The sequence below is a fragment of the Nicotiana tomentosiformis genome, chromosome 7 (genome assembly GCF_000390325.3).
Source record: "Nicotiana tomentosiformis chromosome 7, ASM39032v3, whole genome shotgun sequence".
Classification (NCBI taxonomy): Eukaryota; Viridiplantae; Streptophyta; class Magnoliopsida; order Solanales; family Solanaceae; genus Nicotiana; species Nicotiana tomentosiformis.
This window is the reverse complement of record NC_090818.1, coordinates 23618724-23690812: the sequence shown is the minus strand read 5'-3', so window position 1 is coordinate 23690812 and position 72089 is coordinate 23618724. Positions and strand designations below refer to the sequence as shown.

Here is a 72089-nt window from a genome sequence, read left to right as displayed (position 1 = left end):
TGATGCACGGGTCCATACGGATCTCCCAACTGATCATCCTCGACCCTAATTTTCGATTGATATCGGTTGTGTATATCTGCCCAGGTTATTGCTGGATACTCGATCAAATTTTCTTTCAGCCGACGTGATGTTGTCGAACTTAGCTCGTTCAGCCCTTGGGTGAAAGCTTGTACGGCCCAATCGTTTGTGACCGGTGGCAATTCCATGCGTTCCATTTGAAATCGGGATACAAATTCCCTCAGCATTTCATTACCCATTTGCTTCACTTTGAAGAGGTTTGATTTCCTTGTTGCAACCTTTATGGCACCAGCATGTGCCTTTACAAACGAATCTGCTAACATGGCAAAAGAATCGAAGGAATTTGGTGGTAAATTATGATAACAAATCATTGCTCCCTTCGAGATGGTTTCCCCGAACTTTTTCAACAACACAGATTCGATCTCATAGTCCTCCAAATCGTTACCTTTGATGGCACATGTGTAAGAGGTGACATGTTCGTTAGGATCGGTCGTACCGTTATATTTGGGAATTTCGGGCATATGGAATTTTTTGGGGATTGGTTTTGGGGCCGCACTCGAGGGAAAAGGCTTTTGTATGAATTTTTTCGAATCAAGCCCTTTTATCATTGGTGGAGCCCCCGGGATTTGATCGACCCTGGCATTGTATGTTTTCACTCTCTTGTCATTGGCTTCGACTCGTTTTGTGAGTTCCTTGAGCAATTTAGTAATTTCAGGAGTGGTCTCTGATTCATGCTCGTTTGATTTCACTATGGCGGGCTCCGTTCTGGGGGTGATTTCTCGAAGCGTATTGGAATCCGGTCTGCTTTGTATATGAGTTTGGCTCTGTAACTGAGCTATTGCTACTTGTTGGGCTTGTAGCATCTCGAAGATCATACATAAGCTGGCCCCGATTTCCCCCGTGTTATGGGTGTCTCGAGCTACGGATCGAGTACCGCCTTGAATGCTTCTTTCCGGTTCGGAACGCTGATTCGCCTCCAGAGCTATTTGTGAATTGACATCCAATGGTACTTCGGCTCGAATTTCGGGTACTTCGATTCGAGCCTCAATGCCATCGTCAAGTGGCCTTCCGGCCCCGGGTGCCAAGTTGTTGGTTTCACCTTGAAGGCCGGCTTCGTGGTCGATAGGTAAAGCCATTGCTGATTTGAAGTTGTAAGCTGGTGTGTAATGTAGATTTATATCAAACAATCACTGTTATCCTTAGCCCCACGGTGAGCGCCAAACTGTTTACCCGAAAAATTGGATAATATTAAATTTATGTATGGTTCTAAGGATACGTAATACCCTTTGATATAAAGATAACAATACAAGTATTTTGATTATGAGAATGAGAATGATGAACAGAAAGAATGAATAAGATGAAGTAAAACAAGCATAAGGAGATATCTTTGTATATGAGAAAAGATCTTTTTGTTCCAATCTATTCCGTGTCCTCATAGCTTACAAGGATCCACCTTTTATAGTAGAGGGTCATTACTTTATTTATAACAAAAAATAATAAAATAAAGCATATAGTGGAGGACCCATGATGATTTGTCCCTTCCTTGATTCCCGCCAAGATTCTCTCTCTTGATGCGGTTGCAACGACTATTGTCTGTGAGCTCGATACTGGCTCGAACTCGTTATTAGGTCGAGCCCTTCGGTCTTGGCTCGAGTTCGACCTTCGGGATGAGCGCCGCGCATTTTCGACCTCGAAGCAATGCCTTGCGGATTGATTTGGTAACGGGCTCGATAAGGTTATCGAGCCGACTCCTCGAGCAGCCTTCAGACTCGAGGCTCGTTAGTACTGTCTTCGAAGCTCATTCCTAAAGTCCCACTCCGACTTCTTACCACTTGAACTCGATCGAACGTAGGAAGGCCGAAATCTATTTCGACCATATACAATATGTATATAGAAAAAGTAAACAAGTTAAATGTAAAAAAAAGAGAGGATAAAACTGTGAACTTATACATAGACAAGACTTTTCTAAGTTACTATATTTATATCGGAAAAAGCCAAAAAGTGTAATGTCATGTGAGCATTGAACTCGGGATACTTCAATTGATTTAAACCCACTTTGCCAGTGGGTTGGACATTGAATTTGTTCCAAATGGGGTCAACATTTAGTTTATACCTGCATTCTTATAACGACCCAAAATCTCACCTCAAGCGTCGTGATGATACTTAGTCTCTAAAATAGAAAAGCTTATTACAATTACATTTCGAGCCACTTTTTATTATTTTTTTATACAAGTGTCGAAACCAAAAGCGGAAACAAATATAACAATCTCCTAAGACTGGTAGTACTGAGTCACGAACTCTAACTGAATACATGCAATGATCTCAAGGATCGAATATACAATACTGTTCGAACAAAAGTTGACAGTACAATAAGATGGAAAGACTCCGAGGGACTGCGACGACCAAGCAGCTCTACCTTAAGTCCTTGTGATCACACTCTAACCTCTGTCCGAATCTGATATCTCCAATAACTGGCTCTGCACAAAAATATGCAGAAGTGTAATATGAGTACACCACGATCGGTACCTAGTAAGTACCAAGACTAACCTCGGTGGAGTACTGGCGAGGTACAGTCAAGACACTCACTAGTCAAATAACCTGTGCAATATAGCATACAAAAATAATAGAAAATAAATAGCAGTGATGGCAACGATAATCAACTTGTAACATAAACAGTCAGGCAACAAGAGCACCATAAATATTGCTCAAACGAATAATAAACACAAGTACAACCAATTAGTCAAGTCCTTCAAAATATACATCTTTTATATATAAGTTTTTCAAATAAAAATCTTTAGGATGTAATCCGTACAATTAAATATATCCCGAATATACTTCCTTCAAGTAAATATCTTACGAATATAATTTTTTCAAATAAATATCTTTCAAGTAAATATCTTTCGAAATAATTCTTTCAAGTAAAAGTCTTAGTACTAGATTTGATTACTAATTTGTTGTGTGTTGGTTGAAGACCACAGAGTCCAACAGCTTTTTACCATTGGGTGTTGTAGAAATTCAAGAAAGATGGTATGGAAAACTATTTTTCTATTTGTCGTGTCATATGTACAGTGCTATTCCTATATTTATACAAAGAAAGAACTATGACAGTTGGCTACAATTTGTGTGTATGTGTCCTCGTCAGTGGCCTTCACTTTAAGAGGAATAAAAGGAATTTGATATTCTAAAGTTGAACATATTTCCACTGTCTCCTCCACTTTGAGCCTCTGTCTGAACACTACGACTTGTCGGGGCCGAAGTAATTTTTCCGGCAACACCCCCCCTCAAGTTCAGACCCCAAATCGGACTCCCAACTTGCCCATAAAAGAACGGTGAAGCCGCCCGGAGAGGGCTTTTGTGAAGATATCAACGATATGAGATGAAGATGGAACAAAAGATAGAGAAATCAATCTATCCAACAATTTTTCACGAATGAAATGGCAGTCAAGCTCGATATGCTTAGTTCGTTCGTGAAAGACAGGATTTTTTTGCTATATGAATTGCTGCTTGATTATCACAGTGCAAAGTCACAGGCAAAAATGGAGGAATAGTGAGATCTTGAAGAAGACGAACTACCCAGGCAATTTCAGCCACCAATCGACGCATTGATCTATACTCCGCTTCGGCCGAGGAAAGGGCAACAATCTGTTGCTTTTTCGATTTCCATGAAATTGGAGAACCGCCCATGTTTAAGAAAAATCCATTAACCAAACGCCGGGAATCAGAACAAGCAGCCCAATCGGAATCACAATAGACAACAAGCTGAAAAGAAGAATCTGGAGACATAAAAAGTCCAAGCCCTGGATCTTTACACAAGTATCACAGAGTATGCAGCGCTGTCTGATAATGCCCAGTACAAGGCATTTTCATGTATTGACTAAGTGTCTGCATAGCAAAAGCGAGATTCGGCCGTGTATTAGTTAAAAAATTGAGCTTGCCAATCAATCGACGATAAATTGTAGGATCAGAAAGGGGAGTTCCGCACTCAGAAGAGAGCTTAAGAGATGGATCAAGAGGAAAAGAAGCATGTCTGGAACCAAGCAATCAAACTCAGTGAGGAGGTCTAGAGCATATTTCTGTTGTGTAACCACTAATCCATTGTTTTCGCGTACAAGTTCTAATCCCAAAAAATAATGCGCCTCACCCAAATCTTTGATTTTGAATTCAGTGTTCAAGAAATGTTTAATGTCTGTAACTTCTTTGGCATTGTTCCCAGTAATTAAGATATCGTCATAAACTGCAAGTATAGTGACCAATTCGCCAGAGATCTTAAAAAAGAGGGAATAGTCATTAAGTGATGACTTGAAACCCCTTGTACCTAAAGCAGCAGATAAACGAACGTACCATTGACGAGATGCTTGTTTAAGACCATACAACGACTTGCGTAGTCTACAAACAAGAGAAGTAGATGGAGGAGTTAAACTTGGAGGGAAGCGCATGTAAACTTCTTCATCCAAATCGCCATGTAAGAAGGCGTTGTTGACATACAGCTGGTATAATTTCTAATTTCTTTTCACTGCAATGGTAAGAATACATCGAATCATTGTCATTTTTACTACTGGCGAGAACGTTTTTGTATAATCCAAACCTTTCCTTTGTGTATCCCCTCTGATAAGAAGACGTGCTTTTAATCTTTCCAAGGATCCATCTGACTTTAACTTCACTTTTTATATCCATTTGCAGGGCAAAGCCCTTTTTCCTTCAGGCAAAGCAACAATGTCCCAAGTGCGATTGGATTGCAGGGCGTCAAGTTCTTTTTCCATAGCAAGTTGCCAAACTGAATCCTTGGCTGCCTGATGGTAAGAAGTAGGTTCTTATATTTGACATATAAAATTTATCATTGTCTGATTATCTTCTGTTAGGGCAGAAAAAGCAAAAGAATGTATGGGAAGTAAAGGGGGATTAGGAAAAAAAGTAGAATACGCAGTATTACAAATATAATCTGACAAATAGACTGGTTGGTGATGCTGTCTTTGTGATCGTCGCAAGACTGGCCCTGGTGGGGAGAGTAAGGCTTATGTTGGAGGTGTAGTTTGAACTGAGGAAGGGGATACAATAAGACTAGACAGAGGGATACGAGAGGAACTAGGACAGGAATGAGATGATGATTGTTGAACATGTGAACTACGAGAGTAAGTATGCTGAGGCTGTGGGGTAACAAAATTAGGAGTAGAAGACTCATGAGTAGGGAGGAAGCTGGCATGAAATAATTTAGACATTGGAGTGGAAAAGGAGAAAGGAAAAATAGTTTCAGCAAATCTCACATCCCTAGAAACAATGACCTGATTAGAGAGTAAATTTAGAATCCTATACCCTTTCTTCCCAAATGGATATCCAAGAAAAATACCAGGGATTACTCTAGGATCAAGCTTATCCCTATGTCGAGACAAGGTAGAACTAAAACATAAACATCCAAAAGGCCTAAGAGAGTGATAATCTGGTTGTTTATCAAAAAGAACCTGATATGGTGATCTATTTTGAAGTACCTTAGATGGAAACCTGTTTATCAAGTATGTGGCAGTCAACAAAGAGTCCCCCCAAAATTTCTTAGGGGCATGTGATTGGAAAAGAAGGGCTCTACAGATTTTCAAAAGGTGCCTATGTTTGCACTCTACAACATCATTTTGTTGTGGTGTTGCAACACAAGAGGTTTGATGGATTATGCCTTGTGAGGAGAAGAAGTCTTTAGGAATTTGTCCTGTACCTAACTCAAAAGTATTATCAGATCTTATAACTTTAACCTTAGCAGAAAACTGTCTTTCAATAAGTGCTAAGAAGGATTTTAATGTGGGAAATGCACTGGATTTAGTATTGAGAAGAAATGTCCAAGTGCTTCTGGAGAAATCATCAACAATTGTGAGAAAATACTTCTCCCCTTTGTAAGTAGGAGTTTTATATGGTCCCCATGTGTCTATATGAATCAAATCAAAATATTTTTTGGATATGATAGTGCTAATGGGAAAAAGGGAGTTTAGATTGTCTGGCTAAAGGACAAATGGTACAGGGGAATTCTTTCTTTTCTGTGAACTTTATAGGTAATCCTTTTATATATTTTATTGCATGAAAGGGAAAATGTCCCAGTCTATTATGCCACAAACTCTCCAATTCAGTAATACTTTTATTATTACTGAAATTTTCATGACAAAACAGGAATAACATAACTCTGAAGACTTAGGCACAAGGGCCTTTGACAAACAGAAACAGGAAAAGAAACAGACTCTAAACAACTTGACTTGGACAGCTGGTTGGAAGAAGACACTGGAGTAATGTTTTTGACATGTGTGGCTTAGATCTGAAGACAGTTATTTTGCACCAGGTAAAGACTAGTAGAGGCATCACCAAAAACTCGCCCCCTCCTCAAGGAAGGGACCTGTAAATAACAACCAATTTTATCAAAATGTCAGACTACAATTGAATTGCTCACATAGTTTCTTGACTGAAAGAAGGTTATGCTTGAATGTTGGAACATGGAGCACATTATGAAGCACAACACCAGGAGACAATTGAAGCTTTCCTATACAAGTAACTTTTATTTTATATGAATTAGGTAAATTAACTGATATAAGTATTTTAAGTACTACGACATCATGTAACAGGGATTCATTAAAAGTCGTGTGTTGTGTAGTACCAGAGTCAATTATCCAAGGAACTCTAGGAATACTAGAAAAAAATGAAGTGAAAGTGTGGTAGTTAACTTCAATACCAGTCAAGTTTGCACTTGCAGTGGGTTCAGAAGTTGAGGCAATAGAACCACCTCCTTGCATAGATTGGAATAATTGAATCAACTTGTCACATTGCTCCTTAGAGAACCCTTGGCTAGTAACCATATTTGAGACTGCATTTCCTCTAATTCTTGAGGTGAGAGATTCATCAACTTCTCCAACATTTGCTTGTTGGTTTCCAAAACTTTCCCTGTTCTGCCTGTTTATCTTGAAGTTTTGAGGATATCCTACTAATTTATAGCACTGCTCTTTTTCATGATCTGTTTTCTTGTAATATCTGCAATATAAATCATTTTTTCTTGCTGGATAGTGACTTGCTCCTTTAGTTTCCATAACTTTCTTTTTTGGAGTCCATTTTTCCCAGTCATGAAAGCAAAAGAGTCATTAGGAATTTGATGAGTAGAATGTACCTCTCTTTGTGACTCCTGATGCAAAATGATAGAGTAAGCATGTGCTGTGGTAGGGAGAGGCTTCATCATCAACACATTTCCTTTGACTGCGTTGTAGGTCTCATTTAGCCCCATCAAAAATTGTATTAATTTCTGATCCTCAAGCATCTTGTGATTGTGCTCCTTAGCTCCACAACTGCACTCACAACTACATGTCATGAAAGTATTGAGTTCTTTCAGTTGGTCCTAGATCCTTTTCAGTTTGGTAAAATAAGCAGCTACATCACTAGTTTCTTGATTGATATTGTTCATCTCTCTTTGAAGCTGAAATAGCTTTGTACCATCAGCTTGTCCATACCTTTCCTCTAGTTCATTCCATAGATCTGCAGCTGTCTGTGAGTAAATAACACTCGCAGCTATTTCTTTACTTAGAGAATTAAGTAGCCATATTATTACCATGTCATTGCAACGTGTCCATTGAACTAATAGAGATGAATCTTTCTTTGGCATTGCACAGGTTCCATTGATGAATCCCAATTTATTTTTGGCAGATAAAGAGATAAGGACTCCTCTTCTCTAATTTCCATAGCTGGTCCCATCAAAGATAGTATTGATGAGATTCATACCAGGAGAATCAGAGGAGGAGGGGAAATAAGGATGTGAGACATCAATATCAGTTTTGGATTTGGAAGACTGTTCTTAAGTACCCATTCTGTAGGTGTTCAAAGAAAAGAAATGAAAAGATATTTGGAATGTAAAATTGAAAGAAAATCAGTGAGGTATTGCTCTGATACCATGTAGAAATTCAAGAAAGATGGTATGAAAAATTATTTTTCTATTTGTCGTGTCATATGTACAGTGCTATTCCTATATTTATACAAAGAAAGAACCATGACAGTTGGCTACAATTTGTGTGTATGTATCCTCATCAGTGACCTTCACTTTAAGAGGAATAAAAGGAGTTTGATATTCTAAAGTTGAACATATTCAGACATATCCTATGTCCCACTGTCTCCTCCACTTTGAGCCTCTGTATGAATACTACGACTTGTCGGGGCCGAAGTAATTTTTTCGGCAACAGGTGTCTGCACTGCATGCATGGTATTATCAAGAGAACGGGGTGTGATGGGATGTCAACACCAATTTTACAGGGAATGCATAGATAAATCAATGAGACTGGGGGTATGTAATGCATAAAGTCAGTGTTGCGATTCAGCTAGTCATTAGAAGCCAAGGATTACCTGAAAACTACTCTGGATTTTACTTATAATTGTGCTTTCACAGGAATAATGAATACCCTGCTTGCCGCACACATAGTGCTAGTCGTTGGTCATTGAGAGATTATCCTAGATTTGATACCTTAATTGAGGCAATATATCCAGACACTGAGAAGTACAATGAGAAGGTATTTCCTTAATTAATACTAGCATTCATAACCGCGCGTTGCGCGGAGAATTTTAGGACTAAGTATCAAAAAGAGTGACACCATAACTATCCAAATTCTACTATTTTTCTTGAATTACAATTTTGTTATTTAAGTAATTGATTAAATTGAAATACAAAATTCAAGATAAAGTTTGTATTTAAAAATATTTATCATCCTTTTATTTTCTTCATGAAATAGTAGATAATATTATTATATAAACCCGTCAACTGATAAATATTATCGCAACATTATAAAAACAGATGAGTTATATATAATTAATAGGTCAAAAAATTGCATGATTTGATAGATACCGACTTTTTGCATTATAGGTCAAAAAGTAGTAGAATTTGGCGGGTATAAAAACAGATGAGTTATATCAAAAAGATGACTTTTTGATAGATACCAACTTTTTGACCCACATCTTTTATAAAAATAAAAAATAATAATAAAAAAAAAACTATTGTCATTAACTCTATCACCAACATCTTCTTAATTGAAAACCTATTATTCTTAAAATTTTTATTTGATCCAACTATGCCAACAGAATTCAGCATTCTCATAAATGGTTATAATTGTTATCTATCAATATAAAATTTAATTTTTATATTTTTTACTATGTTGCTTGTAATTATTTTAAATTCAAATTAAACTTTTCTTCTATGTTTAAATTCAAATTCAAAAATAGTAACTAATTATTAACAACACATAGTGCATAATTTGTTTTTTTTTTAAATTTATATTTAAAAAAAAACTAATTATTACCTAACTTAACTAATTTTGTCCTAACATTGCCAAGTGGCTTTTTATTATGTTGCCACTTGGCTTATTATGATGTCTTTGCCTCTCCTATTAAATATAGATATTGATAGAAGATAGATTGTGCAACTTAATGAACCCCTCCCCGCTTTTAAAATGGAAAAAGAAGGGACACTACGGGAAAAAAGAAGAAATAAAAAACCACTAGAGGCCTCTATTCCTTTCCTCTTCTGTTTTTGATGGAACTTGTCTGCTACATTTTGGAATATCTTGTTTTCTTGAAGAGAAACGGGCACTCAATGAGCAGGTCAGTTAAAGAAGCACCTGAATTCCTCATTCTTGAATGGACATGTATTTGTTTGCATTTTTTTAGTTCTTGATTTCTGTCTATTCTCTTTTGTTTACAGCTGTCATATATACGCCTCAAAAAGTCAAAGTTGTTATTGGAACAGAATTGTGATGATCCAAAATGTCATCTTTAAATTTAAAAAGTAATTCTGTGTTCTAAAACCTCGAAAATCACCATGTATCATTCCTCGACTTGCATGCGCAGTCCGTAAAATTTTCCGGAAAGTTTTCATGTGAAAAACAGATTAAAATGTGAAATAAAGCTTTAAAACTCAACTGAGTTGACTTTGGTCAACGGTTTTAGCAAACGGACCCGGATCAATATTTTGACAATTCTGATAGGTCCGTATCGTGATTTGGGACTTGGGTGTATGCCCGGAATCGAATTCCGAGGTCCTTAACCCGAGATATGGAATTTTGATGAAAAATTAAAAGTTTGAAAGTTTAATGATTTTTAAGAAATTACTGATGTTGGATTTATTGATCTCGGGTCCGTATTTTGGTTCCAGAGCCCGGTATAGGTCCACTATAATATTTATGACTTGTCTGCCGAATTTGGTGAGAATCGGAGTTGATTTGACGTGATTCGGACGTCCGGTTGTAAAAATATAAGTTTTAAAACTTTCTTGAAAATTTCCTTTGATTTGGTGTCCGATTCGTAATTTTAGGTATTATTTTGGCGATTTGATCGCGCGAACAAGTTCGTATGATATTTTAGGACTTGTATGCACGTTTGGTTTGGAACCCCGAGGGCTCGGGTGAGTTTCAGATAGGCTACGGGATGATTTTGAACTTAGAAAATCTAGTTTTTGAGCTTCTGCTATCATCTGGTGCATTGTGATTCGCGATCGCGAAGAGTAAATTGTAAGTAGTGAGTTTTACCCTTCGTGTTCGCGAAGATAGGCACGCGATCACGGAAGGTAAACTCCTAGTGCACTGCGAACGCAAGGGACCAGATGCGATCGCGTAGAAGGATGGTGAAGGCAGGAGCTAGGCACGTCAATTGTGCTCCGCGATCGCATGAGCATTTACGCGATCGCGTAAGGCTGGAAAAATGTACTCCGCGATAACATGAGCATTTACGCGATCGCGTAGAGTTAAAAGTCTGGGCAGCCAAAATGTGCTTCGCGATCGCGAAGCCATTCCCGTGATCACGAAGAGTAAAATGAACCTGGGCAAAAGTTGTTCTACGCGATCGCGAACGAATTTCCGCGATCGCGATGAGTAAAAATCCCAGAAACAGAACTTAAGTTCTGGAAATGGGGTTTCGACCCATTTTCAACTCTTTTCCATTTTTGAGCTCGGGTAAGGCGATTCTTGGGCGATTTTCACGGAAAAATATTGGGGTAAGTGTTCCTTATCCTATATTGATTATATTTCATGATCTCATACTCATTTATATCATGAATCCGTGAATTTATGGAAGAAAAATCAGATATTTATAAAATCTTTCAAAAACGAAAAATTAAGATTTGAAGGTCCATTTGATATCGGAATTGGACAATTTTTATATGGTTGAACTCGTAGCGGAACGGGTGTTCGGATTTCGCGAGTTTTTTCGGGATTTGAGATGTGGGTTCCACTGTCGAATATTTAAATAAATTTCGGATTTTTTATCCGAAAAATTTGTAAATTCATATGGAATTAATTCCTATGATTAGTATTGAATATATCGAATTATTTGTGAATAGATTTGAAGCTTTCAGAGGCAAATTTAAAAGGAAAAGTTGTGGTTGAATAATTGATTGGACTTTGCAAAGCAATGTAAGTGTCGTGGTTAACCTTTACTTGAGGGAATAGAACCCTTAAATTATTTGTATTGTGAATTGCATGTGAACGACGTATAGGCGAGGTGACGAGTGTGTATACGTCGACAAATTAATTGTTTGCCTACTTACTTGAAAAATCATAAATTATTTTAAATCATAAATTAATTATTATAATAATTATTTCTCTCCTATTCTTTATCAAATATTAATTCTTGAATTTCTGCATTAATTGTTATATGCTATTTGAATTATGTGTTTTAATTGTTATTTGACATTTAGCATATTAAATATTAAACTGCCTATTTTCTCCCTGATTTTTATAATAATTTGCTATTTGTCATTGTTTGTTTCATAATTAAATCATAATTATTGTATGCTTGTTGTCTTATAATTTTATATTAATTGTTGCATTTAGTGTGGAAATTTCTTCTATAAGAATTGATTGAATGGATATATTGGAGGATCGGGTTGCACGCCGTAACAGACTTATTAAAAAATTCATATTGGAGGATCGGGGTGCACGCCGCAACAGACTTATTAAAAGTCAATATTGGGGGATCGGATTGCACGCCGCAATAGACTTATTGGAAAGTCAATATTGGGGAATCGGATTGCACGCCGCAACAGACTTATTTAAAAGTCTATATATATACTTGATTGAAATAAATATATGACAGACTTGACTAAAAGGAAAATATTGGGAGAGCGGGTTGCACAATGTAACCGAATTGAATGTGAATATATTGTGAGAGCGGGTTGCACGCTGCAACAGATAGGTTAAAATAATAATGGATTATGACTGCTGAGTTGACTTCAATTATTATAAATGAGTTACCTGATTTATTTCTATTATTTGTTGTTGTTATTAATACTGCGTACAGGTTAATGTAAGTGAACCGTCTTAGCCTCGTCACTACTTCGTCGAGGTTAGGCTCATCACTTACCAGTACATGGGATCGGTTGTACTGATACTACACTCTGCACTTCTTGTGCACATTTTGGAGTTGGTTCCAGCGGCGTACCATAGACTTGCTCGGATTTCAGCTACCAGAGGAGACTTGAGGTATAACTGCATGGTGTCCGCAGTTCTGAAGTTCCCGTCTATTTTACTTTAGCTGTGTGCTTATTTCCAGACAGCTTTATTTTATTCAGACCTTTATTTGTATTTATTCTAGAAGCTCGTGCACTTGTGACACCAATTCTGGGATGGTATTTAGACACCGCTGTTTTTATGGATTATTTCACTATATTTTAAATTTTGTTTCCGCATTTGTTTCTTGATTATTAATTATTTAAAAATTATTTAAAAATTGGTTAATATTATTCTAACGTTGGCTTGCCTAGCAAGTAAAATGTTAGGCGTTATTACAGTTCGAAGATGGGAATTTCGGAGCGTGATAAGCACACATATAGGTCCATACATGATATATTCTCAATGAAATGGAGGATTGTTTTACAATTGTTTGTGAAACATTTGTCCTCAGGTGTGATAATATGCATATCTCATAGTCTAATTCATATTTAGTAGATTATAAATAACTGTGAACATAAACTGTTAATTGCAATGGAAGTAGATATATATTTAACGTTTCTTTCATGATTGACGCTTCACAATATGTTTTGGGGGCTAGACATATAGGCAGTCGACCCAAAATCTATTAATTTCACGACTCAATTTCACCTATAGATCGTGATGGCGCCCAACATTACAGTTAGACAAGCCAACTAATAAATTAAACATATATCGATAAAATTTAAATTCAAGAAAAATAATAAAACACCAAATTCTACCAATGTGTGTGCCAAGATCCGGTGTCATAAGTGTATGAGCATCTAGTAGATTATACAAAACTCCAAATACTGTGTGAAATAAAAATAGACAAAATTAAAAATACAAGAAGAGGCACTGGTAGCTGCAGGACGGCTCAGAAAGGCAGCTCACCACTACGCCCCTAGATATCGAGGATGTGCGATGATAGGTCCTCCACTAGTATCTGTCTCAGATCCTACACTAAAAGTACAGCAAGTGTAGCATGAGTACGTAAACAGCGTGTACCCAGTAAGTATCAAGCCTAATCTCGAAGTGGTAGAGACGAGATGGCCGACTTTGACACTCACTACAGGTCAACAATAATAAATGAAATAAATTATAATTATTCAAATCAGCATGATTAACAGAGTTAACAATAATTTTATTCAATTAGCAGAAATAATAAAAATCCTTCAAATGCTACAATTTCCAATCTATTAATTAAATCCTTCAATTTCAATAAAAATTCCAATTTATCAAATAGCTTTACAAGTTGCAATTCAATTTCAATAAATTTCCAATTTATCAAATAGCTTTACAAACTGCAATAAACTGTCCAAGTATCGTGTAATTATTATTATTATTAAGCACAATTTCAGCTGAGGTCGTACGACCCGATCCAGAATTTCATGTACACTGCCGAGAGACGTGCGGCACGATCCATAGATGCATCTATCCTGCCGAGGCGTTCGGCCCGCTCCACAAGAAAGGAGGACATTTTCTCATGTACCTCCGGAATGAGAGTATATTTATTATAAGATAAATTCAGGAGAAAGAATAATTTCTCTTAACAATTAATTAATTTAAACAGAAAATTTAAGCATATGAGATTTTCATCCTTTAATATCTTCCCTAACAATTCACAATATATATATATATATATATATATATATATATATATATATATATATATATATATATATATATCAAATATTATTAATTAAATAAAGAATACAATTTACACAAGTAATTCATGCTTTGAGTCCTAAACTACCCGAATTTTAGCATTAATAGTAGCTACGCAAAGACTCTCGTCACCTCGTGCGTACGTAGCCCCCACAATTAGCAACAATTATTACTTTAATTACCTATGCGGTAATTTCTCCCTCACAAGATTAGACAAGAGACTTACTTCAATTTGCTTCAATTTAATCCACTAGAAGGCCCTTTCCTCGATTATCCAACTTTGATTGGCTCGAATCTAACCAAAAATAATTTGATACAATCACTAAAATTTATAGAAATCAATTCTATAAGAAAATACTACATTTTCAATAAAAATCCCGAAATTAATTAAAAATTCGTCTGTAGGACCCACGTCTCGGAATCCAACAAAAGTTACGAAATTCGACAACCCATTCAATTACGAGTCCAACCATACCAGTTTTACTCAAATCCGACTCCAAATCGATACCGAAATCTGAAAAATTCGTTTCTTTGAGATTTCTAAAAATTTCCCAAATTTCAATCTCAAAACACTAATTAAATGATGAGAACAATGATATGTTTGTGTTTATAGACCAAATCCAAGTTAGAATCACTTACCCCAATGTCTTTTCCTTGAAAATCTATCAAAAATCGCCTCTGCTCAAGCTCCAATTTGTTAAAAATAGCGAATGGGACGAATGCCCTCTTTTATAATTCTGCCCAGGCAGCCCTCGATCCTCGGCCTCGATCGTGACCTCGATCCTCGGCCTTGATCGTGGTTCGATCGTAGCCTCGATCATGGCCTCGATCCTCGGCCTCGATCGTGGTTCGATCATGGCCTCGATCCTCGGTCTCGAACAATAACCGGGGTCTCTGCAGTAGTATCCCGAACATAGGCTAGATAAACCAAACAACCTTTCTCAACCATGTGTTGAGCCTTTATAAAAGAAATAACTTGATTAAATGAACTAACAGATGAACCCTTCCACTCCAGCTTAGGCAATGCTGGAATAGCCAAGGTAACAGTCTTGGCATGACAATCTAGAATAGTATGATATGGAGATAACCAGTCCATGCCCAGAATAATTTCAAAATCGGTCATCTCAAGCAATAGGATATTTGCTCTAGTTTCATAACCACAAAATGTAATAATACAGGACCGGTAGATCCGGTTCATAACAACAGAATCGCCCACAGGAGTGGACACATAAACAAGAGTACTCAAGGACTCACGAGAAACACCCAGGAATAGAGCAAATAGAGATGACACATATGAATACGTAGATCTTGGATCAAATAATACTGAGGCATCTTTGCTGCAAATAGAAATAATACCTGTAATCACGGCATCTGAGGCCTCTGCATCTGGTCTAGCCGAAAAAGCATAGAACCGAGCTGGAGCGCCAACTGGCTGGCCTCTGCCTGGCTGACCTCCACTTCTAGGATAACCCCTACCCATCTGTCCTCCACCTCTTGGTGGTCGGACTACTGGTGGAGCAACTGGTGCAGTAATCATAGGCTGCTGACCCTGCTGCACTGGTCTACACTGCAGTCTGGGGCAGAATCTCCGCATGTGACTGGGGTCCCTGCACTCGTAACAACTCTTCGGTGCGATGGGCTGCTGACTAAGTGTTTGGCCCTGGGGACCTGAATACCCACTGGAAGGACCCTGAATAGCTGGGGGGCGATAAGAACTCTCTGGTATAGCACTGAGATAGGGTCGCACTGGAGCACCTCGAGGAGGCGGTGGTGCTGGATATGGGGGCCTGCTGGACTGACCTTTGCCCCCAGATGGAGCACCTCTGAACTCTTCAGAATACCTAAACTGCTTACATCTAGTAACCTACTCTCGGCTATGCTGACGTACACCCTCAATCCTCCGGACTATCTCCACGACTAGCTCATAAGAAGTATCTATCTTAACCTCTCGAGCCATAGTGGCCTGAATGCTAGTATGTAAACCAGCTACAAACCTCTGTGCTCTCTCCGCCTCAGTAGGGAGTATCATAAGTGCATGGCGAGATAACTCAGAGAAGCTTGCCTCATAATCGATCACTAACATCTGACCCTGCTGGAGTTGCTCTAACTAAAACCACAACTCTTCCCTCTAAGAGGGTGGAATATACCTGTCCAGTAAGATACGGGTGAACCTATCCCAAGTCATGGGAGGAGAATCTGCTGGTCTGCCAAGAACATAAGACTGCCACCATCTACGGGCTCTGCCCTCTAGCTGAAAAGTAGCAAAGTCTACCCCATGAGACTCCAATATCCTCATGTTGTACAATCTATCCTTGCACCGATCAATGAAATTCTGGGGATCCTCATGTTGCTCACCCCCAAAGACAAGAGGGTGCAGTCTAGTCCATCTGTCCAATAGTTTCTGAGGATCAGCGGCTACGGCTGGCCTGGGCTCAGGTGTAGCTGCTGCCACTGGCTGGGCTCCACCCACGGGTAGCGAACCCTGGGTCTGATATACAGCAGCTGCCTATCCATGAGCCTGTACGGTCAGAGTTTGTGCTCCCCCGCCCTCCTGAGATGTGGCTGGGTCTGCCGGAAATAAACCGGCCTGAGTCATATTGTCCATGAACCTTATCATACGACCCATGACATCCAGAAATCCCGGTGCAGATGTGAAATCCACCGGAGCTGGCTTTGCCACGGACACCTCACCCTGCTCCTCAGTAATGGGATTCTCTGCTGGACCCACTGGCGGCATAACTGGAACAGTCGTGGGATGTCCTCACCCTCTACCACAGGCTGGAGCCCTCCCTCGGCCTCTGCCTCGGCCTCTAGCAACTGGGGGAGTAGCTCCTCCCTGGTCTGGAACCTCATTAGAGCGTGTTCTCACCATCTGAGAGAGAATAAGAGAAGGATATTTAGAACTACATCAATTGCACGATGGAATATGAAGAAAGGTAATTTCCTAACACCCTATAGCCTTTCGAAGATAAGTACAGACGTCTCTGTACCGATCCACAAGACTATTAGGTCTGTTCATAACTTGTGAGACCTACGTGAACCTAGTGCTCTGATACCATATTGTCACGACCCAATTTCACCTATAGGTCGTAATGTCGCCCAACACTACAGCTAGGCAAGCCAACTAATAAATTAAACATATATCGATAAAATTTAAATCCAAGAAAAATAATAAGACACCAAATTCTACCAATGTGTGTGCCAAGACATGGTGTTACAAGTGTATGAGCATATAGTAGATTATACAAAACTCCAAATACTGTCTGAAATGAAAATAGACAGAATTAAAAATACAAGAAGAGGCACTAGTAGCTGCAGGACAGCTCAGAAAGGCAGCTCACCACTACACCCCTTGATAACGAGGATGTGCGATGATAGGTCCTCCATTAGTATCTGTCTCAGATCCTGCACAAAAAGTGCAGCAAGTGTAGCATGAGTACGTAAAAAAACGTGTACCCGGTAAGTATCAATCCTAATCTCGAAGTGGTAGAGACGAGATGACCGACTTTGACACTCACTAAGGGTCAACAATAATAAATGGAATAAATTATAATTATTCAAATCAGCATGATTCACAAAGTTAATAATAATTTTATTCAATTAGCAAAAATAATAAAAATTCTTCAAATGCAACAATTTCCAATCTATTAATTAAATCCTTCAATTTCAATAAAAAATCCAATTTATCAAATAGCTTTACAAGCTGCAATAAACTGTCCAAGTATCGTGTAATTATTATTATTATTAAGCCCGATTTCTGCCGAGGTCGTACGGCCCGATCCAGAGTTTCGTGTACATTCCCGAGGGACGTGCGGCACGATCCATAGATGCATCTATCCTGCCGAGGAATTCGGCCCGCTCTACAAGAAAGGAGGACATTTTCTCCTGTACCTCCGGAATGAGAGTATATTTATTATAAGATAAATTCAAGAGGAAGAAAAATTTCTCTTAACAATTAATTAATTTAAACAGAAAATTTAAGCATATGAGATTTTCATCTTTTAATATATATATATATATATATATATATATATATATATATATATATATATATATATATATATATATATTAATTAAACAAAGAATACAATTTAAACAAGTAATTCATGCTTTGAGTCCTAAACTACCTGGACTTTAGCATTAATAGTAGCTACGCACGGACTCTCGTCACCTCGTGCGTATGTAGCCCCCACAATTAGCAACAATTATTACTTTAATTACCTATTGGGTAATTTCCCCCTCACAAGATTAGACAAGAGACTTACCTCAATTTGCTCTAATTTAATCCACTAAAAGGCCCTTTCCTTGATTATCCAACTTTGATTGGCTCGAATCTAACCAAAAATAATTCGATACAATCATTAAAATTTATAGGAATCAATTCTATAAGAAAATACTACATTTTTAATAAAAATCCCGAAATTAATTAAAAATTCGTCCGTGGGGGCCCATGTCTCGAAATTCGGTAAAAGTTACGAAATCCGACAACCCATTCAATTACGAGTCCAACCATACCAGTTTCACTCAAATCCGGCTCCGAATCGATACCGAAATCTAAAAAATTCTTTTCTTTGAGATTTCTAAAAATTTTCCAAATTTCAATCTCAAAACACTAATTAAATGATGAGAACAATGATATATTTGTGTTTATAGACCAAATCCGAGTTAGAATCACTTACCCCAATGTCTTTTCCTTGAAAATCTATCAAATATCGCCTCTGCTCAAGCTCCAATTTGTTAAAAATGGCGAATGGAACGAATGCCCTCTTTTATAATTCTGCCCAGGCAGCCCTCGATCGTGACCTCGATCCTCGGCCTCGATCGTGTTCAATCATGGACTCAATCATGGCCTCGATCGTGGCCTCGATCCTCGGTCTCGATCGTGGCTTCGATCATGGGCTCGATCTTGGACTCGATCTTGGCCCAGAATTTCCAGCAGAAAGGAAAACATTGCAGCAGTTGTTGTAAGTCCAACTTTTGATCCGTTAATCATCCAAAACTCACCCGAGGCTCTCGGGACCTCAAACAAATATACCAACAAGTCCTAAAACATCATACGACTTATTTGAAACCTCAAATCACATAAAACGATGCTAAAACCACGAATTATGCTCCAATTCAAGCTTAATGAAACTTAAAATTTCCAACTTCTACATTCGATGTCGAAACCTATCAAATCAAGTCCGATTGACCTCAAATTTTGCAAACAAGTCATAAATGACATAATGGAGCTATGAAAAGTTTTGGAACTGGATTCCGACTCCAGTATCAAAAAGTCAACTCCCCGGTCAAACTTCCAAACTTAAATTCTTATTTTAGCCATTTCAAGCCTAATTTCACTACGGACTTCCAAAAAAAAATTTGATCACGCTCCTAAGTCCAAAATCACCATACGGAGCTGTTAGAATCATCAAAATTCTATTCCGGGGTCGTTTGCACATAATTCGACATCCAGTCACTATTTGAACTTAAACTTTTAAGTTTTCATCAAAATTCCATATCTCGGGCTAGGGACCTCGGCATTTGATTCCGGGCATACACCCAAGTTTCAAATCACGATACGGACCTACCAGAACTGTCAAAATACTGATCCGACTCCGTTTGCTCAAAATATTGACCAAAGTCAACTCAGATGAGTTTTAAAGCTCTAATTCACATTTTAATCCATTATTCACATAAAAACTTTTCGGAAAAGTTTATGCACTGGGCACACAAGTCGAGGAATGATAAATAGTACTTTTCGAGGTCTTAGAACACATAATTAATCATTAAATTTAAAGATGATATTTTGGGTCATCACAATTAAAGGTCGTGATGGCGCCGGACACCGCTGTCAGGCAAGCCAACAATACATACTTAGCTTAATTACCTATTTTAATATTTTTGAAATCAAAATTTCTTCAATAAAATAATAAAGATAAAACTCATAGAGTAAATGATAAATACTTTTAGCAACTAAATTTCTAAACAATTCACAACCATTCCCAAAACTCGGTGTCACAGGTGCATAAGCATTTACTAGGGAGTTAAAATAAAATACAACATCTTTCCGGAATGCAAATTAGTCAGGAGAAATATAATAACTCTGAAAGAGACTCTGTTGGCTGCGGATCGTAATACAAAATACAGCTCACCTATGTCCCCACAATTTTAACCACACCTTTGCGCCCACAAGGTTGCTAGACATATATGTACCTGCACAATAAAATGTGCAGCAAGTGCAATATGAGTACGAAAAACAACGTGCACCCAATAAGTATCAAGCCTAATCTCGAAGAGGTAGAGACGAGATGGCCGACTTTGACACTCACTAAGAGTCAATAATAATAAATGAAATAAAAATAGCAATATCTAGATCAACATGATTTATAGAATTTACAATGATTTTCTTTAACCATTAAAAATAATTAAATTCCTTCAAATGCAACAATTCTCAATATATTAATTAGATTCCTTCAATTCCAATAAATTTTCAATTTATCAATTAGCCTTATTTACAGGAATAACAATAATTTCTTAACAAGCAGAGATAATTAATTCTTTAAATTCCAAATATTTTTAATTTATCAATTAGCTTCACAAGCTGCAATAAACTATCAGAGTATCGTGTAATTGCTATTATTAGGCACGATTTCTGCCGAGGTCGTACGACTCGATCCAGAGTGTCATATACACTGCTGAGGGACGTGCGGCGCGATCCATAGATGCATCTATCCTGTCGAGGCGTTCGTCCCGCTCCACAAGAAAGGAGGACATTTTCTTATGTACCTCCGGAAGGATAGTATATTTATTATAAGATAAATTCGGGAGGAAGAACAATTTCTCTTAATAATTAATTAATTTAAACAGAAAATCAAGCATATGAGATTTCTATCCTTTAATATTTTAATCTAACAATTCGCAATATATATATATATATATATATATATATATATATATATATATATTAATTAAACAAAGAATATAATTTACACAAGTAATTCATGCTTTGAGTCCTAAACTGCCTGGACTTTAGCATTAATAGTAGCTACGCACGGACTCTCGTCACCTCGTGCGTACGTAGCCCCCACAATTAGCAACAATTATTACTTTAATTACCTATGCGGTAATTTCCCCCTCACAAGATTAGACAAGAGACTTACCTCAATTTAATCCAATAGTAGGCCTTTTCCTCGACTATCCAACTTTGAATGGCCTGAATCTAACCAAAATAATTCGATACAGTCATAAAATATTATAGGAATTAATTTCATAAGAAATACTACATTTTTACATAAAAATCCGAAATTAGCTCAAAAATCGCCCGTAGGGCCCACATCTCGGAATCTGGCAAAAGTTACGAAATCCGACAACCCATTCAATTATGAGTCCAACCATACCAGTTTCACTCAAATCCGACTCCGAATCGATACCGAAACCTGAAAAATTCGTTTTTATGAGATTTATAAAAATTCCCCAAATTTCAATCTCAAAACACTAATTAAATGGTGAAAACAATGATATATTCATGTATATTGACCAAATCCGAGTTAAAATCACTTACCCCGATGTCTTTTCCTTGAAAATCTATCAAAAATTGCCTCTGCTCAAGCTCCAAGTTGTTAAAAATGGTGAATGAGACCAATGCCCTTCTTTATAATTCTGCCCAGGCAGCCCTCGATCATGACCTCGATCCTCGGCCTCGATCGTGGTTCGATCATGGCCCTCGATCCTGGGTCTTCGATCATAACCTCTATCCTAGGCCTCGATCATGCCCTCAATCCTCGGCCTCGATCGTGGCTTCGATCATGGCCCTCGAGCCTTTGTCTTCGATCATGGTTCTCGAGATGGGCCTTCGATCATGACCCTCGAGCCCTGCCTTCGATCATGACCCTCGATCTTGGGTCTCGATGCTGGGCTCGATCACAACCCAAAATTTCCAGCAGAAGAGAAAAATTGCAGCAGCTGGTTTAAGTTCAACTTTTGATCCGTTAACCATCCGAAACTCACCCGAGGCCCTCGGGACCTCAACCAAATATACCAACAAGTCTTAAAACATCATACGAACTTGTTTGAAACCTCAAATCACATAAAACGACACTAAAACCACGAATCATGCTCCAATTCAAGCTTAATGCAACTTAAAATTTCCAACTTCTACATTCGATGTCGAAACCTATCAAATCAAGTCCGATTGACCTCAAATTTTGCACACAAGTCATAAATGACATAACGGAGCTATGAAAATTTTCGGAACTGGATTCCAACTCTGATATCAAAAAGTCAACTCCCCGGTTAAACTTCCAAACTTAAATTCCTATTTTAGCCATTTCAAGTCTAATTTAACTACGGACTTCCAAATAAAATTCCGAACATGCTCCTAAGTCCAAAATCACCATACTGAGCTGTTGAAATCATCAAAATTTTATTCTGGGGTTGTTTTTCTCAAAATGTTGACCGAAGTCAAACTTGGCCTTTTAAAGCCAACTTAAGGAACCAAGTGTTCTGATTTCTACCCAAACACTTCCAAATCCCGAACCAACCATCCCCGCAAGTCATAAATTAGTAAAAACACATACGGGGAGTCTTATTTAGAGGAACGGGATTCTAACAGTCAAAATGACTGGTTGGGTCGTTACATTATACATGCCTTGTGTTTTATTGGATAGATTCAAACATCCATTGCCCAAATTTCTCAATGCCAATTTGAAGCACTAATTAAGAGGCGCAAAGTTGGAAATGACATAGCTGCTTCCTCTGCACAAAGAACATCTCGCAACTATCACAATGCTTATTCAAGAAGAAGAAGAAACAGTCAGGGGCATTCAATCTATTGATTTAATTTCTTCTCGACTGGCCTATTACGCACTCGGGCCAACCTACTACACGCTAATAATGGTCTTTTGGATTTCATCTCCTTAAAAAATAGCAAGTGGTTGGGCGTTCTGAACCTGAGCAATCTGATCCAAATGAGAGTGAAAATGATGATCATGACAGGAACAGACATTCACCCCCCCTCCCCACCCCAAAATCCAAATGATGAGCGTGGAGCACAAACCAAGTTTAGGAACCGCAAAGGAGACCCAGCTACCCAGACTTCCCCTTTAGTTGCCAGTCCAAATGGGTTGAAACTACAGCAGAACTACCCAGAGACACCCTAAGCAATTCTCATAGACCTGCACAGAAGCCTGAAACGCTTACTTGGGGAAGAGTTTGGTGTTCGAAGTCAAAATCAACATGCCAGTTCTATGGTGACACTCGATCATCTAAGTTAGTTGATTATCTTGAAAGTGTCCTGATATTGTGAGATAATTCCATATATTTTGACATTATTTACCCTACTTGCTTGTTGTTTGGATGATAATTTGTGCGACGATTGTGCTTAATAGAGCTTATTTCATGTGTAGGAATGTTTGGACATGAATTGGGGAAAGGTTGCATGAAATGGTACCTCAGAGCAACAAAATGGAGCAATAAAAGAAGACGTGCAAGGCAACAAAAATTCAGTGCCATAGAGAGAACCTTGCACAGTAACAACAGTGCCATAGACAGTGCAAGTCATTGTCCAGGGCACTGTATAGGTCCATTATAATATTTATGACTTGTCTGCTGAAATTGGTGAGAAACGGAGTTGATTTGACGTGATTCAGACGTCCGGTTGTGAAAATATAAGTTTTAAGTTTTCTTGAAAATTTCATCCGATTTGGTGTTCAATTCGTAGTTCTAGGTATTATTTTGGCGATTTGATCGTGCGAGCAAGTTCGTATGATGTTTTAGGACTTGTGTGCATATTTGGTTTGGAGCCCCGAGGGCTCGGGTGAGTTTCAGATAGGCTACGGGTGTTTTGAAACTTTGGAAAAATCTCGTATTTCCAGTTCTGGTTTCCTTAATCGCGATCGCGTGGCTCCTTCTGCGATCGCGAAGGCTTGTTGAGCACGGATGAAAATTTGTACTATACGATTGCATAGTATTGTATGCGATCGCGCATTTGGAAAAACTAAGGCACTACGAACGCGAGAACCAAGTTGTGATCGCGTACGCGATTGCATAAGCCTGTACGCGATGGCGTAAGGTTGAGAAAATGTTCTATGCGATCGCATGGGCATTTACGCGATCGCATAAAGTTAAACGAATCTGGGCAAAAGTTGTTGTACGCGATCGCCAATGAATTTTCGCGATCGCGATGAGTAAAAATCAGAGAAACAGAACTTAAGTTCTGGAAAATGGGATTCGTCCCATTTTCAACCATTTTCCATTTTTGAGCTCGGGTAAGGCGATTCTTGGGCAATATTTACGGAAAAATATTGGGGTAAGTGTTCCTTATCCTATATTGATTATATTTCATGATTCCATACTCATTTATATCATGAATCCGTGAAATTTTGGGAGAAAAATCAGATTTTTATAAAATCTTCCAAAAATGAAAATTTAAGATTTGAAGGTCCATTTGACATTGGAATTTGATAATTTTTGTATGGTTGGACTCGTCTCGGAATGAGTGTTCGAATTTCGTAAGTTTTTCCGAGATTTGAGACGTGGGCTCCATTGTCAATTTTTAAAGTGAATTTCGGATTTTATCCGAAAAATTAGTAAATTCATATGGAATTAATTCTGATGATTCGTATTGAGTATATCGAATTGTTTGTGAATAGATTTGACGCTTTTGGAGACAAATTCAAAAGGAAAGGTTGTGGTCGAATAATTGATTGAAATTGCAAAGCGAAGTAAGTGTCGTGGTTAACCTTGACTTGAGGGAATAGAACCCTTAAATTATTTGTTATGTAAAAAGCATGTGAACGACGTATAGGCGAGGTGACGAGTGTCTATACATCGTCAAATTAATTATTTGCATAATTATTTAAAAATCCTAAATTTGTTTTAATATACGAAATAATTGTTATGATAATTGTTTCTCTCCTATTCTTTGTCAAATATTAATTCTTGAATTCCTGCAATAATTGTTACATGCTGATTTGATTTATGTGCATTAATTGCTACTTGACATTTAGCATATTAAATAGTAAACTGCCTATTTTTTCCCTGATTTCCATAATAAATTGCTATTTGTCATTGTTTGTTTTATAATTAAATCATTATTATTGTATGCTTGTTGTCTTAAAAATTTTATATTAATTGTTGCATTTATTGGGGCAATTTCTTCTATAAGAATTGGTAAATGGATATATTGGAGGATCGGGTTGCATGCCGCAATAGACTTTATTAAAAAGTTCATATTGGGAGATCGGGTTGCACGCCGCAACAGACTTATTAAAAGTCCATATTGGGGGATCGGGTTGCACGCTGCAACTGACTTGTTTAAAAATGCATATTGGGGGATCGGGTTGCTCGCCGCAACAAACTAATTTAAAAGTCTATATATACTTGGGTAAAATATATAAATAGGAGGATTGAAAATGAATATGTTGTGGGATCGGGTTGCACATTGCAACGGAAATTGATTGAAATAATAATTAGTTATGACTGCTGAGTTGGCTTCAGTTATTAGAAATGAGTTACCTGATTTAATTCTATTATTATGGTTATTACTATTATTGCGTACATGTTAATGTAAGTGACCTGCCTTAGCCTCGTCACTACTTCGTCGAGGTTAGGCTCGACACTTACCAGTACATGGGGTCGGTTGTACTGATACTACACTTTGCACTTCTTGTGAAGATTTCGGAGTTGGTCCCAGCGGCGTACCATAGACTTGCTCGGATTTCAGCTACCAGAGGAGACTTGAGGTATAACTGCACGGCGTCCGCAGTTATGAAGTCCCCGTCTACTTTACTTTAGCTTTGTGTTTGTTATCAAACAACTTTATTTTATTCAAACCTTTATTTGTATTATTCTAGAAGCTCGAGCACTTGTGACACCAATTCTGGGATGGTATTTAGACACCGTTATTTTTATGGATTTTTCACTACATTTCAGACTTTACTTCCGCATTTGTTTCTTCGCTATTAATAAATTTAAAAATTGTTTTTAAATAGATAATATTATTCTAACGTTGGCTTGCCTAGCAAGTGAAATGTTAGGCGCCATCACGGTCCGAAGGTGGGAATTTCGGGTCGTGACAGTTGGTATCATAGCGCTAGGTTACATAGGTCTCATGAGTCACGAGCAAGCTTAGTAGAGTCTAAAGGATCAGTACGGAGGCGTCTGTACTTATCTCTCAGAGGCTATGAAGTTTAGGAACAATATCAATTCTTTCTTATTCTGTCGTGTGATTTTATTCTATCATCGATGATTGAACCATTCTACTCTTATTCTCTCGCAGATGGTGAGAACACGTAATACATCTACCGATGGACAGGGACCAGAGCCCACGGTGGAAACTATGGTCAGGGGTAGAGGTCGAGGCCGAGGTCGTGCTAGAGGCCGAGGTAAAGGCAGAAGTAGATCTCAATTTAGAGCTCGAGCAGCTGCACCTGTTGTAGAACCTCAGGATGAGGTTCCAGTTCAGAATGTACCAGCCAGACCAGTTTAGGTTCCGGAAGGATTCATAGCTACTCCAATACTTCAGGACGCTCTAGTCCTTTTGGTGAGTCTTATGGAGGGCGTGGCCCAGAATGGTACATTTCCAGTGGCACCAACCGTCTCACAGGCTGGGGGAGGAGCACAAACTCCCACTACTCCCACTCTGGAGCAGATGGCTCCCCAGAATCAGGCTCCAGCAGCCCCGCCAGTTGGGGTAGTTCAGCCAGTTGTTGCGGCACAGACCGGTGATAGGCCCGCCATGTCTTTTGAGGCTTTATTGAGACTGGATAAGTTCACTAAGCTCTTTCCAATTCACTTTAGTGGTACACCTTCTGAGGACCCACATGATTATCTTGACCGCTGCCATGAGGTGCTACAGAACATGGGTATAGTTGAGACCAATGGGGTTGATTTTGCTGTATTTTAGATAACTGGTTCTGCCAAGAGGTGGTGGAGAGATTATACATTGACCAGACCAGTCGGATCGCCTGCACTTACCTGGGAGCAGCTCTCTCAGCTATTTCTGGAGAAGTTCCTTCCTATCACACTAAGAGAGGATTACCGCAAGCAATTTGAGTGTCTACAGCAGGGCAGTATGACTGTTACTCAGTATGAGTCCCGTTTTGTGGATTTGGCCCGTCATGCTCTCCTTTTACTACCTACTGAGGTTGAGAGAGTGATGAAGTTTATTGAGGGACTCACTCACCCTATCAGGCTTCAGATGGACAAGGAGACTGGAAGCGAGATTTCTTTTTAGGCAGTTGCTAATGTCGCGAGGAGGATTGAGATAGTTCTTGCACAAGAGAGAGGGCAGAGGTCTGATAAGAGGCCTCGTCAATTCGGTGATTTTAGTGGTGCCTCGCCTGGAGGCATATGTAATGTTGGTAAGGGTCATGCATCTCCCGGTACTTCAGGGAGTCACGGTCCTATTATGCCTTACTATGGGCATCCAGCACTTAGTGCACATTCAGCTCCTATCAGTGCACTACCACTCCAAAGTCACTACAGCGGTTATCCGGCCCATTCGGGTCAGCTTCAGCTTCAGCAGCCACAGCATCAAGATGGGTGTTATGAGTGTGGGAACATTGATAACATCAGGAGGTATTACCCTAGGTTGGCGAGTAACAAATCTCGGCCGGATTCTCGTGCCATCATACCGGCACCGGTTGCTTCACCGCCTGCTCAGGCAGCTAGAGGTAGGGGTCAGATAGCTAGAGGTGGAGGTCAGGACATTAGAGGTGGAGGTCAGACCGTTAGAGGTGAAGGCCAGCCAGCTAGAGGCCATCCTAGGGACGCAGTTCAGAGTGATGGGGCTCAGCCCCGATTTTATATTTTTCCAGCTAGGCCTGAGGCCGAGTCATCTGATGTTATGATCACAAGTATTATTCCAGTTTGCCATAAAGATGCTTCAGTTCTATTTGATCCAGGATCTACTTATTCCTATGTGTCCTCCTATTTTGCTTCATATTTGGTTGTGCCTTATGATTCTCTGAGTGCTTCTGTGTGTGTATCTACACCAGTGAGAGACTCTGTTGTAGTAGATCATGTCTATCGTTCGTGTGTGGTTACTATTGATAGTCTTGAGACTAGTGTGGATCTTCAACTTCTTGATATGATAGATTTTGATGTCATCTTGGGTATGGATTGGCTGTCACCTTATCATGCTATATTGGATTGTCATGCCAAGACAGTGACCCTATCCATGCCAGGGTTACCTCAGTTAGAGTGGAAAGGAACTTCTGGCCATTCTGCCAGCAGGGTTATTTCTTATAGGAAAGCTTGACGTATGGTCGAGAAAGGGTTTCTAGCCTATTTGGCTTATATTTGCGATCCCAGCGCGGATGTTCCTTCTATGGACTCAGTACCAGTGGTTCGTGAATTTCCAGAAATATTTCCTGCAGATTTGCCGAAAATGCCACCCGACAGAGATATTGACTTCTGTATTGATTTGGCTCCAGACACTCAACCCATTTCTATCCCACGATACCGTATGGCCCCGCCGGAGTTGAAAGAATTGAAGGAGCAGTTACAAGACTTGCTTGATCAGGGATTCATTAGACCCAATGTCTCGCCCTGGGGTGCACTAGTACTATTTGTAAAGAAGAAAGATGGCTCTATACGGATGTGTATAGATTATCGACAGTTGAACAAGGCCACTATCAAAAACAAATATCCGCTGCCAAGAATTGATGACTTATTTGATCAGCTTCAGGGTGCCAAGGTATTTTCGCAGATCGATTTGAGGTTTGGTTACCATCAGTTGAAGATTAGGGCATCTGATGTCCCTAAAACAGCTTTTCGAACTTGGTATGAGCATTACAAATTCTTAGTGATGTCATTTGGATTGACAAATACCCCAGCATCATTTATGGATTTGATGAATCGAGTGTTCAAGCCCTATTTGGATTATTTTATGGCTGTATTCATTGATGATATCTTGATTTACTCCAGCAGTCGAGAGGAGCATAAGCAGCATTGTAACGACCTGATCGGTCGTTTTGAGCCATAGCACATTGTTCGGTGGTTTGAGGCCATAAGCAACTTCACTTCAGGTATTATAACTTGTACGCGTGGTCAGAATTGAAATTTCGAGAAGTTCAAAGTTGATTTGGAAAGAAAATACTAATTTTGGAAGCCTTTAGTTAGAGAAATTGACTAAAGTGTGATTTTTGAGTAAACGACCTCGGAATTGGGATTTGAAAGTTCCAACATGTTCGTATGATGATTTTGGACTTGGGCGTATGTCTGGATCGGGTTTTGGATGACCTGGGAGCGTTTCGATGCATATTGTGGAAGTTAGCATTTTGGAAGAATTTCATCTATTTGGGTAGAAGTGCAATTCAATGTTATCGATGTTCGTTTGGGATTCCGAGTCTGGAAATAACCCCGTATGGTGATTCTAGTATTGGGAGCGCGTCCGGATGTGGATTTGGAGGTCCGTAGTTCATTTTGAGGCCATTTGGCGAAGTTAGAAATTTGAAGGGTTTTGAGAAGTTTGACCGGAAGTGGACTTTTTGATATCGGGGTCGGATTCCGATTCAGGCAGAAGCTGAAGCACTGAAATTGGGCTACACGATCGCATAAGACTGTACGCAATGCCGTAAGGTTGAGAAAATGTTCTATGCGATCGCATGAGCATTTACGCGATCGTGTAGAGTTAAACAAACCTGGGAAAAAGTTGTTCTACGCAATCGCGAACAAATTTCTGCGATCGCGATGAGTAAAAATTCGAGAAACAGAACTTAAGTTCTGGAAAATGGGATTCGTCCCATTTTCAACCATTTTCCATTTTTCAGCTCGGGTAAGGCGATTCTTGGGCAATTTTTACGGGAAAATATTGGGGTAAGTGTTCCTTATCCTATATTGATTATATTTCATGATTCCATACTCATTTATATCATGAATCCGTGAAAGTTTGGGAGAAAAATCAGATTTTTATAAAATCTTCCAAAAACAAAAATTTAAGATTTGAAGGTCTATTTGACATTGGAATATGATAATTTTTGTATGGTTGGACTCATCTCGGAATGGGTGTTCGGATTTCGTAAGTTTTTCCGAGATTTGAGACGTGGGCTACACTGTCAATTTTTAAAGTGAATTTCGGATTTTATCCGAAAAATTAGTAAATTCATATGGAATTAATTCTTATGATTCGTATTGTGTATATCGAATTGTTTGTGAATAGATTTGACGCTTTTGGAGACAAATTCAAAAGGAAAAGTTGTGGTCGAATAATTGATTGAAATTGCAAAGCGAGATAAGTGTCGTGGTTAACCTTGACTTGAGGGAATAGAACCCTTAAATTATTTGTTATGTAAAATGCATGTGAACGACATATAGGCGAGGTGATGAGTGTCTATACATCGTCAAATTAATTATTTAAAAATCCTAAATTTGTTTTAATATACGAATTAATTATTATGATAATTGTTTCTTTCATATTCTTTGTCAAATATTAATTCTTGAATTCCTGCAATAATTGCTACATGATGATTTGATTTATGTGCATTAATTGCTACTTAACATTTAGTATATTAAATAGTAAAATGCCTATTTTCTCCCTGATTTCCATAATAAATTGATATTTGTCATTATTTGTTTCATAATTAAATCATAATTATTGTATGCTTGTTGTTTTAAAAATTTTATATTAATTGTTGCATTTATTGGGGCAATTTCTTTTATAAGAATTGGTAAATGGATATATTGGAGGATCGGGTTGCACGCCGCAACAGACTTCATTAAAAAGTCCATATTGGGGGATCGGGTTGCACGCCATAACAGACTTATTAAATGTCCATATTGGGGGATCGGGTTGCACGCCGTAACAGAGTTGTTTAAAAATCCATATTGGGGGATCGGGTTGCTCGCCGCAACAAACTAATTTAAAAGTCTATATATACTTGATATATATATATATATATATATATATATATATATATATATATATATATATATATATATATATATATATGGGAGAATTGAAAATGAATATGTTATGGGAGCGGGTTGCACGTTGCAACGAAAATTGATTGAAATAATAATTGGTTATGACTGCTGAGTTGGCTTCAACTATTAGAAATGAGTTACCTGATTTAATTATATTATTGTGGTTATTACTATTATTGCGTACAAGTTAATGTAAGTGACCTGCCTTAGCCTCATCACTACTTCGTTGAGGTTAGGCTCGGCACTTACCAGTACATGGGGTCGGTTGTACTAATACTACACTCTGCACTTATTATGCAGATTTCGGAGTTGGTCCCAGCGGCGTACCATAGACTTGCTCGGATTTCAGCTACCAGAGGAGACATGAGGTATAACTGCACAGCGTACGCAGTTCTGAAGTCCCCGTCTATTTTACTTTAGCTTTGTGTTTGTTATCAGACAGATTTATTTTATTCAAATATTTATTTGTATTATTCTAAAAGCTCGTGCACTTGTGACACCAATTCTGGGATGGTATTTACACACCGTTATTTTTATGGATTATTCACTACATTTCAGACTTTACTTCCGCATTTGTTTCTTCGCTATTAATAAATTTAAAAATTGTTTTAAAATGGATAATATTATTCTAACATTGGCTTGCCTAGCAAGTGAAATGTTAGGCGCCATCACAGTCCGAAAGTGGGAATTTCAGGTCGTGACAGTTGGTATCATAGCGCTAGGTTACATAAGTCTCATGAGTCACGAGCAAGTTTAGAAGAGTCTGAAGGATCGGCACGGAGACGTCTGTACTTATCTCTCATAGGCTATGAAGTTTAGGAACAATATCACTTCTTTCTTATTCTGTCGTGCGATTTTATTCTATCATCGATGATTGAACCATTCTACTCTTATTCTCCCGTAGATGGTGAGAACAGGTAATACATCTACCGATGGACAGGGACCAGAGCCCCTGGTGGAAACTATGGTCAGGGGTAGAGGTCGAGGTCGTGCTAGAGGCCGAGGCAGAGGCAGAGGCAGAGGTTGATCTCAGTTTAGAGCTCGAGCAGCTGCACCTGTTGTAGAACCTCAGGTGGATCTTCAGGATGAGGTTCCAGTTCAGAATGTACCAGTCAGAACAATTCAGGTTCCGGAAGGATTCATAGCTACTCAAGTACTTCAGGACACTCTAGTCCTTTTGGTGAGTCTTATGGAGGGCGTGGCCCAGAATGGTACATTTCCAGTGGCACCAACTGTCTCACAGGCTGGGGGAGTAGCACAAACTCCCACTACTCCCGCTCCGGAGCAGATGGCTCCCCAGAATCTGGCTCTAGCAGCCCCGCCAGTTGGGGTAGTTCAGCAAGTTGTTGCGGCACAGACCGGTGATAGGCCCACCATCTCTTTTGAGGCCTTATTGAGACTGGATAAGTTCACTAAGCTCTTTCGAATTCACTTTAATGGTACACCTTCTGAGGACCCACAGGATTATCTTGACCGCTGCCATAAGGTGCTGCGGAACATGGGTATAGTTGAGACCAATGGGGTTGATTTTGCTGTATTTCAGATGACGGATTTCGCCAAGAGGTGGTAGAGAGATTATACATTGACCAGACTAGTCGGATCACCTACACTTACCTGGGAGCAGTTCTCTGAGCTATTTCTGGAGAAGTTCCTTCCTATCACACGAAGAGAGGACTAACTCAAGCAATTTGAGCATCTACAGCAGGGCAGTATGACTGTTACTCAGTATGAGTCCCGTTTTGTGGATTTGGCCCGTCATGCTCTCCTTTTACTACCTACTGAGGGAGAGAGAGTGAGGAGGTTTATTGAGGGACTCACTCACCCTATCAGGCTTCAGATGGCCAAGGAGACCGGAAGCGAGATTTCTTTTCAGGCAGTTGCTAATGTCGCGAGGAGGATCGAGATGGTTCTTGCACAAGAGAGAGGGCAGAGGTCTGATAATAGGCCTCGTCAGTTCGGTGGTTTTAGTGGTGCCTCGCCTGGAGGCATGGGTAATTTTGGTAGGGGTCATCGTCCCAAACCATTTCATTCAGCACTTCATGCATCTCCCGGTGCTTCAGGGAGTCACGGTCCTATTATGCCTTACTCTGGGTAGCCAGCACTTGGTGCACATTCAACTCCTATCAGTGCACCACCACTCCAGAGTCACTACAGCGGTTATCCAGCCTATTCGGGTCAGCTTCAGCTTCAACAGCCACGGCATCAGGATGGGTGTTATGAGTATGGGAACATTGATCACATCAGGAGGTATTGCCCTAGGTTGGCGAGTAACAGATCTCGGCAGGATTCTCGTGACATCATACCGGCACCGGTTGCTTCACCGCCTGCTCAGGCAGCTAGAGGTAGGGGTCAGGAAGCTAGAGGTAGAGGTCAGGCCATTAGAGGTGGAGGTCAGACCGTTAGGGGTGGAGGCCAGCCAGCTAGAGGCCGTCCCAAGGACGCAGTTCAGAGTGATGGGGCTCAACCCCAATTTTATATTTTTCCAGCTAGGCCTGAGGCCGAGTCATCTAATGTTGTGATCACATGTATTATTCCAGTTTGCCATAGAGATGCTTCAGTTTTATTTGATCCAGGATCTACTTATTCCTATATGTCCTCCTATTTTGCTTCATATTTGGTTGTGCCTTATGATTCTCTGAGTGCTTCTGTGTGTTTATCTACACCGGTGGGAGACTCTGTTGTAGTAGATCATGTCTATCGTTCATGTGTGGTTACTATTGATAGTCTTGAGACTAGTGTGGATCTTCTACGTCTTGATATGGTAGATTTTGATGTCATCTTGGGTATGGATTGGCCGTCACCTTATCATGCTATATTGGATTGTCAAGCCAAGACAGTGACCCTAGCCATGCCGGGGTTACCTCGGTTAGAGTGGAAAGGAACTTCTGGCCATTTTGCCAGCATGGTTATTTCTTATAGGAAAGCTCGGCGTATGGTCGAGAAAGGTTTTCTAGCCTATTTGGCTTATATTCGCGATCCCAGCGCGGATGTTCCTTCTATGGACCCAGTACCAGTGGTTCGTGAATTTCCAGAAATATTTCCTGCAGATTTGCCGGAAATGCCACCCGACAGAGATATTGACTTCTGTATTGATTTGGCTCCAGACACTCAACCCATTTCTATCCCACGATACCGTATGGCCTCACCGGAGTTGAAAGAATTGAAGGAGCAGTTTCAAGACTTGCTTGATCAGGGATTCATTAGACCCAATGTCTCGCCCAGGGGTGCACCAGTACTATTTGTAAAGAAGAAAGATGGTTTTATGCGGATGTGTATAGATTATCGACAGTTGAACAAGGCCACTATCAAAAACAAATATCCGTTGCCAAGAATTGATGACTTATTTGATCAGCTTCAAGGTGCCAAGGTATTTTCGAAGATCGATTTGAGGTTTGGTTACCATCAGTTGAAGATTAGGACATCTGATATCCCTAAAACAGCTTTTCGAACTCGGTATGGGCATTACAAATTCCTAGTGATGTCATTTGGATTGACAAATTCCCCAGCAGCATTTATGGATTTGATGAATCGGGTGTTCAAGCCCTATTTGGATTCTTTTGTGTTTGTATTCATTGATAATATCTTGATTTACTCCAGTAGTCGAGAGGAGCATAAGCAGTATTGTAATGACCTGATCGGTCGTTTTGAGCCCTAGCGTGTCGTTCAGTGGTTTGAGGCCATGAACAGCTTCACTTTAGGTATTATAACTTGTACGCGTGGTTGGAATTGAAATTTTGAGAAGTTCAGAGTTGATTTGGAAAGGAAATTCTAATTTTGGAAGCCTTAAGTTAGAGAAATTGACTAAAGTGTGATTTTTGAGTAAACGGCCTAGGAATTGGGATTTGAAAGTTCCAACATGTTCGTATGATGATTTTGTACTTGGACGTATGTCCGGATCGGATTTTGGATGACCCGGGAGCGTTTCGGTGCCTATTGTGGAAGTTAGCATTTTGGAAGTATTTCATCTATTTGGGTAGAAGTGCATTCCAATGTTATCGATGTTTGTTTGGGATTCCGAGTCTGGGAATAGCTCCATATGTTGATTCTGGTATTGGGAGCGCGTTCGGATATGGATTTGGAGGTCCATAGGTCATTTTGAGGCCATTTGGCGTAAGTTAGAAATTTGAAGATTTTTGAGAAGTTTGACCGGAAGTGGACTTTTTGATATCGGGGTCGGATTCTGATTCCTAAGGTTGGAATAGGTCTATAATGTCAAATGTGACTTGAGTGCAAAATTTGAGGTCAATCGGACGTGATTTGATAGGTTTCGGCATCGAATGAAAAAGTTTGAAATTCTAAAGTTCATTAAGCTTGGAATAGGGTGCGATTCATGAATTCGACGTTGTTTGATGTGATTTGAAGGCTCAACTAAGTTCATAATGTGATTTGGGACGTGTTGGTATAATTGGTTGAGATCCCGAGGGCCTCGGGTGGATTCCGGATGGTTAACGGATCGAGTTTGGACTTGGAAGAAAAGATAAAGCAACTGATATCTGGTGTGATCACACCTGCGCAATAAGGGCCGCAGGTGCGAGGTCACAAGTATGAGTCAGTGGTTGCAGGTGCGATTTGGGCGAAGCTGGGTGATGACCGCAAGTGCGAAGGGTTTTCCGCACCTGCGAAGTCGCAGATGCGGAGGAGCGTCGCAGGTACGAGAGTGAGAGAAGAATCTGGAACCGCGAGGGTGAGGGTATGTCCGCACCTGCGGAGGCGCAGATGCGGAAGGAGGGCGCATGTGCAGAGTCGTGCTAGGCAGAGGGAATGCATAGGTGCGAGGTTTTGGCCGCACCTGCGAGACTGCAAATGCAACGAAGAGGCCGCAGGTGCGAACGTCGGGTAAGTCTGAAGGGCTTGGGAGCCTGTTATGGAATTTCGGAACAAGGTAAGGCTCCTTTCTAACCTTGTAAGAGGGAATTAACCCCATTGGTGAACTAAATTATTGTGTGCTTCTATTTGTGGGGGCTACGTATACACGAGGTGACGAGAGTCCGTAGGTAGCTACTAGCTATGCCTATGTCCGGGTTGTTTTAGGCTCACATCATGCCTTGTTGATATTGTTATTGATTTATGTTTATTGTCTGCCTTGAGAGGGAGCGAGATTGAGTTTGCTTATTAAATATTTTTAAAGGAGTTGAAATTGAAGAACTTAAGATTTAAAAGGTTTTATTTGAACTTCGGAATTTCGAAAAGGATTGAGTAATGCTATAATAGCTTAAGAAATCTATGTGTAACCGCGTCGCACGTATGTTTCGCGAGCGGGGTAATTTCCTTAAATAGTTTCAAGTTGAATTTTCATAATTTTAAAAAGAATCAAGAAAGAGATATGATTTAAATGTTAAACTTATATTTGGTCGCGTCACAGGTATGATTCGCGAGTGGGGTATTTCTTTAAATTTATATTTGACCGCATCGCATGTATGATTCACGAGCGAGGACCGCATCGCATGTATGATTCACGAGCGGGGAAATTTATAGATGCATCTATGATTTGCGTCATTCGACCCTCGGCAATGCACAATTTATTTTTATTGTTGGATCGGGCCGTACGACCTCGGCATGACTTGCGCATGATTGTATTATTTGCTTCGGAAATTATAATAATTGATATTGCCTCATTGACCTAAGATATAAACTTTTAAAATGATGAAAATGAATTTTGGAAAAACTTCTTGTTAACAAAAGAATTGTTTACTTACTTCATGATATCGGGCTTACAGTCATTCTACGTGACCCATGCTGAATCATATCATTGGTATATTAATTATAGCCCATAGTAAGTGTCCGAGTCGACCCCTCGTTACAACTTCTTCGAGGTTAGGCGGGATACTTACTGGGTACGCGTTGATTTACGTACTCATGCTACACTTGCTACACATTTATTTTGTGCAGGTACACATATGTTTAGCGGCCTTGTGGGCGCAGAGGCGCGATTATGGCGGGGACTTAGGTGAGCTGCATTCTATACGGCGATCCGCAGCCAACAGAGTCTCCCTCAGAGTACTTATATTTTTCCTGTCCAATTTGTATTCCGGACAACTGTTGTATTTTATTCTACATTCCTAGTTCATGCTCATGCACTTATGACACCGGGATTTAGGAGGATTATGGCTTGTGTTGTATTGGAAATTTTAAAGATATTATTATTTGTTTTTGTAAACTTCATCTTTTACGATTTAAATTGAAGGAAAAATATGATTTCAAAAGTAACGAAATGAGAACCCAATTAAGTATTCATTGTTGGCTTGCCTGACAATGGAGTTTGGCGCCATCACGACCTTTATGGATTTTGGGTCATGTCAGCATGGTATCAGAGCACTAGGTTCACTTAGGTCTCACGAGTCATGAGCAAGTCTAGTAGAGTCTTGTGGATCGGTACAGAGACGTACTTATCTTCGAGAGGCCACAGGGCTGTTAGGAGCACTTCCCTTCTTGATTCCTCATCGTGCGATTTGATTCCTTTGAGACTTATGCCTTCATTTCCTTCCCATTCAATCTTATGTGACGTGAAGCTCTGGTTATAAATTGGGAATTGAGGAATTGTAATAGTACTACAGATGTGGTATGGGATGTTTTTCCCTGCGTAGTTGTTTGGTCTATTGTCGTCGCCTTGCGGAAGGATATTCTGTCGTTTCAGCTCAGTAACTGTACTTCTGAGAGCTTTGATTCTATTCACAAGTTTCTATGATGCTCAGGAGTTGTTGTCGCACAGTATTGATATGATAGTAGGATGCTTGCCTATGTGTCTGGCAGTGAATGATTTAGAAGGAGGTTTACTTAGTGCATGGTTCTGAGATTCAGTATCTTATTTCGGCGGAGGAAAAGCAATTGGCCTATAAATGTCCAGATTTGGGTTAATGGAGTAAAGAGGCTTGGTATTTTCTAGTGTGCTGGAATCTTCATCCGAGGAGCGGTGTCGTCGTCCTTGATTGAATGTGTTAAGTTCACCAGTGTTACGATTTTCTTCGATTCGCCTTTGGGGTAGGGTAGCATATGGGTTCTGTGGTAGGAAGACTACACGCCTTGAGAAAGTTTAGAGTGATTTGGGATTCATGGTGGACCGTGACTAAGTCTACGAACTTAATTTGGAATATTGGCTGCTATACTAAGGAAGATTGGGTGTGATAGGAGGGAGTTGCTTGATATGAAGAAGGATACAAAATGCCTTTGGATTGGAATGTATTGTCGCACCTTTACTTGATGTCCATGAGGAGTGAACGGACCTGTACAGCTGGTGAATGAGCACGAGCTCAGGATAGGTTACTGATTTCGTAGTTATTATACCTAATGCAGCGGCATTGGATGATATCGGCATGGAATTTCCACAGGTGGATTATCTCCTGTGAGCAGGTTAGCGGTTGCGTGGTGTTGATGGGGCTGTCACGAAAGAATTCTACTGGTTATCCGGCAAGAGGTCGAATATATGAATGTGGTTAGTGATTCAGAGTTTTCATGAAAGGTCAAATGGAAGGATTTCGAGGAATTTGGCGAGTTGGTTGTGCAAGATCAGTTCAACGATGAAGAAAGAATCTTGGCGGGTTCTAGAGTTATGCAATGGTAGCTACAAGCTAAGTGGGAGAGTTCCACCGCTTACAGTTGGATTGCATGGTCGGCTAATTGTGAGATTTCTGGTTATCGGCATATTGGTGGGATATTATGACTAAGGAAGAGGGTCATCATTGGTGATTTGGGCAAAAAATTTGAGGAATGTGTGCTATAATTGGCCTTATCGATTAATGTTCAGGCTTTGGGAAGACTCATAGTTTATGTTTCGTGTAGATGTGAGGTACAAGGAAAGCGATTCAGTCGGGTGCTTATTGAGAGAGTGTTCATGTGCTAGCAGAGCCTTGGAGTTGATTATATTCGGGATCAGTTCGGAGTGGGTGATTCGCAGAAATGATTCTAGTGGGTTCAAAAAATAAAATTCAGAGTGCGGTGCCTAAGGATTTCGAGCCAGTAGTATGGTTGAGTATCGAGCTTTTGCAAATCATGAAAAGGGGCTTGGAGTGTTCTATGTTACCTTCGGTCTGCGGTGTAGTATTAGAGGAATGAAAGAAAATAACTTCGGACTCATAGAGGAATTTTCAGAATGGGTGTACTAGTTGAATATGCGAATATGCGCACAAGGAGGGTATGCGATGGTTCGTAGGTTTGGGACAGCGTGGTCTCGTGAAATAAGGCCACTCAGGATGGGTGCGAATTTAGGTTCGTGATGTAATGAATGGAGCTATTATTATTTCTAAGGCAAGTTAAGGATAAATTGGGAGAAGTCGGATCGGTTAGCTATGGTTGAATTGGCATGATGGTGGCAATGATCAATCTCCAGTGTGATTATATTATGCATGTGATTTGTGGCGGGACGTGCGAGGCTTGACGGCCGCGTAATTGATTGTATTTGGATGCATTCAAGTATTATGGCCTATTATGTGTAGGCGGATCCCGGAAGGGTTATGGTGGTTTAAACCACTACTTGAGGATTTGTGTGTTCTACGATTATGAGAATTCAGTCAAGTGTTGCAATTATTCTCCTGAAACGAGTAAAATGAAAGGTTTCTACAAAGTGAAGTGTGTATCCTATTAGTGGTTTAGGAGCTATGATGCAATTCTTGGGTCCTCACGTATTGGTCAGATAGGTGCGGTGAGCGGCATGAAATTTGAAAGATTAGGGATTGAGGTTGCAGTTCGGTGTTGACAAGGATGTCACGAGCTCGGATGAGCAGGAAAAAAAGAGAGAGAGAATTTAGATATTTAGAATAAGCTGGTATTGTCTCCAGTGTCACCTGAGATCAATGTCCTGTGTAAGAGGCTTTGCGTACTGATTGCGGAATCTTGATATGCTTTACAGCATTAGTGTGACCAGTGGTATGGATATGTAGACTTGTTACCTGGTGCGGAAGGTCGTGGGAGCGTGTCCCACGAAAAGATTGTGTAAGAGTGGCATGTAGTCACTTGATTGAGTGAAGATTTAAACCAAGTATGAAGATTGTGGTAATATCGTTGATTCAAGAATTTATGCCTAGAAGGCGCTCGGTTCACTTGGTTATGGACTGTGGAAGTTTGTTCCGATTATGATGGTTGTTCTTGTGTGTTATGGGAAAAAGGGTTATTATGGATCCTTGAAAGGTTATTAGCCTAGTACGGTGCGATCGGAATCGGCTTGAGGTATGTGGATGGATTTAAATATGAATATGGGCTCTATATCAGGCTGGATGTGTTCATTTCAGCATAGCGCTCCTTATGGAGGAGTATTCGGACGTTGGGTGTCGTTTCGTCGTCGGCTATTTCATGTAATACTATAATGTTCCGTGTGAGTTGTGAAATGGCTTGGTAAATTTCTTATGTATTGAGGTTCCGCATAGCGATGGTGTTATGTGAGCAGGATGGCTCTCGAGATTCAAATCATATATCGCACCTTAGTTGTGCTTGAGTTTTGTAGCGTATGGCGCTATCTCTCTCCCCAGGGATGGTATTATGCACTTAGCGTGCTTGTGGCTGATATTCGGGTATTCTGTAGTAATGAGCATTCTAGCTCGATAAGTATCTCTTATTATAGATTTTATGTGTGGATCGGGTGGCACGCCGCCACGGGTATGTTGTTTGGATCGGGTTGCAGGCCGCAACAGTGGGATGTTGATTACAATCCCCTATATCTATTTTCGTGTGTTTGTTTTCCATTTTCCGGGGAAGGTTCATAATATATTTTTGATTGTCTAATTAGTTGTGTGGGTTGAGTAGTCCCTTCCAGAGATTCGTTTTCCTTATGTATCACGTTCGAGTTTGTAGCTTATTGGCACATTGTAGCATCATATGAGACTTTTGGTCATGTTTGGGGTGGCTGGTTGCCTGAGCAGCTTATACTGGGTGAGACGACATTAGCAGCTTCGAGATCAGTGTGATCGGATTGTATGCAGTATATTAAAGAGCAAATACCATTATTTGGTTCATAATGGGGTGATGATTCTAGTCAAAGGGAGAGATTCAATGATTTGTTGACTCTGCAGTTGGTTATGAATTTCTACACATCTCTTCCATCGTGGCGGTATTGCAAGAGTTGGAACAAGACGTATATATGTCATGAGGTGCATGGTGAGCATCAGGTTTGTGGAATTTCGGCTATTGTTATCAGAGGATGTTACTATGGTCATGTGAATTATGCGGTGCATGGTATGAATTCAGCAAAGGTATGCAGTCATGTTTTGGTACATTGTGTGGTGATTGATACGGTGATCGTACGTTGGAAACAGGCCTGGCAGAAGATTTCAGATGGTGGAATTTGGCTCTAAGGCTAATTTAACTAAGCAAAAAGGGGAAATCTTCAGATTTACTCGAGCCAGTGTGTTCAACTGAGTTGTGGTAGCACGAGGTATTAAATAGTGATTTCGGACAACCCCGGAGTAGTCCTTAGCACGTTCGAGGATGAACGTATGTTTAAGTGGGAGAGAATGTAATGACCCGACCGATAGTTTTGAGCCCTAGCGTGTCGTTCGGCAGTTTGAGGCCATGAGCAGCTTCACTTCAGGTATTATGACTTGTACGCGTGGTCGGAATTGAAATTTCGAGAAGTTCAGAGTTGATTTGGAAAGAAAATTCTAATTTTGGAAGACTTAAGTTAGCGAAATCGACTAAAGTGTGATTTTTGAGTAAACGACCTCGGAATCGAGATTAGAAGGTTCCAACATGTTCGTGTGATGATTTTGGACTTGGGCGTATGTCCGGATCGGATTTTGGATGACCCGGGAGCATTTCGGCGCCTATTGTGGAAGTTAGCATTTTGGAAGAATTTCATCTATTTGGGTAGAAGTGCATTCTAATGTTATCGATATCCGTTTGGGATTCCGAGTATGGGAATAGCTCTGTATGGCGATTCTGGTATTGGGAGCGCGTCCGGATGTGAATTTGGAGGTCCGTAGGTCATTTTGAGACCATTTGGCGAAAGTTAGAAATTTGAAGGTTTTTGAGAAGTTTGATCGGAAGTGGACTTTTTGATATCGGGGTCGGATTCTAATTTCAGAGGTTGGAATAGGTCTGTAATGTCAAATGTGACTTGTGTGCAAAATTTGAGGTCAATCAGACGTGATTTGATAGGTTTCAGTATCGAATGAAGAAGTTTGAAATTCTAAAGTTCATTAAGCTTGGAATGGGGTGCGATTCATGAATCCGACATTGTTTGATGTGATTTGAAGGCTCGACTAAGTTCGTAATGTGTTTTGGGACGTGTTGGTATAATTGGTTGAGGTCCCGAGGGCCTCGGGTGGATTCCGGATGATTAACAGATCGAGTTTGGACTCGGAAGAAAAGATGAGGCAGCTGATATCTAGTGTGATCGCACCTGCGCAATAAGGGCCGCAGGTGCGAGCCAGTGGTCGCAGGTGCAGTTTGGACGAAGCTGTGCAGTGACCGCAGGTGCAAAGGGTTGTCCGCACCGACGAAGTCGCAGATGCGGAGGTGCGTCGCAGGTGCGAGAGTGAGAGAAGAATCTGGGAGTGCAGGTGCGAGGGTATGTCCGCACCTGCGGAGGCGCAGATGCGGAAGAAGGGCGCAGGTGCGGAGTCGTGCTAGGCAGAGGGAATGCGCAGGTGCGAGGTTTTGGCCGCACCTGCGAAACCGCAGATGCGACAAAGAGGCCGCAGGTGCGAACGTCGGGGCTGGGCAGTATGTTCTTTAAAATACAAAACGAGGGCTTGGCTCATTTTCACCTCATTTTCTCCATGAGAGCCGGTCCTGGAGCGAGTTTGGAGCTCATTCTTCGTCATCAATGCCAAGGTATATGATTCCCACTTATTATAAGTTAAATACATGGTTTGTATAAGAATTTAAACATGGAAATTAGTATAAATTGTGGGGTTTTGGTAGAAGACCTAGAATTTGGTATTTTTCAATTTTGACCAAGAAATTGGGCATGGAATTGAGAATAAACTATATATCTAGGTTTGTGAGGTTATGGGTAAAGTTATCTTTGAAAATTTTTGGAATCCGGGCATGTGGGCCCGAGGGGGATTTTTATCGACTTTTCGATCAGGGTTAGAAATTATTATAACTTGGATTATATTGAGTATTTATGTATGTATTAATGGGTTTGCATAATCATTGGCTAGTTTTGGGGCGTTGTGCATCGATTTGAGTTGTTTGAAGGGCATGGGAGCCGGTTATGGAATTTCGGAGCAAGGTAAGTCTCCTTTCTAACCTTGTAAGAGGGAATTAACCCCATAGGTGAACTAAATTATTGTGTGCTTCTATTTGTGAGGGCTACGTGCGCACGAGGTGACGAGAGTCCGTACGTAGCTACTAGCTATGCCTATGTCCGGGTAGTTTTAGGCTCACATGCCTTGTTGATATTGTTATTGATTTATGTTTATTGTCTTCCTTGAGAGGGAGCGAGATTGAGTTTGCTTATTAAATGTTTTGAAAGGAGTTGAAATTGAAGAACTTAAGATTTAAAAGGTTTCATTTGAACTTCAGAATTTCTAAAAGGATTGAGTAATGCTATAATAGCTTAAGAAATCTATGTGTAACCGCATCGCACGTATGTTTCGCGAGCGGGGTAATTTCCTTAAAACGTTTCAAGTTGAATTTCCATTATTTTAAAAAGAATCAAGAAAGAGATATGATTTAAATGTTAAACTTATATTTGGCCGCATCGCACGTATGATTCGTGAGCGGGGTATTTCCTTAAATTTATATTTGACCGCGTTACATGTATGATTCGCGAGCGGGGACCGCATCACATGTATGATTCGCGAGCGGGGAAATTTATAGATGCATCTATGGTTCGCGCCGTTCGACCCTTGGCAGTGCACAATTTATTTTTATGGTTGGATCGGGCCGTACGACCTCGGTATGACTTGCGTATGATTGTATTAATTACTTCGAAAATTATAATAATTGATATTGCCTCATTGCCCTGAGATATTAACTATTAAAATGATGGAAATGAGTTTGGGAAAAACTTCTTTTTAACAAAAGAATTGTTTACTTACTTCATGATATCGGGCTTACAGCCGTTCTACGTGATCCATGCTTAATCATATCATTGGTATATTAATTATAGCCCATAGTAAGTGTCTGAGTCGACCCCCCTTCACTATTTCTTCGAGGTTAGGCGGGATACTTACTGGATACGCGTTGATTTACGTACTCATGCTACACTTGCTACACATTATTTTGTGCAGGTACACATAATTTAGCGGCCTTGTAGGCGCAGAGGCGCGATTATGGCGTGGACTTAGGTGAGCTGTATTCTATACGGCGATCTGCAGCCAACAGAGTCTCCCTCGGAGTACTTACATTTTTCCTGTCCAATTTGTATTCCGGACAGCTATTGTATTTTATTCTACATTCTTAGTTAATGCTCATGCACTTGTGACACCGGGTTTTGGGAGGATTATGGGTTGTGCTGTATTGGAAATTTTAAAGATATTATTATTTTGTTTTGTAAACTTCATATTTTACGATTTAAATTGAAAGAAAAACATAATTTCAAAAGTAACTAAATGAGAACCCAATTAAGTATTTATTGTTGGCTTGCCTGACAGTGGAGTCCGGTGCCATCACGACCTTTATGGATTTTGGGTCGTGTCAAGAATATTTGGGGTGTGCTTCATACTTTGAAGAATAATCAGTTATATACCAAATTTTCAAAATGTGAGTTTTGGTTAGACTCAATTACCTTTTTGGGGCATGTTGTATCGGCAGAAGGCATAAAGGTGGATCCTAAGAAGATAGAGGCTGTTCAGATTTGGCCTAGACCTACTTCAGTTACAGAGATCCGGAGTTTCCTGGGTTTAGCAGGTTACTATTGTCGGTTCATGGAAGGGTTTTCATCTATAGCAAGCCTATTGACCAGACTGACCCAGAAAGGTATCCCATTCAGTTGGTCAGACGAGTGTGAGTTGAGCTTTTAGAAGCTCAAGACCGCTTTGACTACGACGCTAGTGTTGGTATTACCCACAGGTTCAGGATCGTATACGGTATATTGTGAAGCATCTCACATTGGACTTGGTGCAGTATTAATGCAAGATGGCAGGGTGATTGCATATGCGTCACGACAGTTGAAACTTCACGAGAAGAATTATCTTGTTCATGACTTAGAATTGGTAGCCATTGTTCATGCGCTGAAGATTTGGAGGCATTATCTATACGGTGTCTCGTGTGAGGTATTTACTGATCATCGTATCCTTCAGTATCAGTTCAAATAAAAAGATCTTAATTTGAGGCAGAGAAGATGGTTGGAATTGTTCAAAGACTATGATATCACCATTTTGTATCACCCCGGAAAGGCCAATGTGGTGGCCGATGCTTTGAGTAGAAAGGCTGTGAGTATAGGCAGTCTTGCATATATTCCGGTTGGTGAGAGGCCGTTAGCTGCAGATGTTCAGACCATGGCTAATCAATTTGTGAGGTTAGATGTTTCAGAACCCAGTCGGGTTCTAGCTTACACAGTTGCTCGGTCTTCTTTATATGAGCGCATCAGAGAGCGGCAGTATGATGATCCTCATTTACTTGTCCTTAAGGATATGGTGCGGCACGGTGATGCCAAACAGGTTGCTGTAGGGAAAGATGGAGTTCTGCGAATACAGGGTTGTATTTGTGTGCCTAATGTTGACGGGCTTTGTGAATTAATTCTTAAAGAGGCACACAGTTCCAGGTATTCTATTCATCCAGGTACCGCCAAAATGTATCAAGATTTGCGGCAACATTATTGGTGGAGGAGAATGAAAAAGGACATAGTTGCATATGTAGCTCAGTGTCTGAATTGTCAGCAAGTTAAGTATGAGCATCAGAGACCTAGTGGTTTGCTTCAGAAGTTAGAAATTCCTGAGTGGAAATGGGAGCGTATCACTATGGATTTTGTTGTTGGACTCCCACGGACTCAGAGAAAATTTGACGTGGTTTGGGTCATTGTGGACAGGTTGACCAAGTCAGCACATTTCATTTCAGTGGTAGTTGCCTATTCTTTAGAAAAGTTAACTGAAATTTACATTCGTGAGATTATCTGCCTTCACGGTGTGCCCGTGTCTATTATTTCAGATCGAGGTACACAGTTTACCTCACACTTCTGGAGGGCTGTACAACGTGAGTTAGGCACGCGGGTTAAGTTGAGTACAGCATTTCATCCACAGACAGACGGACAGTCAGAGCGTACCATTCAGATATTGGAAGATATGCTTCGCGCTTGTGTTATAGACTTTGGAGGTTCTTGGGATCAGTTCTTGCCACTTGCGGAGTTTGCTTATAATAATAGCTACCAGTCGAGCATTCAGATGGATCCATATAAGGCATTATACGGAAGGCGATGCCGTTCTCCAATTGGCTAGTTTGAATCGAGAGAGACTCGGTTGTTGGGTACCGATTTGGTACAGGGTGCCTTGGTTAAGGTGAAGATTATTCAGGATCGACTTCGCACAGCTCAATCTAGGCAAAAGAGTTATGCCGACCGTAAAGTTCTTGGTATTGCATTCATGGTTGGAGAAAGAATATTGCTCCGGATTTCACCTATGAAAGGTGTAATGAGGTTCGGAAAGAAGGGCAAGTTGAGCCCTAGGTATATCGGACCCTTTGAAATTCTTGAAAGGGTGGGTGAAGTAGCCTACAGGCTTGCATTACCACCTAGTTTATCAGCGGTTCATCCGGTGTTCCATGTGTCTATGCTCCGAAAATATCATGGTGATCCGTCCCATGTGTTAAATTTCAGCTCAGTCCAATTGGACAAAGATTTGACTTACGAGGAGGAGCCGGTGGCTATTCTAGCCCGGGCAGTTGAGGTCTAAGAGTTATCCTTCATTTCGGGTGCAATGGAGAGGTCAGCCGGTAGAGGCATATATCTAGGAGTCCGAGTCAGACATGTGGAGTAAATATCCACACCTTTTCTCCAGCTCGGGTACTTTTTCTAACTCTGTTCGAAGACGAACGTTTGTTTTAGAGGTGGAGAATGTGATGACCCAAAGTGACATCTTTAAATTTAAAAAGTAATTATGTGTTCTAAGACCACGAAAATCACTATTTATCATTACTCGACTTGCATGCGCAGTTCGTATAATTTTTCGGAAAGTTTTTGTGTGAAAAAATGAATTAAAATGTGAAATAGAGCTTTAAAACTCAACTAAGTTGACTTTGGTCAACATTTTAAGCAAATAGACTCGGATTAGTGTTTTGACAATTCCGATAGGTCCGTATCATGATTTGGGACTTGGGCATATGCCCGGAATCAAATTTCAAGCTCCTTAGCCCGAGATATGGAATTTTGATGAAAAATTAAAAGTTTGAAAGCTTAATGATTTTTAAGAATTTACTGATGTTGGATTTATTGACACCGGGTCCGTATTTTGGTTTCGGAGCTCGGTATAGGTCCACTATCATATTTATGACTTGTCTGTCAAAATTAGTGAGAAACGGAGTTGATTTGACGTGATTCGGACGTCCGGTTGTGAAAATATAAGTTTTAAAGTTTTCTTGAAAATTTTATTCGATTTGGTGTTCAATTCGTAGTTCTAGGTGTTATTTTGGCAATTTGATCACGCGAGCAAGTTCGTATAATGTTTTAGGACTTATGTGCATGTTTGATTTGGATCCCCGAGGGCTCGGGGGAGTTTCGGATAGGCTACAGGTGTTTTGAAACTTTGGAAAAATATGGTATTTCCAGTTTTGGTTTCCTTAATCGCGATCGCATGGCTTCATCCGCGATCGCGAAGGCTTGTTGAGCACAAATGAAAATTTGTACTATGCGATCGCATAGTATTGCACGTGATCGCACGGTTGAAAAAGCTAAGGCACTGCGAACGCGAGGACCAAGCGGTGATCGCGTAGAAGGAATGAGGCAGAAGCTGAAGCACTGAAATTGTGCTACGCGATCGCATAAGCCTGTACGCGATGGCGTAAGGTTGAGAAAATGTTCTATGCGATCGCATGACCATTTACGCGATCGCGTAGAGTTAAACGAACCTGAGCAAAAGTTGTTCTACGTGATCGCGAACGAATTTCCGCGATCGCGATGAGTAAAAATCCGAGAAACACAACTTAAGTTCTGGAAAATGGGATTCGTCCCATTTTCTATTTTTGAGCTCGGGTAAGGCGATTCTTGGGCGATGTTCACGGAAAAACATTGGGGTAAGTGTTCCTTATCCTATATTGATTATATTTTATGATTCCATACTCATTTATATCATGAATCCGTCAATAGAAAAATCAGATTTTTATAAAATATTCCAAAAACGAAAATTTATGATTTGAAGGTCCATTTGACATCGGAATTTGATAATTTTTGTATGGTTGGACTCGTCTCGGAATGGGTGTTCGGATTTCGTAAGTTTTTCCGAGATTTGAGACGTGGGCCCCACTGTCAATTTTTAAAGTGAATTTCGAATTTTATCCGAAAAATTAGTAAATTCATATGGAATTAGTTTCTATGATCCGTATTGAGTATATCGAATTGTTTGTGAATAGATTTGACGCTTTTGGGGATAAATTCAAAAGGACAAGCTGTGGTCGAATAATTGATTGAAATTGCAAAGCGAGGTAAGTGTCGTCGTTAACCTTGACTTGAGGGAATAAAACCCTTAAATTATTTGTTATGTGAAATGCATGTGAACGACGTATAGGCGAGGTGACGAGTGTCTATACGTCGTCAAATTAATTGTTTGCATAATTATTTGAAAATCCTAAATTTGTTTTAATATACAAATTAATTGTTATGATAATTATTTCTCTCCTATTCTTTGTCAAATATTAATTCTTGAATTCATGCAATAATTGCTACGTGCTGATTTGATTTATGTGCATTAATTACTACTTGACATTTAGCATATTAAATAGTAAACTGCCTATTTTCTCCCCGATTTTCATAATAAATTGCTATTTGTCATTATTTTTTTCATAATTAAATCATAATTATTGTATGCGTGTTATCTTAAAAATTTTATATTAATTATTGCATTTATTGGGGCAATTTCTTCTATAAGAATTGGTAAATGGATATATTGAAGGATCGGGTTGCACGCCGCCACGAACTTTATTAAAAAGTCAATATTGGGGGATCGGGTTGCACGCCGTAACAAACTTATTAAAAGTCCATATTGGGGGGATCGGGTTGCACACCGCAACAGACTTTCTTAAAAGTTCATATTTGGGGATCGGGTTGCTCGTCGCAACAGACTTATTTAAAAGTCTATATATACTAGATTAAAATATATATATGGGAGGATTGAAAATGAATATGTTGTGGGAGTGGGTTGCACATTACAACGGAAATTGATTGAAATAATAATTGGTTATGACTGCTGAGTTGGCTTCAACTATTAGAAATGAATTACCTGTTTTAATTCTATTATTGTGGTTATTACTATTATTACGTACAGGTTAATGTAATTGACCTGCCTTAGCCTCGTTACTGCTTCGTCGAGGTTAGGCTTGGCACTTACCAGTACATGGGGTGGGTTGTACTGATACTACACTCTGCACTTCTTGTGCAGATTTCAGAGTTGGTCCCAGCGGCGTACCATAGACTTGCTTTGATTTCAGCTACCAGAGGAGACTTGAGGTATAACTGCACGGCATCCGCAGTTCTGAAGTCCCCGTCTACTTTACTTTTGCTGTGTGTTTGTTTTTAGACAGCTTTATTTGTATTATTCTAGAAGCTCGTGCACTTGTGACACCAATTCTGGGATGGTATTTAGACACCATTATTTTTATGGATTATTCACTATATTTCAGACTTTACTTTCGCATTTGTTTCTTCGTTATTAATAAATTTAATTTTTTTTTAAAAAAATAGATAATATTATTCTAACGTTGGCTTGCCTAGCAAGTGAAATGTTAGGCGCTATCATGGTCTGAATGTGGGAATATCGGGTCGTGACAGTATCCCTAGTTGTTAATTTACCACTTTAATTTGTTAGTTAATTAGTTAGATATAAGAATTTTAATATTTATAATTCGAAATTGTTCGAACTTCTCTTCTTAGTGATAGTCAACAGTTGTAGTTAAACCTTAGTGTTGGATTTTGCATCTGTTACTGCTACTGTTTTCTAGAATAATTAGTTGTTTAATTTTAGGAGGAGTCTGCTAGAAGATTCAGAGTTTTAATTATAGTAAGAGTTTAGTAATTTAGTTGTAGGAGGAGTCTACTACTTTATTTATTTGGCTATTTAAAGCCCTATGATTAATAAAATTTTAGAGACAGTTTTTTCAATCCTATTTTCAATCTTCTTGCTGCTTGCATATTTTTTCTAAAATCCATAACAGTGGTATTAGAGCCTCCATTGATCTTGACGGATCTCTGAATTCGCTGAAAAACAACCAATTTCAACCACTTTTAAACCATACGCATTTTTACCCATACCGATTTTTAACCAAATTTTTAACAATGGAAAGCAGCGGTCTCTCTTTGAATACCCCACAAACTTTCACTGGTGAAAAATATCAGATTTGGTCAGTGAAGATGAAATCTTATCTTGAAGCTTATGATCTATGGGAAGTTGTAATGGAAGACAAACTTATACAACCACTTCCTGCAAATCCTACCCTTGCCCAAATCAAAGCTCATTCAAATGAGAAAACCAAAAAATACAAAGCCAAAACTATAATTTAAAATTCAGTTGCAGATTCAATCTTCTCTAAAATCATTGCATGTGAGACAGCAAAAGAAGCTTGGGAAACACTCAAACATGAGTATCAAGGAAGTGAACGAGGCAGATAAAATCAGCTTTTAAATTTGAAAAGAGATTTTGAATCTCTTAGAATGCAAGATGATGAGATCATCGCTAAGTATCCTGACCGAATTTCTTTAATTGTCAATAAAACCAAGTTACTTGGCGAGGATTTCAAAGATGACAGGATAGTTGAAAAAATTCTTGTGACAATTCCCGAGAGATTTGAATCCAAAATTTCCTCTCTGGAAGAGTCTAAAGATCTCTCTACCATCTCTGTTGCAGAATTAATAAGTATTCTTCAAGTATAAGAGCAAAGAAGGGCCTTCAGACAAGACAAAATTACTGAGAGTATTTTTATGCGAAACACCAAAAAGAAAAAGTCGTTTATTCTTATTGCAAATATTGCAAAAAGAAAACACACTTAGAAAAATTTTGTTGGTGGAGCCCTGATGCATTATGTGGAAATTGCAAACAAAAAGGTCATGTTACAAAAGTGTGCAAGTTCAAAGATGCTCATGCACAAGCACTAATAGCAGAAGAAAGAATTGAGGATGATCTTCTTTAGACTGCAGCAACAGAAGCAAGGAGGAGTGTTGGATTTTGCATCTGTTACTGCTACTGTTTTCTAGAATAATTAGTTGTTTAGTTTTAGGAGGAGTCTGCTAGAAGATTCAGAATTTTAATTATAGTAAGAGTTTAGTAATTTAGTTGTAGGAGGAGTCTCCTACTTTATTTATTTGGCTATTTAAAGCCCTATGATTAATAAAATTTTAGAGACAGTTTTTCAATCCTATTTTCAATCTTCTTGCTGCTTGCATATTTTTTCTAAAATCCATATCATGTCCTAGACAAATGATGATGAGGTATTATAAGGTTCTAACGACATGCTTGTTCATCTGATTTTTGCTCATAACATCTAGAATGAGCATGAGCTATGTCAGGTCCTTCCTCTTTGGTCATTTTTCCGTAAATCTCTGTTCTTATTTTTGCAGTTAAATATCCATCTTGAGCTTAGATAAACGAACGATACCATTGAAAAAACCCCATATCTGCTGCAGCCGAAGCACATCGGTTGAACACCTCTGTGAAGTCAGAATTCCTTTCATGTCATACAGAAAAAAAATTTCATTCCACTATCCTTGTCAAAAGTAGAAATGAAACATATTTATATGGAGGCCTTAGTGACCTAAAACATGGAACTCTCTGTATTAGACACAGGACAAATTCAAAACTTTCTGTGCTGCACAATCTTATTCCTGATGCAAGGATAGACACTTATATCTTCTGATTCAGCTTTAATGTCTCGATCTGATGATACATGTTTGTTTTTTTAATGGTTATGCCTCTAAATATCTTCAGATAGGATTTGCTTCCATAGTTTCTGCAGGCTGTTCATTTTTCCATTTTCCCTCAATGACCATTTTTGTAATGATATTCTGAGTGCAGCTTGTTGTTCAGTAGACAAAATCATAAGCCAAAGATGTTGAATGAGTGGCAGCAAAGGACAACAGTGTTGTTGACAATCCACTGTTAACCATTCAACTGAATGGATGCATCAAATACGCTAGCCCGGGTTATCAGTGGGTCCAAGGTTACTCTGCAAACCTTGCAAATGCGAGAAATTTTTAAAGGAATCAATTCTAGTGCCCATTACATAAAAATCTGGTGGGTTGGAAATAAAATGAGGAATCTAGTTCTGTTCCTTTTACAACAACAACAACAACAACAACAACAACATATCCGGTATATTCCCACATGTGGGGTCTGGGTTGTGTAGTATGTACGCAGACCTTACCCTTATCTTGTGTAGGTAGAGAGGCTGTTTCCAAGAGACCCTCGGCTTTGGCCAAGTTCTATTCTATTATCTCATAAAATTTATGTTTGTTGATGTTTCCATTAAGTCCCATTTTTTCTTTGTTGTTTCAGATTCTTGTTTACGTGCAAAAGAATTCTGAAGTATGATGATTATATAGTTGTTATGTGAGTTTCTTGATTCTGGTTTGTAGAAGGATGAGGGCAGGGGAGAAAAGAAGATAGGGGGTGTATGTTCATTGGAGAACATGTGGAACCAATCTTTAGGAATTGTTTTAGTTTTCTCTGATTAGCAGTAGACCGCTACTTTCCAGTTCTGCAGATATCTATCCTTCCTTGTATAAATAATTTAGTGTTTTTTTTTCTTTTTCATTTTATACTAGTTTTTGGTTTGCTTACTTACAAGCATTGAGATTTGTTTGATCTCCTTAGAGCTACGGTAATTTATTCAAGGAGATTCTGAATTGATATATCTTCATGAGCACCAAGTCACAGAAACAGACACTAGATTTGTCCTTCTTCCAACTCTTCCCATTTTGTAATATTTTGTTTTTACAACTCTCCCTCTTCTTTTCTATTCAATATAATAAGAAAAAAGAAAGAAAAAGGAAAGAAAGGTATACTTTGTTGATTTGTTCCCTTCCAATTTGTTTTATATGTTTACTATACAGTGAAAATTTCTGTCTTGATCCCGGAAGTATATAATTTGGTTATAACAAAATTGAAGGTTGTTTTGGGAAGAGAATAAAGGATGTGGTCGCGTGGCTTGCTTGTTGAGTGATTGCATCTATTCTTCAAGCAAGACCGAAAGCATTATGTTGTTGTATTAGGAGATATCTAGTATCTTGAGGTTTTCATTCAATTGGGCATCAGCTCAGGTTCTGAAGAGTAACAAGTAGTGCATCTAGCTTTTTATGGATATTTCGAAATACCAGTCTTCTTATCTTAATTTGGCAAATACGTGATGGATCATAGACTCTTTGTTTGATCAATTATGTGCAGGTATCTCCAGTTTTAGACTTGCTGGACCACCACTTGAAAATGTTATGCTTACAAATCTTAAGTTGAGTTGTTCATATCATTACCAAGAATACCTACCTGAAAGCTCTGTATTGGTGAAATTAACCAACAACAAATACCAAAAAGTACTTGAGAAAAGAACTCTAGTGATCTCATATATACATCTTCTCCTGACTTGGATGGGAACTGGGAACAGAAAGCCACCCCCGTGCCAGTCCATTTAAGCCAGTCCAACAAGCTTCTCACTGACCTCCCATAGCTTCCGTGCCTTTTCTGCATCACTGGCTTCTTTTGAGAGCTGGTTCTCAAACGAGGAGGAGGTGTTGTTCCAACTCCAGTAGACACCAGACTTTGAAAGGCTTGGATCACGTACGACCTGAATTTAGCACGGATGATTCAGTGATATTTTTCATGCGCTAGTTTATGATTCAGTCTGTGAAAATGCAAGGGATAAAGGTGTCCAAGTTTGCTAATTTTGACTAACCTGTGCAAGTCTTTTTCCTGCTTCTGCTTCAGATACATAACCTTTGGTTATGTACTTCTGAAATGATGGGAAGAGAGCCCTGAACAAGGGAATGTGATTCCTAAACAAACCAGTTTCAGCAATGCAGCCGGGATAAAGGGAAGCAAAGGCAATGCCAGTCTCCTCGTGGAAACGCCTATGAAACTCTTGCATGGTAAGCATGTTACAGACTTTGCTGTCTTTGTAGGCTTTGGCGCCATCAAATTCTCCTCCATCAATCATGGGTGAGCAGTTTAAACTATTCAACCCTCCTGCAAGTCCTCGCAGATCTCCGAGATTAGCCTTTGGTGGCACGTTTCCAGCCAAAGTGTTTGTGTTTCCTGATTCAGAAAAATTATAGTCTTAGATTTCAATCATCTTGGGTTTCCTTTAATATGGCAATTCATAAGGAGTTGCACATGCTGCCCAGCAATTCTTTTAGAAGGTAATATTTGTATTAAAATAGCACCAAGAAAGTGCTACAAAAGTATGTAGCCTAAAGAGCAAAACAGTGTTTGTCCCTATCCTATTCCTGTAGGGCATTTATGAAATCCATCAAACTTTCATCATATGCTGTCCAGCATTTTACTTGTTGTATCATGAAATATGTGTAGTTTCTCGATTCTCTGTCTTGTATATCTACATATGTTAATGCTTAATTACTTGTAAAAAAGAATATCTGGAAATGCTAATTTGTGGAATTCTAGCTTTGCAGCATTGATAATTTGTTCCTAGCTTACTGATAGTGACCCGAAATTAACTTGCTCAATGAAGTCGAGTATGGTGGACATCAGAGCATAAGCTATGAGTTTGAGACCAGTACCTGTAATGGAGCCAACAATTATAAGACGCTTTTGTGGGTAATCGGATTTCTTGAGGTCATCTAGCAGCAACCTTGAAAGCAGGAAATGTCCGAGATGGTTGGTACCTACACTAAGCTCAAACCCATCAGCAGTAAAAGTTGGCTCTTTAGCAGTAGGAAAATACACTGCAGCATTGCAGACTAGCGCATCAAGTGGCCTCCCTGAACGTCGGAAAGTATCTACAAATTGGCGGACACTTTCAAGGGAAGCGAGGTCCAGATGCATGACAGTGTAGTTATCCTTTGGAATGCCCACTGATTTTGCTGCTTTCTCAGCCTTGAGGAAGTCCCTGCAGGCCATTATAACGTGCCAATCTCCTGTTTCACCTATAGCCTTTGCTGTAGCTAGTCCTAGACCAGAGGAGGCTCCTGTAATTATCACATTGCCTTTCCTGAGGGTTTTCTTCTGTTCTGAGGTAGACTGGTTGACTGCTGGTGTGGTAGCAGCTGTTTGTGCTCTAATAGGAGGTACAACTGCTATTTTCTTTGTCAATTCCTATTACATGATATGCAATGATATTAGTTTATCTCATTCTTTATAATGCTTTTAAGCAGTACATATCAAGTGAGAAATGTAAGATAACCAAAACCGTAAATAGACATCAATTATATGTTCTAGATAGACCCAAAAACCATTTGGAACTCTTAAATACTTGGCAGACTAAGAAGAATGATTGCCTCTTAAACCATTTGAAATATATTGTGATGGCCTCAAGAGGCAATCTTTCTTCTTAGTCTGCCAAGTATTTTGATATCCTAAAATGGCTTTCCATGAGAAGGGAAGCTTTGGAGCAATGGTAAAGTTGTCTCTGTGTAACCTATAGGTCACGGGTTTGATCTGTGAAAGCAACCACTAATGCTTGCATTAGGGTAGACTATCTACGTCACATCTCTGGGGTGAGACCCTTCCTATGATCCTGCATGAACGCGGAGTACCTTGTGCACAACGGCGGATGCAGCTTGAAAGTATTGAGTTCGTCTGAACCCAGTACTTTCGACATGATGTATAAATTTAAGTGTAAAAATTTACTAAAATTGCAAAATATAATAGATATGAAACCATAACTTTAAAAATATGATTATTTTGAACCCATAGAGTTTAAATTCTCGAATTGTGCTTCTTGGGCTATAATATACATGTTCATCTTAGTAGAGAATTATGCAAGAACTAGCACACTAAATATAAAAAAACTAAACTTGCAGACTCTGTATAATGAATGGTACCTTGTTCCATGCAGCAGGAGGACTGAATTTTGATTTTAGATTGTAAGACAATGCAACACCAAAGAGGCTACTGTCCTTGAGAGTGATACTTGATTTACCCTGCTACAATTGAGCCTCAGAAAATCATGTTCAATTTCCAGGTGAGTAATTAACAAAGTGATTAAAAAGCTGGAAAGTTTGCAGCTTTACCTCTTTGTGGATAGAAAGTACAGAAGGAAGCAGAGATGCTGCTTGGAGAGCCATTTTTGGACCTACTATTCAATGGTTTTTCACTCAACTCTTGTTACAACTATTATGAAGGTGATGTTAGGGGTGGGGTGGGGTGTTTGATTTTTATAGTTTGAGCTGGAGAGTGGGTTTGGAGGTTTGTGGACAGTGGACTTCTTTCTATAATAAAGGATATTAAGGAGAATGGATTTTGGGGCAAGGATAAGATAGTAATGGAGTAATCTGGAGATGCCATGTCAGCTTCCTTTAACCAATCAATGCTTGAGTTTTGGATTCTCCTTTATATTTTTAGTTATAAATATATTTACTGGCAGCATATGCTGATGGAACCGGGCTGGGCCAGAATGTTAAGAGGCCTATATTTGTGATAGGGCCCAACGAAGACTATCGAACTAAGTTTGAAATCATTCATAGGAAAGCCCTTCTTGGGCATAGACAAACTCTCTTGATTACTTTTTACCTTGTTCTAAAAAGAACGATAGGTTCATAATAGAGGTAAAATATCTACTTTTTTGTGTATATGAGAACATTACTTCTCAATTTCTTTTAAAATAAATTAACGTATTTTGGACGAATATAAAATAAGACATCAAGGAATATGCTTAACGAGGAATCATCATATATATTATATTATTATATTATTATTATCATACTATATTATAAGCATGGAAACCTTTAGTGTAAATTAAATTACTAAAATGTCCATTAAAAGTTAAATAATTTTTTTACCCTTCACTTAAAAAAATACTCCTATAATACTTTTGTACCAAAAAGTAAATTTGCCTTCTAATTAATAAATAATAAATATCTATAAAAGTAAATTAAAAGATTTTCTTTGGAATTGTAAAGCAATGCGTTGAAATTCCTAGAGTAATTATTGTGATGCATGCATTTAACATGCTCACGTTCTCAAAGTAACCTTTTTAAACTTGACTCTTCATATTTCTAGATACACAAAACAATATTTGATGGAAGATAATTCGGTCTGTCGTTTAATGTTTTAAATAAATAATTATTTTCGCCCTAATTATTTTTGCACGTACATACAACTTATAATGTGGACTTAGACATAATCAGGGATATATGTTTAACCAGTTAACTTCAGGGAGGAAAAGGTAATCGCATCGACTTTCGAGTTCATAATCACTTACTTTTATATATTTGCATGTTAGATAAGTTTAGATAAGATCTTAGTGTTGCACGACAAATTAGACAACTTTCTTCTCTTGCAGAGATTGGCCCTTCATTTGTATATCTTCCTCTGGTCAAGAATGAGTTGCATACGACTTGATTTTCATGTTGCTGCTCAGAATTGTTGGTTGAGAAAAGGGTACTTTAACCCAACAATCCAAAAACTCGAGTTGCTGATTTTCATCTTTGAAAGAAAAAAAAAAGATGTACTTTTCAGCAATTCTGTTGAAAAGTGCCGAATATTTTTAGAAATAAATAAAAGATATTTCAATCTAAATGAGTGTAAATGGCACCGTTATTGTTCCGTAAATGGTACTGTTATTTGGAACTCTTTATTTGTGCACCGGGTTTGAAGTGACCTTGTAGTTTAGTGGCAAAGTATTCTAGTAGTTGCGTAAACTCGAGTTAGTTTTTTGGAACACTACTATTTTCGTTTTGCTAAAAGAGCTTTTGTCTTACGGAATAAAGAATGATTAACAATACTGGAAAAATAATATATGAGATATGTTAAATCGAGACTGCCTCAAAGTTGGAATATACCACATTTATTGTCACAGTGTGGAATCTCATATAGGAGTTTGTAGGTTCAAATATGCTGCACCTTAATTTTCTCTACACTGATATAAACTCAAAACTTTTTTTAAATGTTTATTTATTAAAAAATTTATTTTACAATTGTCATTACCTATTACGAAACGTTACCGTTAGTTTCTCTCACGTCTTTTCTTTATAAAAAAAAAATTAAAGTGTTACCTTCTAGATAAAAATTTTATTCGTTTAAAAGATGCAGGTCTTTCTGGCATAACAATTAATAATATTTACTTCACAATTTTCTTACCTGAATATATTTATCTCTGGTAATAGTTGGCAGTATGATAGGGTACGTTGAGGTTATACTCTATGGATCCAGTAGAATCTATCTATATCTATATATCTATAATTGAGGGGTTAGATAAGGTGACTTGGCACCTCTTATATGCCAAGAAAGTTATTTATCTTTTTCCTCGAATTTTTATATTATTAAGTCCAAAAGACACGTCCCTTCAACAACATCCATTGACAAAAAGGTGAAAAAGTTATTACTATAAATTAAGCAACCGTTTATTCCCGAGAAAACCCGATGGCCTTTCTTTAAAAATCAATTCCTCCCATGTCAGTTTCTCCTCACCATACATCATCCCTATCTCTGTATTTATACAATTCACACAGGTTATAAGAACATTTTCTGTCTACTCTTTCCCTGCGAAATTAAGGTATAGCCATTTCTTTCTCTCTATCTATGTACACTTTCTATTTTCTCTATTTTTATTTGCTTCACTATTTTTTCTTGTAATAATTTCTTATTTCTCTATATTTCGATAATTTTATACATAATTCCAGATTCATATAGAAATGAACTTTCAATTGCTCAGCATATTGCATTGGCAACAAAGAGATTTGAGATATTATTGAATGTTATTGTTTATTAAATTTTGAAAGTCAATGGCAAAGCGTAGACAACCATGATTCTCCCTGATTCTATTAATAACACTCTTTACTATATATTTTCACCACCTTAATTTTACTTAATGATATTATCAAACTTTTCTAGCAATTGTAATCTTTAAAAGCAGACTTCAAAAAAACTATTACGTAATAAGTTTTTATCTCCTTTGGTTGCTTTCTTCCCTTCATTTTTTTTCTCTTTGGGTTTAGTAGTTAATAATGTATGACTATCTCTTTAATAATTAGGTGATTTTTTCCTTTTAAATGCTTTATCATCTTTCTTTTTTGATTACTTATTTTGGGTTAAGAGTGTTCTTGAAGACTTTATTTCTTTGTAAAGTAAGGAAATATGCAGTAATCTAAATTAGATATCTTATACTAATTGATTTTTCAGTACAAAAATTATGTAGAAAAGAAGGAAATTTGACCCAGAAAAAGGAAATGATTTGACTGATTAGATTACAGTAATCATCTACGATTATGCATTGTTCTATAAGATTGAAGTCGTGGACACCTCTAAGCTTTGACTTCCCTTTACATATTTGGCACATGAATTGGAATTCTCGGTTAAAGTAGGTTGGTGGTGTTGCATTGGTGTAATGCAAAAGGAATCAAAAGAGTGAAGAAAATCAGAAAAGGAACGAGAGAGAGAAAAATACTGTGTAATGGTGTAATGGTTAGAACGTGACTTATTTTTGCTTTTCTCACTCTTATAGCAATGCTTAATGTTGTTAATTTGGAACTAAGATCAAATTGGTTTTGATAGTTGTTTGGTGTAGTCTACAATAGATGTTGTATTAATACGAAAGTTTCCAACAATCAAAAATCAGGGGATTTAATCACATATTAATATATCAATGACATGTTACACTTAATTGATCTTTTTTCTAATATTGTTTCCTTTTTTTTTTTCAATTTTAATTCAGAGAAATAAAAAAATGTGACCTTTCTGAAATATAAATGTCAACGAGTCTCTACTTAGAAACAACCTACTACGAAAACGGCCTTAAAAAGCAAAGGAAACAGTTTTAACATTGCCATTTTTTCTCCTTTTTTATTAAATTTATTTTTAATATTCCATTATTTTATTCAAGTTTAAATTTATTAATTTCTTAAATTGATCATTTCATATTTAACCTTAAATATTTCTGATAGATTCTCTTTTATAAAAGCTATAATATTTGATTAGTAAGGATTAATATTCTTTTATAAAAGTAATAACATAGTATACAATTTCATTTTATTTTATTTTCTTTAGAATACAATTTCATTTTATTTTCTCTTCCAACCGCGCGAAGCGCGGTCAAGTTCTTGAATACGAGGTAGGAGTGTGTGTCAAGTGAGGCGTCAAGTGTATGTATTATTGATGCTTCTAATTGGAGAAGTGTCGAAAGTTGTTTTTTTGTCTGTTTTTTTGGTGGTGTTCTTTTACTACTATGCTTAATGGTGTAGGAAAACATGACTCATGTGTTTATTATGAAAATATATAGATTTGTTCATTACATATGTGTATACGGTCAAAATCGGTTAGTCCTTCGTACGAACTGGTTTAAATCGTAATGCATTGGATCGAAGAGCGTCTTCATAATATCAGGTTGAGGTCCGAAGTCAGGTCACCAAGCTTCAAGCCCTAGGGACCGATCACTGTCGAGCTCGATATCATTATCGAGCTCGAATCCAAATCGAACTATGATGCAAAGTGAAGTTATCGAGCTTATGAGGCAGAAACCGATCAACACTGACCCCGAATCAATACAAGGACCCGAGTCAGAATCGAGATCGAGTCAAGATCGAGAGCTCGAGTCAATATCGAGCTCATAGACAAGAGCCGTTGCAATCGCACTAGAGGAGAGAATCATGGTAGGAATTATGGAAAAGCTGATTTATCATTGGTCTCCCATTATGTATTTTTAATTATATCTGAAGTAGGATCCCTCCACTATAAACGGGATGGTTATTATTTTTGTAAGACCAAGTTTTTGCATACATTGTAACTGAGATATCATACACTCATATATTGAAGAGTTATCCTTTTTTAGCTTCATAGATTGATTCATCTTGCTTAATCTATAAATCATCTTCTTCCCAATTTTGCTTATTTTTCATTCTCTACAGTCAACACTCGATATTTCTATTCATTCTTACGATTTGTGTCAAGTTATACCACATACCCTTAGAACTACGTACAAATTTAACTCTACCCATTTTTCGAGTAAACAGTTTGGCGCCCACCGTGGGGCAATGGATAACAGTGGTTATTTGATACGAATCCGCAAAACACGTCATTTTACGCTTGTTTACGGAAGTGTCTTTGATTTCAGATTAGCAACGACTAACTATCAATTAAATGGCCTTACCTATCGACAACGAAGCTAGTCTTCAAGATGAGAACAACAACTTGACGCCCAGGACCGAAAGGCTGCTTGTCGACGCCGTTGAGGCTCTAGTCGAGGTGCCATTAGACATTAATCGCATGTGGCCATTGAGGCAAACCTACATTCTGAACCTGAAAATAGTATTAATGGTGGCACTCGATCTGCAACTCGAGATACCCATAACGTCGAAGAAAACGGTGTTAGCTTGCGCATGATTTTCAAAATGTTGCAAGCTCAACAGGCAACAATAGCTCAGTTACAGAGTCAAACCCAGATACCGAGCAGGCCGGAGCCCAGTCCACCCCGAGAAATCGCCCACAGAACGGAACCAGTTATAGTAAGGTCAAATGAGCAAGATTCGAGGACTAATCCTGAAATTGCTAAGACGTTTGAAGAACTGACCAAACGAATAGAATCAGGTGAAAGGAGGATCGAGGCAAACGACAAAAAGGTGGAAACATATAACTCCAGGATTGATCAGATCCCGGGGGCACCACCGATATTGAAGGGATTAGATTCAAAAAAAATCATACAAAAGCCTTTCCCTCCAAGCACGGCTCCTAAACCGATCCCAAAGAAATTCCGAATGCCCGAGATTCCTAAATATAACGGAACTACCGACCCCAACGAACATGTCACCTCTTACACATGTGCCATCAAAGGGAACGACCTAGAGGACGATGAAATTGAATCTGTATTATTGAAGAAATTCAGTGAAACCCTATCAAAGGGAGCAATGATATGGTATTACAATTTACCATCTAATTCTATCGATTATTTTTCTATGCTTGCAGATTTCTTCGTAAAAGCACACACCGGGGCCATAAAGGTCGAGACCAGGAAGTCGGACCTGTTCAAGGTTAGACAAAAGGATAACGAGATGCTAAGAGAATTCGTATCTCGTTTTCAAATGGAAAGAATGGATCTGCCACCAGTCACAGATGATTGGGCTGTTCAGGCTTTCACTCAAGGTTTGAACGAACGAAGTTCGACTGCTTCACGGCGGTTGAAGCATAACCTGATCGAGTACCCGGCTATTACTTAGGCCGACATCCATAATCAGTACCAATCAAAAATTAGAGTCAAAGATGATCAATTGGGGTCTGAACCGGCTGCTAGAAGGGATATCAATCGAGAACAAGGTCCGATCAGGGACCGATATCGACCGTATAGTGGAAACTACAAAATCAATGAATCGAGACATAACCCCGGACAAGGCAACAAAAGAAGTGATTGAGGTCAAGGGTCTTAGGGGCTGATGAACAGAAACGGGTTCGACAGGCCTACCGGACCTAAGGAAGCGCCACGGTTATCCGAGTATAACTTCAGCATTGATGCATCCACCATCGTGTCGGCTATCGTACGCATCAAAGACACTAAATGGCCTCGACCCATGCAGATCGATCCTGCCCAGAGGAATCCTAATCAAATGTGCGAATATCATGGCACCCATGGCCACAGCACGGAAGATTGCAGGTGACTAAGAGAGGAGGTAGCCCGGTTATTCAATAAAGGTCACCTTCGAGAATTTTTAAGCGACAGGGCCAAAAACCATTTCAAAAACAGGGATTTCGGCAAACAAAACGAACAGGAAGAACCACAACACATCATCCACATAATCATCGGTGGCATCGATACCCCTCAAGGGCCGATGCTTAAACGCACTAAGACATCGGTTATGAGAGAAAAGCGACCTCGAACTCAGGATTACGCACCCATAGGAACCTTGTCCTTTAATGATGAAGATGCAGAAGGAGTCATGCAACCTCATAACGATGCACTGGTAATATCCGTACTTATGAATAAAACTAAAGTTAAGCGTGTGTTAATTGATCCAGGTAGCTCGGCCAACATTATTAGATCGAAGGTTGTAGAATAGCTCGATCTACAAGATCAGGTCGTACCCGCAACCCTGGTTCTAAACGGATTTAATATGGCATGTGAAACCACCAAACGCGAGATAATTCTGCCGATAAACGTGGTCGGGACCATCCAGGAAACGAAGTTCCATGTAATTGAAGGCGACATGAGGTACAACGCCCTTTTTGGAAGGCCATGGATCCACAATATGAGAATTGTACCTTCGACCCTCCACCAGGTTCTTAAATTCCCAACATCGAAGGGAGTCAAAAGAGTGCACGGAAAACAACCAACCGTAAGAGAAATGTTTGTCGTCGAAGAAGCAATTCCGATATCCTCACCTTCGTCAACAAAGGGGTCGGACTCAAAAGGGAAACGAGATGCCAAATAGCAATCACAGACGTCAGCTTCGACCCAACTAGAAGATCAGAAGATTGACAAAGATGATGAGCAAGGGATCCCTCAATCTTTTGTGGTCCCTGATGATTCCGACGCTACCCAATCAGCGATCAAAGAACTGGAGCAAATCGTACTAATCAAATATCTGCCCAAACGAAAGGTATATGCCACGACCCAACTGGAGGGTCATGACTAGCACCCGGGCCATACTTGCCGAGCACCAACGTACATTTTATCTAACCTTCCTTATTATCTTTAAGGGCCAACAAGATCAATATAAATAGTAGACATGGATCATGAACATCCAACAATGAAAGATAATGTCATGAACATACATAACATGGGACGACAAGACTGTCAAGAAACTATATATAAGGTACGAGCTACCATGCTGCCATGAAAGACTATACAACAAAAATCAGCCGACAAGGCATTCTAAACCATACATAAGTCGACACCTGTCTATGAGCCTCTAAAGGAACATAAGTGCTACAACATTGCCGGAACAGGGCCCCGACATACCCATAATGTCTATAACAAAAATGCATACCAAGACCACGGCAAGTCCGGAGAAGGGATCTCGCCAATAACCGCTGAACTGGACAGCCTACTGTGGTGGGGGAGCTACGTCTACCTGTCTATCAGGACCTGCAGCACGACATGCAGCGTCCACAAATAAAAAGGACGTCAGTACGAATAAAGTACTGAGTATGTGAGGCAAGAAAGCATAAGTAAGAACAGTAATGTAAACAGGGATAGAGAATATACAACCTGTGACATCTGGGTACCTCTGAGGGCTACTGACATGAAATACATGATACATACATATATATACATAAACTTTTAAAACATACGCCTTTGTGGGCATCACCATCATCATATCGTACCCGGCCATAATAGGCTCGGTAAAACGTACCCGGCCATCATAGGGCTCGGTAGAATCGTACCCGGCCACGTGGAGCTCGGTAAAACCCAACTGATCAGTGGTTGCACAATAGGTGCCATACCCGGCCGACTATAGCGCGGCTCGGTAGAGTAAAATAGATACATATATATGATGCATGCTGGACTCATTGGAATCACATTTTGAACCTTTCGGAGTGACGTAAGGTCGGTATCCTTCGTACACGTTATTAGGATTAACTCTTCATCAAGAATCTTATAAGAATCAGGAACTACCAACAACATTGATAATATAAGAATAAGAGAAGTAACATCAATATCAATCGTTTCATAAGAAGGGCAGCAATGTAAGTACTGCTAGCTTCTAAGAGTAGAGTATCTTTGGGAGCTCGTTTATTAAATTATGTACAATCGGAGTCATGCAAAAGAATGAAGGGGATAGCCTCACATACCTTGTATATACTGCCCAACCTCAAGCTATGCAAATGTCACGACTCCTTAGTCTACAATAAGACAAATGACACTATCATTATCGTTTAAGCGTCGTAACTATTATGTATCGACCGCAACCTATTTTACGATGAAACGGACAGCACCTCCCCTATTTATATGACTTCCCACAAGTCAATACAATCACCAAACAGTCCAAACAACATCATTAATAATCATATTAAGCCTCCAAAATAGTCCACCAACTAACAACATTACTACCAAGCCTTTCGATATATATTTCACAAGTTCTAGCTTCAACGACTTAGCCGCAACTTGGATAATCTTAAATATATATAGAGTAAGAGGTTTCTTACCTTTAAACAGAAAGAACAACTCCAATTTGACCTTAATGTTCCACGAAATATCCCTCCAATTCTGCCACAAGAACAAGGAAGCGAAACTAGCAATTAATTCGGGTTTTTCGGCACTAGAATTACTTTAGAAGACTTGAAATCACCTAGAGTTGATATTAAAAACTTTAAGGTGTATTTACAGAACATAAAACACTTAAAACAACCTCCCACACGATCTGGAACAACACAAAAATCAGCAACAACAAGAAGAACAAGAAACTTACTAGCGCCACGGGATTCCCGACATTTGATTTGTGTTGTTTGCCCTTTGTTTGGGTCTTGGATCATGAGAGAACCTTGAGAGACTATTTTTAGGGTTTTAAGGTCTGAATATACTGAAAAATAATGACTTAAAACGGGGTTGAGGTATCATATATATATCCATATGTCTTAAACCGCCTATGTGGGCCCCATAGAGAGCTGTTTGGCGCACTCTCGCGAAAACGTAAATATCTCTCTATTTCGAGATCGTATCGACAAACGGTTTAATGTGTTGGAAACTAAACTCATATATCTTCAATTTGATAGGTATATAACCCCATAATTCCAAGTACATTTGGAGAAAAATATAGTAACATTGGACCTAAAGTTTAAGTAAAATTATAAACGTAAGTTGCGACAACTTTTATCGACTTTTGTTTCATAACTCGCTTGACTTCAAGACTTATGATACGGATATTATATGATTCAAATACATTAAAATATGACCTCTTGGGACAATTAATCACCTCTAGTGTTACCCGAAAATATGGGTTACAACATTCTTGATTCGTTTAACTTCAAATACTTGTTAACCACTCTTATACACCCTTGTATCGTTTAAGACCAATAGGATTAACTTCTTATCATCTCAAAGATAATATCTTCTTCGATTTACGTCGACTAACTTACGACATGATCTAAGGTACGCGAATGTGGGTTGTAACACCCTCTCCCCCTTAGGAACATTCGTCCTCGAAAGTAAGGGTTTATTGGGTATCTAACTCATCGTGGATTCCGACAGAGATTTCCGACTGAGTTTCCCCTATAAAATGGACACTAGCCAAACTTCACAAGGAAACTGAAACCTAACCATCTTCGTACGACAGTCAACATTTGCATAGCATGAGGCCAACCAGTCCATTCCCATTATCACATCGAAATCAACCATTTCTAACTCAAATAAATTTGCCGAGGTTTGACGACTACAAATCATCACAGTGCAACCTTTATATACCCTTCTAGCAATCACAGAATCTCCTATCGGAGTGGATACCGCAAGTGGTTTACTTATCAATTCAGGTTCAATGCCAAACTTATTAGCCACAAAGGGTGTAACATATGATAAGGTAGATCCTGGATCAATTAGCGCATATACATCATAAGAAAACACAGACAATATACCTGTAACAACATCCGGAGATGACTCGAGATCTTGTCGACCTATTAGAGCATAGGTTCGATTTTGAGCACCACTCGAACTCGGCACTGAACCTCTACCTCTACCACGACCTGTCGACTGTTGAAAACCTTGTGCTGGAGGTCGAACTGATGAGGAAGAACCAGACACAGATCCAGTCGGTTGAGCCATACCACCACCTCCTCTGTTAGGACAATCCCGCATCATATGGCCAGGCTGTCCGCAAGAATAGCACGCATCGGAACCTCAACGGCACAGTCCAAAGTAGGCCTTGCCGCACTGATCACAATGAGGTGTTGGGGGTCTCGTCTGACTAGTATCTCTATGAAATTGTGAGCCTGATGCCCTTGAACTCTAACCTGAACCAGAATAGGTAAATCGATCATACCAAGGCCTCTGAAACTGTGAAGGAGCACTAGCTACAGGTGGCGCCGAACTCCTCGAAGATTGGGGCCTGATACTGCCTCTGAACTCATCAGAATACCCTGCAAATCTCGCCCTCTTATGCTGGCCCCTATCCTGCTCCCTATCTGCCCTTTGCTGGCGCTTACGATCCTCTAGGGTCTGGGCATAAGCCTGAATACGGGAAATATCCATGCCCTCTACCAAGGAGGCTGTTGTGCACTCATTTATCAGATGTGGTCCCAACCCGTTCACGAACAGATGCACCCTATCACTCATCTCGGACACCATATGGGGAGCATACATTGCTAAAGAATCAAACTGTATACTATACTCTCGTACACTCATAATACCCTGTCGAAAGGTTCAAGAACTTATCAGCTCTAGCTCGTCGTATCTCAACTGGCAAGTAGTGACGAAGAAAGGCCTCAGAAAATTCCTTCCACATGGCTGGAGGAGCGTTCGGACCCCTAGATCTCTCCCAACTATCATACCAGAAAACCGCTAAATCCCGTAACCGATAAGAAGCCAACTCTACTGCCTCCGTATCACTAGCATGCATAACCCGCAATGTACGATGAACCTGATCAATAAATGTTTGTGGGTCCTCCTTGGGGTCTAATCCGGTAAACACTGAAGGGTCTAGATTAATAAAATCACGAACTCTCGCACTAACCGGTTTATCAGCAGTACCGGTATTCTGCCTCTGAGCCTGAGCAGCTACCAAGCTAGTCAACAATTGTACCGCACTGCGCATATCGTGGTATGTAGTGCCAGACGGAGGAAATGGATGTACTGGGTGCCTCCTAATATCCTCTGGAGGAGACGGAGAGGTATGAGACGGCATCTTACTCTGAGCCTCACTTTGGCCTGCTCTGGCTGGAGGCACCTGAATGTTACCCTCTCCCACAGCTGTATCAAGCCGTTTACTAATTGCTTGCTTCCTAGTCGAAGGCATCACTGAAAGAAAACAAGGTGATTATTAGATATGAACACTTACGACTTAACTCTACGCACGATCTAGATTTAGGAAGAAGGTAACAACCCTAGATGTCATGTAGCCTCCTGATTATAAATGTGGCGCGCTACACATCCATAATCAAAACTCTACAGCTCAAAGACAACCCCTAGGACAGACTTGCTCTGATACTAAGTTTGTCACGACCCAACTGGAGGGTTATGACTAGCACCCGGGCCATACTTGCCGAGCACCAACGTACATTTTATCTAACCTTCCTTATTATCTTTAAGGGCCGACAAGATCAATATAAATAGTAGACATGGATCATGAACATCCAACAATGAAAGATAATGTCATGAACATACATAACATGGGACGACAAGATTGTCAAGAAACTATATATAAGGTACGAGCTACCATGCTGCCATGAAAGACTATACAACAAAAATCAGCCGACAAGGCATTCTAAACCATACATAAGTCGACACCTGTCTATGAGCCTCTAAAGGAACATAAGTGCTACAACATTGCCGGAACAGGGCCCCGACATACCCATAATGTCTATAACAAAAATGCATACCAAGACCACGGCAAATCCGGAGAAGGGATCTCGCCAATAACTGCTGAACTGGACAGCCTACTGTGGTGAGGGAGCTGCGTCTACCTGTCTATCATAACCTGCAGCACGACATGCAGCGTCCACAAATAAAAAGGACGTCACTACGAATAAAGTCCTGAGTATGTGAGGCAGGAAAGCATAAGTAAGAACAGTAATGTAAACAGGGATAGAGAATATACAACCTGTGACATCTGGGTACCTCTGAGGGCTACTAACATGAAATACATGATACAGACATATATATACATAAACTTTTAAAACATACATCTTAGTGGGCATCACCATCATCATATCGTACCCGGTCGTAATAGGCTCGGTAAAACGTACCCGGCCATCATAGGGCTCGGTAGAATCGTACCCGGCCACGTGGAGCTCGATAAAACCCAACTGATCAGTGGTTGCACAATAGGTGCCATACCCGGCCGACTATATCGCGGCTCGGTAGAGTAAAATAGATACATATATATGATGCATGCTGGACTCATTGGAATCACATTTTGAACCTTTCGGAGTGACGTAAGGTCGGTATCCTTCATACACGTTATTAGGATTAACTCTTCATCAAGAATCTTATAAGAATCAGGAACTACCAACAACATTGATAATATAAGAATAAGAGAAGTAACATCAATATCAATCGTTTCATAAGAAGGGCAGCAATGTAAGTACTGCTAGCTTCTAAGAGTAGAGTATCTTTGGGAGCTCGTTCATTAAATTATGTACAATCGGAGTCATGCAAAAGAATGAAGGGGATAGCCTCACATACCTTGTATATACTGCCCAACCTCAAGCTATGCAAATGTCACGACTCCTTAGTCTACAATAAGAGAAATGACACTATCATTATCGTTTAAGCGTCGTAACTATTATGTATCGACCGCAACCTATTTTACGATGAAACGGACAGCACCTCCCCTATTTATATGACTTCCCACAAGTCAATACAATCACCAAACAGCCCAAACAACATCATTAATAATCATATTGAGCCTCCAAAACAGTCCACCAACCAACAACATTACTACCAAGCCTTTCGATATATATTTCACAAGTTCTAGCTTCAACGACTTAGCCGCAACTTGGATAATCTTAAATATATATAGAGTAAGAGGTTCCTTACCTTTAAACAGAAAGAACAACTCCAATTTGACCTTAATTTTCCACGAAATATCCCTCCAATTCTGCCACAAGAACAAGGAAGCGAAACTAGCAATTAATTCGGGTTTTTCGGCACTAGAATTACTTTAGAAGACTTGAAATCACCTAGGGTTGATATTAAAAACTTTAAGGTGTATTTACAGAACATAAAACACTTAAAACAACCTCCCACACGAGCTGGAACAACACAAAAATCAGCAACAACAAGAAGAACAAGAAACTTACTAGCGCCACGGGATTCCCGACATTTGATTTGTGTTGTTTGCCCTTTGTTTGGGTCTTGGATCATGAGAGAACCTTGAGAGACTGTTTTTAGGGTTCTAAGGTCTGAATATACTGAAAAATAATGACTTAAAACGGGGTTGAGGTATCATATATATATATCCATATGTCTTAAACCGCCTATGTGGGCCCCATAGAGAGCTGTTTGGCACACTCTCGCGAAAACGCAAATATCTCTCTATTCCGAGATCGTATCGACGAACGGTTTAATGTGTTGGAAACTAGACTCATATATCTTCAATTTGATAGGTATATCACCCCATAATTCCAAGTAAATTGGGAGAAAAATGTAGTAACATTGGACCTAAAGTTTAAGTAAAATTATAAACGTAAGTTGCGACAACGTTTATCGACTTTTGTTTCATAACTCGCTTGACTTCAAGACTTATGATACGGATATTATATGATTCAAATACATTAAAACATGACCTCTTGAGACAATTAATCACCTCTAGTGTTACCAAAAAATACGGGTTACAACATCCTTGATTCGTTTAACTTGTTAACCACTCTTATACACCCTTATATCGTTTAAGACCAATAGGATTAACTTCTTATCATCTCAAAGATAATATCTTCTTCGATTTATGTCGACTAACTTACGACGTGATCTAAGGTACGCGAATGTGGGTTGTAACAGTATACCTGGGAACGGGATTAACCCCTGAACTCAGGAAAAAGCTTATTCGATTTCTTATTGATAACATAGATTGTTTTGCTTGGTCCCATTTAGACATAACAGGTATCCCACCGGATATAACGACGCATCGGCTAAGCCTGCACCCTAGGTTCAAACCGGTAAAGCAAAAGAGAAGACCCCAGTCTGATGTAAAACACACATTCATAAAGAACGAGGTAACTAAACTTCTCAAAATAGGATCCATCCGGGAAGTGAAATATCCCGAATGGTTAGCCAATGTAGTTGTAGTCCCTAAAAAAGGGAACAAACTTAGAATGTGTGTAGATTACAAGGATTTAAACAAGGCATGCCACAAAGATTTTTTTTCACTACCTAACATCGATTGCATGATCGATGCCATGGACGGCCACGAGATCTTTACTTTTCTCGATGCTTATTCCGGGTACAATCTAAATCAAATGAACCCAGAGGACCGAGAAAAGACTTCGTTTATCACCAAGTATGGAACCTATTGTTATAATGTAATACCCTTCGGGCTAAAAATGCAGGAGCTACTTACCAACGCCTAGTAAATAAAATGTTCGAGGAATAAATAGGTAAATCAATGGAAGTTTATATTGATGAAATGCTAGTTAAGGTCCTGCGCACAGAGGACCATTTGGCTCATTTTCAGGAAACATTCGGGATTTTAAAGAAATAAAACATGAAGCTCAACCCCGAGAAATATGCTTTCGCGGTCGGTTCGGGCAAGTTTCTTGGGTTCATGGTATCGAATCGGGGGATCGAGATCAACCCCGATAAAATCAAGGCCATCGAAGAAATCACCGTCGTGGACAGTGTAAAAGCCGAGCAGAGGCTGACGGGACGGATTGCTTCCTTAGGCCGATTCATTTAAAGGTCGTCGGATCGAAGTCACAGATTTTTCTCTCTACTCAAAAAGAAGAACGATTTCGCCTGAACCCCGGAATGCCAACATGCATTAGAGGAATTGAAATGATACCTATCAAGCCCACCACTGCTGCACACCTAAAGGCAGGCAAGAAACTTTGTATTATGTAAGTCGAACCTTAGGGGAAGCAGAAACTAGATATCCACCCTTAGAGAAATTGGCACTAGAACTGATAAACGCCTCTAGAAAGTTAAGACCATACTTTCAATGTCACCCCATATGCGTATTAACCACTTACCCACTTTGTAATATTTTACACAAGCCCGAACTATCAGGCCGATTGG

At 39.3% G+C, this 72089-nt stretch overlaps 1 protein-coding gene and 3 long non-coding RNA genes across 5 annotated transcripts; 3 read left to right on the top strand and 1 right to left on the bottom strand.

Annotated features, from left to right (window-relative positions):
- Positions 1 to 2952: 2952 nt before the first annotated feature.
- LOC138896444 (uncharacterized) lies at positions 2953 to 7868 on the top strand. The gene is made up of 4 exons (XR_011409585.1): positions 2953 to 4539; positions 4699 to 4814; positions 6166 to 6750; positions 6782 to 7868. It is a non-coding gene; the product is annotated as an uncharacterized lncRNA (long non-coding RNA).
- A 43220-nt stretch (positions 7869 to 51088) lies between these two features.
- On the top strand, positions 51089 to 53707 carry LOC117281725 (uncharacterized). The gene is made up of 2 exons (XR_004512351.2): positions 51089 to 51630; positions 52136 to 53707. It is a non-coding gene; the product is annotated as an uncharacterized lncRNA (long non-coding RNA).
- LOC104117271 (protochlorophyllide reductase, chloroplastic-like) lies at positions 53537 to 56434 on the bottom strand. 2 transcript variants are annotated; one of them, XM_009628304.4, is made up of 5 exons: positions 56299 to 56434; positions 56110 to 56208; positions 54847 to 55381; positions 54006 to 54364; positions 53537 to 53897 (listed from the first exon to the last, which is right to left on the bottom strand). In XM_009628304.4, exons 1-5 carry the CDS (start codon positions 56350 to 56352, stop codon positions 53742 to 53744), a joined length of 1203 nt encoding a protein of 400 aa, XP_009626599.1. In that variant the 5' UTR covers positions 56353 to 56434; the 3' UTR covers positions 53537 to 53741. The 2 variants fall into 2 exon arrangements, with proteins under 2 accessions (XP_009626599.1, XP_009626598.1); XM_009628303.4 differs by having other exon boundaries at positions 56110 to 56211; positions 56299 to 56433.
- Positions 56435 to 58659: 2225 nt separating this feature from the next.
- Positions 58660 to 61057, top strand: LOC138895121 (uncharacterized). Its single transcript, XR_011409321.1, has 2 exons — positions 58660 to 58781; positions 60504 to 61057. It is a non-coding gene; the product is annotated as an uncharacterized lncRNA (long non-coding RNA).
- Positions 61058 to 72089: the final 11032 nt, after the last annotated feature.

Excerpts from the sequence above, each read along its gene's own strand:
- LOC104117271 (XM_009628303.4), bottom strand. The coding sequence starts at position 56,352 with ATGGCTCTCCAAGCAGCATCTCTGCTTCCTTCTGTACTTTCTATCCAC. Across the intron at positions 56,212-56,298 it reads TACTTTCTATCCACAAAGAG|CAGGGTAAATCAAGTATCAC; the intron begins GTAAAGCTGCAA and ends GCTCAATTGTAG. Across the intron at positions 53,898-54,005 it reads CAGGAAAAAGACTTGCACAG|GTCGTACGTGATCCAAGCCT; the intron begins GTTAGTCAAAAT and ends TGCTAAATTCAG.